This window comes from Cyprinus carpio, chromosome B7, assembly GCF_018340385.1.
Source record: "Cyprinus carpio isolate SPL01 chromosome B7, ASM1834038v1, whole genome shotgun sequence".
Lineage (NCBI taxonomy): Eukaryota > Metazoa > Chordata > Actinopteri > Cypriniformes > Cyprinidae > Cyprinus > Cyprinus carpio.
The window spans coordinates 23541249-23613337 of record NC_056603.1 but is presented as its reverse complement, the minus strand read 5'-3'; the positions used below and the strand labels follow the sequence as shown (position 1 = coordinate 23613337).

General features: G+C 37.1%; 5 protein-coding genes across 6 annotated transcripts in view; 2 read left to right on the top strand and 3 right to left on the bottom strand.

Moving 5' to 3' along the window:
• The window catches only part of ncapg2 (non-SMC condensin II complex, subunit G2), a 17287-nt gene extending 768 nt beyond the window's left edge, over positions 1-16519 (bottom strand). Inside the window, exons 1-25 of one of the 2 annotated variants that reach the window (XM_042728035.1) lie at positions 16365-16519; positions 15865-15955; positions 14957-15145; positions 14717-14831; positions 13096-13253; positions 12865-12999; positions 12671-12765; positions 11874-12030; positions 11436-11528; positions 11178-11303; positions 10635-10814; positions 9918-10070; positions 9343-9565; positions 9091-9185; positions 6687-6860; positions 6496-6566; positions 5941-6094; positions 5681-5857; positions 4549-4659; positions 2001-2129; positions 1520-1619; positions 991-1184; positions 678-818; positions 404-507; positions 220-320 (exon numbers count right to left, since the gene is read on the bottom strand). In XM_042728035.1, coding sequence (XP_042583969.1) covers positions 220-320; positions 404-507; positions 678-818; positions 991-1184; positions 1520-1619; positions 2001-2129; positions 4549-4659; positions 5681-5857; positions 5941-6094; positions 6496-6566; positions 6687-6860; positions 9091-9185; positions 9343-9565; positions 9918-10070; positions 10635-10814; positions 11178-11303; positions 11436-11528; positions 11874-12030; positions 12671-12765; positions 12865-12999; positions 13096-13253; positions 14717-14831; positions 14957-15145; positions 15865-15942 — 3253 coding nt within the window. In that variant the 5' untranslated portion in view covers positions 15943-15955; positions 16365-16519. The remainder of the gene's footprint in view (positions 1-219; positions 321-403; positions 508-677; positions 819-990; positions 1185-1519; positions 1620-2000; positions 2130-4548; positions 4660-5680; positions 5858-5940; positions 6095-6495; positions 6567-6686; positions 6861-9090; positions 9186-9342; positions 9566-9917; positions 10071-10634; positions 10815-11177; positions 11304-11435; positions 11529-11873; positions 12031-12670; positions 12766-12864; positions 13000-13095; positions 13254-14716; positions 14832-14956; positions 15146-15864; positions 15956-16364) is intronic. The other variant, XM_042728036.1, reaches the window with a different exon arrangement.
• A 3411-nt stretch (positions 16520-19930) lies between these two features.
• On the bottom strand, positions 19931-21967 carry LOC122137985. The gene is made up of 2 exons (XM_042728034.1): positions 21874-21967; positions 19931-21430 (listed from the first exon to the last, which is right to left on the bottom strand). The coding sequence occupies exons 1-2, from the start codon at positions 21962-21964 to the stop codon at positions 20187-20189; spliced, it is 1335 nt and encodes a 444-aa protein (XP_042583968.1). The 5' UTR covers positions 21965-21967; the 3' UTR covers positions 19931-20186.
• A 1693-nt stretch (positions 21968-23660) lies between these two features.
• esyt2b (extended synaptotagmin-like protein 2b) lies at positions 23661-54916 on the bottom strand. The gene is made up of 23 exons (XM_042726833.1): positions 54118-54916; positions 49803-49844; positions 48696-48830; positions 47167-47243; positions 46996-47068; positions 44947-45036; positions 41401-41456; positions 34940-35060; positions 34667-34843; positions 34509-34591; positions 34368-34416; positions 33885-33902; positions 33133-33213; positions 31749-31805; positions 31123-31200; positions 30955-31041; positions 30399-30548; positions 29924-30288; positions 26671-26769; positions 26231-26362; positions 24932-25037; positions 24786-24835; positions 23661-24706 (listed from the first exon to the last, which is right to left on the bottom strand). The coding sequence occupies exons 1-23, from the start codon at positions 54505-54507 to the stop codon at positions 24661-24663; spliced, it is 2562 nt and encodes an 853-aa protein (XP_042582767.1). The 5' UTR covers positions 54508-54916; the 3' UTR covers positions 23661-24660.
• A 2777-nt stretch (positions 54917-57693) lies between these two features.
• dync2i1 (dynein 2 intermediate chain 1) lies at positions 57694-62891 on the top strand. The gene is given in 16 exon segments (XM_042726832.1): positions 57694-57928; positions 58160-58255; positions 58258-58372; positions 58937-59033; positions 59162-59288; positions 59472-59583; positions 59693-59787; positions 59968-60034; positions 60037-60087; positions 60338-60510; positions 60807-60899; positions 61013-61064; positions 61205-61365; positions 61480-61611; positions 61780-62003; positions 62143-62891. Coding segments are annotated over 16 exon segments (1899 nt in total). The 5' UTR covers positions 57694-57823; the 3' UTR covers positions 62342-62891.
• A 586-nt stretch (positions 62892-63477) lies between these two features.
• wdr97 (WD repeat domain 97) overlaps positions 63478-72089 on the top strand; it is a 12305-nt gene continuing 3693 nt past the window's right edge. Inside the window, exons 1-15 of the mRNA XM_042728032.1 lie at positions 63478-63860; positions 64937-65278; positions 65935-66185; positions 67184-67302; positions 67506-68205; positions 68309-68457; positions 68550-68786; positions 69100-69190; positions 69304-69433; positions 69714-69775; positions 69844-69901; positions 69981-70136; positions 70237-70362; positions 71433-71588; positions 72057-72089. The exon at positions 72057-72089 is cut by the window's right edge and continues 162 nt beyond it. Coding sequence (XP_042583966.1) covers positions 63750-63860; positions 64937-65278; positions 65935-66185; positions 67184-67302; positions 67506-68205; positions 68309-68457; positions 68550-68786; positions 69100-69190; positions 69304-69433; positions 69714-69775; positions 69844-69901; positions 69981-70136; positions 70237-70362; positions 71433-71588; positions 72057-72089 — 2721 coding nt within the window. The 5' untranslated portion in view covers positions 63478-63749. The remainder of the gene's footprint in view (positions 63861-64936; positions 65279-65934; positions 66186-67183; positions 67303-67505; positions 68206-68308; positions 68458-68549; positions 68787-69099; positions 69191-69303; positions 69434-69713; positions 69776-69843; positions 69902-69980; positions 70137-70236; positions 70363-71432; positions 71589-72056) is intronic.

Here is a 72089-nt window from a genome sequence, read left to right as displayed (position 1 = left end):
AACACAGGAACAATATGATTGGAATCATTTTCTGTTTTGTCCAGTTGATGAATTATAGTCAGAGCTTGAGCATTTTAAGTGGCAGATGACATATTTGCAGTGTGCATATATAGTAAACAATGTTATGGTCTGTTGGTGTAGATGCTGATGTAGTTATTGTTGTCTTTATTGGTGTGAACGGGCCTTAACAACAACTAAAAATTAGTAACAAAAACTCACATTGTTTGATGATGGTCAGAATGTGTGTAACTGCAGCCCACTGTGTGATACTATCGATGGCCTCTGACTCTATGGAGGAGCTCATTTCAGATAGAAAAAACCTAGAACATACCAGAAAATGATAAGAATTGTTCGATTTAAGTATGAACATAGGCTTTTAGTTCTAGCTGGTGTTTAATGTTACCTGGTAACAGCAGGTGATCTGAGTATTACTTTGAGTATGGTGTTCGAGAGAGGTGGAAGGTCATTAACCGACTCTGGAGTCAACACCTCTTCCACATGAGAGATCTGCATGAAGAAACATCAAAAACAAAATATTTCTTATTTAATAACTCATTTAAAGATGACATCAGAGTAAAATAAATGCTTTGAGCTCAACAAGTCTTTCAATTAAAAAGACAAAGGAGAAATGGCACACAAACATCAAACATGACAAACTAAACAATTCGCAGATTTACCTTCTGCAAGGTGCGGCTGATATCAATAATAACTGCTGCACAGAGTGATGAGAAGACTCCTGTGATGAACTCTGACCTCTCAGTTGTAAACTTAGTCACCAGCAAGAAGTCATAGAGAGCTTCTTCAGAAGAGCAACATAACTAAAGATACATAAAGAAAGGCTTTTTAAAATAAAGTGTCAGAATAAAATGCCATCAGGCAGAAATGTCAGTCAGATTTTAACAAGACTAAATTGAGTTTAAATATGTACATGTGCACACACAGGTTTGTCAAACATGGAAAGTGTATTTGAGGAAGGCCCTAACACCTCACCTCCTGCCCCTCTTCCTTGTCTTTACGCAGTCGATGTGCTATGATCTCCACAACTTTCTGGAAGATGTTGGTCAAAATGCGGATAGTGAGGGATAGTTGATCTTCCTGATCTTCCTCAGGCTTATGGGAAAGGCACCCCTGTGCCACCTCAGTCAGCAGAGCGAGCACAGGAGGGATGCACATGTATCCTTTCTCTAAATGAACACACATACACAACAATTGTTATAAAAGCATTATGCTATATAGTGCTGCAGCCAAGACATCAATACCTGGAAGACTAATTCGCCATATGTTCACAACAGAACTTGTTTTACTAATTAATTGAAAAACGCATAAGAAAAATCTCAGGGGAACTTGAATGGTGAATGAGTCTTCTGGGATTTGGCATCACAGATGCAGCACTCTCTTGTAAACTTTTGTGGGAAAGTGGTCAAACATGTAATTATGCCTTGACTAAACCCACAAATCTGTCAGTTTATAATACAATTACTAGGTCCTACATCAGCATAAAGACTTCAGACTTATTCACCTGTCTGCAGGACAGAAGCAACATGTTGCAGTAAGTGGTCTCTGAAATCACCGTCTCCTACAGAAACCCGCAGCACATCCTTGCACACTGTTAAACAACTCTGACAATGACACAGAAAAGGGAAACCAATTATATACGTCTAATGCAAAATCGTGCGTGTCTGCACAGTTCATTTTGAAGCAATGGATTAGTTTTAGGATCAGGCTTTATGTGTTGTCTATCATTTTCAACAAGGAAAACACTATTTTTAATATAATAAATGTTATATATAAAGACTTAAAATGTTTTGCATGTACACTAAAAGTTTGTAGGTAAGATATTTTTTAAAATGTTTTTGAAGTCTCTTGTGCTTCCCAAGGCTGCATTTATTTGATCAAAAAAAACAATAAAAAGGTAATATTCTTAAATATTATGACAATTTAAATGGACAAATAATGTAAAAAAAAAAAAAAACTACTTTAACACTGATCATGCCACTCACTTCTACTGTCTTCCTGCTTAAAGACAATTGTTGCTCACTGCTGGAGCTGGCCAGGAAAGGAAGGACTCTTTCCTCTACCCAGGACACAGAATGCTCCAGGGATTTGAGGAACTCCCGCTCCTCTGGGTACTGTAGGATCAGAAAGAGGTGCTGATTATGACTTTTATTTGTACAATCTAAAAGTGAGCTTACAGGCCATACAAGCAACCACTGCTTGATCTGCAGTTAACAAAATCCAAGTCATGTCCAATGAAAACCACTTGCACAGTTCAGCTTAGGACAGCCATAAAACATCAATACTCTATTATACAGAGATGCAAACTGGTAAGGGGGGAAAAAGGTGTGAAGATCGTATGGATTGGGGGCATGCTCCACGCAGAATTTCTTTTAAAAGATATTTGTTTTACACGCTCATTTGTAGTTACTTTAAGGTATTTTTACAAATATTTTTTATTACCTTATCTGTCCAAAACTGTAATTTTTCACACACACACAAAAAAAACCCATATGTTGTTGCAACATTTTACAACAATCAAGAATGAATATAATTTGTCAAAATCCCATGTTATAATAGATGAAGTGCTATGCAGGCCATTTAAGACAATATTGGCAGAATAGACGGCAATGCCAAGTTAAATTGCAAAATGTTTGCCCTCTCTCGTCACTGTTTCCACATCTCAAACCTCCAATACATAAACAGGGTTTCTGCAGGGTTTAATCAGTCAAATTTAAGAGTTTTTAAGATCTTTTTATGACCATTATGATTTGAATTTATGACCTACACGAATTATGATAAATAACTTCAGTCATTAAAATTCCTTTCAAAAGTCTTTTTTTATTATTGACTTTCATTGAAAATAACAAGTTTTATTATTTAAAGAGTAATTCTATTATTTCTTACTTAAGATTAAGAAACTGAAGCCTTCGCCTTCTTTTTCTTGAGTATCAAGAACACAGGAACACTTAACAATTGTAACATTGTAAAGTAACATTGTAAATTAACAATTATTTTATGGCATTACTTTCCAAAATAACAAGTCACCTTGTCGTCATTCCAGAACCGAACGTGCATGTCCAGCTCTTTCTTCTTGCTTGTGTGATTAAGCTTTCATCAAACATGAGAACATAAGGCCCCGAGACCTTGGAGATGAGGACTTTTTTAATATAATCTGCCAAGCCAAACCGGGTGATGTATGAGGTCTTATCTTTCCCGCACATAAATGTTTTGGCTATGTCAGAGTCTGGGAACATTGTTCGTAAAAGTTCGGCAATATCCTCGTTCCGGTTGTACGAATGGTGTTTGGTTACAGTATTCAACACACACAGGACCTCCGCTTTCAGTGTGGAGGTTGATCCGAAACCACTGTGTGTGGCACTGGATGCGACAGAAACGGAATCCCGTGCTGTACTTGGACCGGGTAACGTTAGTGACGGAACCGAACAAAACTGACGGATCGCCTGCACCCGCTGCAGGCCTTTTACAGCAATGATATGCTTTTCTGACTTCATGCATGCTTTTCCGACTTCTGCATGCGACTTCAAGGCTTTTATGCCTAAACTAGACAGCTCCAACGTCTTCTTACACAGAGTGCAATAGGCTTGATACCAATTGTTAGCGATGGGCTTGAGCCAGCTACTAAACGCACCGTCTTCGAGCCATAGATCGTTAAAGGTACATTTTCCCATTGTGATAGCCAGGATGATTTCAATTAAACTAAGCAGTGACTCAGTATGATACAGTATGTTCGGAGTTCGCGCGGGTTTCTGTGAAAGTCCTTCCGACAAGTCTGTATGCTGCCGCAACCTTGTAGTTCTGGAACGCTGTGATACCAATGTGATACCACCCAGATTCCTCATACAGAACTACAACAGGCGAAACAAATGAATGCCATTGCCGCCGCGAGCGCATTTTGATGGAAGAACAAATTAATGGACGAGCAATTTAAGACATGGCTAAATGTTTTTTATGACCTTGTATGGAAAATCCGGACGTTTTTATGACTTTTTATGGCCTTAAATTCTTATTGTTAAATTTATGACTTTTTATGACCCCGTGGAAACCCTGATAAAATATTACCCTTTTTTGAAGTAAAGAGTAAAGAAAATACTATAGAAAACTTGCTAGCATTTGCCAAGTGTTTATCAGTCTTACTTTTCCAATACAAATAAGACCAATATATCTTTTCATAACTGAATTAAAAATGGTCTGCAACCCCCCCCATAAAAACACTTTCTCTTTGGATCTAAGCAAATCTCATAGGTGACCTAGTTTGAGCTCAAAAAAGTGAAATGTCACTGAAAGGTGAGGAGTCTGCATCTATAATAGCTTGAGATTCTGAGACCTACTTTAATTGCTGAAATGAATTGTTTCATGTCACCTCAGTGCTTGAGAATGTATAGCTAAAGTACTGACAGACAACTTATTTTCTTTAAACCCCTCTTCACATCTTAACATCTCTTGTGTGAGTGTGTTCAGTGGATGTTGGCTTTGTTTGGAGTGTGAAAAACTCAAAGAGTGAATGCAGAGAGGTTACTACAGTACACTCACTTTGTGTTGAAGATGGATACAGAGTCGGCCATGGAAGATAAAAGCTCTCAGCGCTGTCTCAATGACTGCCACACTGACCTCTGCTCCACTCAGAGAGGAAAACAACAGCGACTGCACACATATACAAAAGAGAAATGACAATAGCTCCAAAATGATGGTACATTCTGCAATCAGTTCAGAACTAAGCATAAAAAGACCTTAAAACTTTTCAACCAGAAAACATACCCACTTTTACAGATCATAGAGGCAGAAAAAATATTAATATCTGAAGACCAGAGTTAATTTAACCTCCCTTGAACAAAACAATTCTATAGTAGTGTTAGGCGATATGCTCCATAGTTATATCCTCTGCCTATCATGTCCTAAAATATTTTTAATACGACTGAATTTGTATTTAACATAATTTAATAAAAACATTCTACGTTACTAATTATAATGCTTACAGTTCCTCAGTTAAATTATTAAAGTACATCACTGACTTCAGTCTAGCATGAGTTTATACACTCCCGTTTTAATCAGTGAAGCTATCTACCCCATATGATAAATAAATCTCTTGTACTTATATTGCACGCACATCTGCACTTTGCAGTTTATGATGAGAGAATACTCGAGAGAGCAGAATTCAGTCAGTGAGTGCAAACTCGGCAATAAAACATGACTTATCTCAATGCCTCAGATTGGCCATTGCATTCATAAACTCAACGGAATCGTGTGTGATTGGTTATAACGCACAACACTTTAAAAACTTGTTAAAAGAAATATGATGGAACAAACAGGCCCTAATATTAATTAGATCATAATATTAGCCGATAATAATAATAACAATAAAGTAATAACATAATAATAATCATCTTGATATCGTCAAAAAAAGGCATCAGCCACAGCTAAAATATCTTTGACTATCATCGATACATGATACTATTGTCTATTGGCATAACCCTATCCTATAAGCTCATTAGAGAGCTTTGACTAAAATAATAGTAACAACGTTGTCATTTAGCTGAACAGCTCAATGCAGCAGTATCTTTAAAGCAAGACTGGTGAAAACCTGCAATTACCATATTGACTTCATAATGACAGTAATATCATGTAAAGAGAGTTCTGTGTAACAGTAATCATCAAACCTCTGTACCTTCCATTTGTCAAGGGCCTTATGGAGTGGTCTGATCTGATCCAGTGGCAGCGTGAACAGACAGTCTCGGGTTTTAGGGTGCAAGAGTACATAATCCAGATATTCTAGGCCCAGATCTGGTTTCGACTCCTCCAGCCCATCAAAATGCACTTTACCAGATGTATCTTCATCACCTTGCTGACAAGAGAGTGATCATAGAGGATATGAAAACACTTTAAACACCTTATGACCCCCACATAGACACTCTACAGGACATTTACCGCTCTCACAGGTATGGCCTCCACAAGCCAGTTCTCTATCAGCTCCACAATATGGCTGATCTGCCCCCAGCTACAGAGACACTCCACCGACTGACTGTATGCGGTCACAGCGGTGCCCGCTTTCAAACTCCTCAAGTGAGACATCACTTTACTCCTGCAGAGAGGAACACACAGCCATGCAGTACACCCAGACAGCACTACAGATCGCTCTAAAGCCTTCAAAACACACTCTATCCCACCAGCATTAGAGAACGCCTTTGGATCAAATAGGAATCAGAATTGGCATTTCGCTTTTGAGCCAGCCTGCTGTTCTGTGGAGATGGCTGAGACACCATACCGACTGTGTTAGACTCTCAGCAGGAAATATGATTTTGAAATGCTTTTTTTCTTCATTGAACTGTCCTTTGCAGGAATAGCTCCCCGAAAAATGACAATTCAGATTCGTCTCATGTCAAGGGGGTGTTTTCATTTTTTAGCTGCACTACTGCTTTAAAATGAGGCATTTAACAATGTGAGCTGCACAGATGGGCAGTTGAGGGGGAGAGTCCTACTAACCTCAGAGCTGGAACGGAAGAGGCAGGAAGTAGAGAGGCTAGGAGAATGAGAGGGGCTTTACACCGTTCCTCCTGCGCACACACATATGCACAAAACTGCGTCATGTTGCAACCATATTGCATCAGCTTTAAGGGTGTTCAGCTTTGCTTCTTAAATCATCCTTTGGTTCTCTGTGTGAATGTGCCTCTTACCTGAAAGATTTTAAGATACTGGGGCAGAACTGAAGCAAACTTTGATGTGGTGTACTTGAAGGCCTCTTGGTTAGCCATGAGAGATTTCTGAACACTTTTCCACAGAATTACGAGGATCTCCAGCAGGCTGGCCATGGAGGCAGTGTCCTGCACTGAGAGAACATCCTCCAACATCTAGTGACAATGAAAAACATAATCATTATCCCTTTTTTTTTTTTTAATTATATTTTCCTTTTTTAACTCCATGCCAGCTTGTATGGCTATGTTCATTGGGAGAGCTAGGCTTAGTTATTCAAAATGAAAGCTAAATTAGATGTTTAAGATTAATTTTTCAAACAAACTTAAAACTAAATTTGGATTTATTACTACTACTATTTATATCTGTGTGAACTCCCCAATCATTGCTTGACAGTTTGTAGGATATTGTGGAAAACATTTAATCTGAATACTGACAGGCTTTTTTCTTTGTTTAAAATATATTTAATAATATAAATAATAATATATAAGTGAGATTCAGTTTGCAAAGAATATTTGACTGTACATACATTACCATTTGAAAGATTTGTATTTTTTTAAGTCGTATGTGTGTGTATATATACATACATATATATATATATATATATATATATTATATATATATATATATATATATATATATATATATATATATATATATATATATATATATATATATATTTAGCAAGGATGCATGAAGTTGATCAAAAGCAGTAAAGTACAGTAAAGACAGCAAAGACCTTTACATTGCTACAAAAGATTTCTATTTCAAATAAACGCTGTTCTTAAGAAACCTAAAAAAGTATTATGGTTTTCACAAAAAAAACTAAGCAGCACAACTTTTCTCAACTTTAATGAGAAGAAATGTTTTTTGAGCACCAAATCAACATATCAGAATGATCATGTGAAACTAAGGTAGAGCCTTGCACGGGCCTCAAATTTAGCCTCTAGGCCGGCCCTGGCCCGAGATGCTCACGCCCTAGCCCGGCCCGTGACTGACAGCTTATCAGAATTACAGCCCGAGCCCGTTTGTTTTTCCCCCTTCTCCCAAAACAGCCTACAGTATACTACTGTTTCAGCTATTAATATTGTTCAGTTTTGTGTGTAATGGCAAAGTGGTTATACTTAGTTTCGTTTTTTTTTTTTTTAACTTAGCTTAGAAAAACGTTCAGAGCATTTTTTGTTTGTTAAATATAAGTTCTATAGATATAAAACAGTTCAAGCATATAACAATGATAAATGTGCGCTATATCCAATAATTTGTGCGGAGAGTGAAAGCTGAAGCACGCTTTGCAGGACATGGAAGCGCCAGCACGATCACTTGCATTTCTTTGTGAATACGCTGTCATTTTTGGTCATAAAGGTAAGAGTAATACATAATTCAGAACTGTAAAGGGTCTACTTTTAAATGTGCGAGCTCACAATATATAAAAAAAAATGCACTCTTATAAAATAAAGAAAACAAACCTAATGCGCTTTCTGCTGTCTCGTCTTGAACAGGAGCACTTCACAAAAATAAACCGAAACTCAGTGAATACATGCCTCACAGACATGATAAATATATCTATAGAAAGCTTTAAATTACTACTTAACGAAACAAAAACTCTTTCATTATAATCATAATCCGTAAAGATGCACTTCTCTCTAAAAGCGCATCTAACGAGGAGATGGCGAGTCAGGATCGGCAACTTCATCCTTGGGACACCAACTCAGAAAACACTAGTTTATTAGTAAATAATTCAAATATCTCCTTACTGTTTCCCCCTGACACATTTATGTGAATTTACTTTTGCATGTGCTTTGCGGCAAGCTTAAGCCTATTGTGTGCATTTGAACACAGAGCTGTTCAGCTGCGCTGACCATACATGCTGCTGCTGGCGAGACAATAAACACTGTTGAGCCGCCCTTGACAGTCCCAGTAGCATGGTCTTATGTTGTTTCCACCAGCGCAGCATTTTTTTTCATCACTAATGATGGATGTCTAAAATATAAAAATAAGGAGAAACCTAAAACAGGCCCAAGGCCTGGCCCACGTCTAAACTATGACGTGAAAACTGGCCCGAAGCCCAGCCCGAGGGGTGTAAAAAAGTCAGGGCCCGGGCTGAAATGCAGGGCTCTAGTAATGACTGCTGAAAATTTAGCTTTGCCATCAGAAAAATAAATTACATTTTAAAATAGAAAATATTATTTTAAACAGTTATTATTTTCACAATATTACTGCTTTAACTGTATTTTTGATTAAATAAATTCAACCTTGGTTTGCATAAAATATTTCTTTTAAAAACACACACACATACACGTACATACATACATACATACATATATATATGTATGTATATAAATTTTACTGACCCCAAACTTTTAAACAGCTGTGTATATCAAGTCTTACCGTGCTGTTTTCTTTATTGCTAGATGCTAATTCATCATCTCCTGCATTTTGAATGCACACATTCAGGCACTTTCGGATCACTAGCATCAGCTTGACTACAAAGAGAAAGCACTGTGAGTTTACGTTGACATTTCTGAGAAAGACACATACTGTACTTTCAAATGTCAAAACTAAACCCTCGTAAGTCAACACACAATATAAAACAGAATTCCTATTTAAGAAAGCTTACTGGGGTATCCAAAGCAATCTCACCTATATTAGCAGGAGCCGTGTACAGATAAGCATGTTGGTAAAACTTTCGAGCCGCCCCAGGGTTTGTCTGAATCAGGGTGACGCATCGCTCGCACCAGACAGTCTCCGGTTGGTTGACTGGAAAGAATGAGTTGAACAAGAGGTTGACGATTCGCTTGGAAACAGGAGGAGAGTCTATTTCCAATCGAGCCAGCAGGTGCTCCAGGGAACAAACTTTCCAAAACTGTACGACAAAGTGGGAAAAAAATAGGCAAACAAATTAGTACACTAATACTTTGTATTAACTTTTTACATTTTTGTAATAACATTTTAAGTTAAAAGACAGCAAATTTGGTGAGAGAACAAATAAACTGTCAAATAATGTCAATGTTATTTTACATTTACATTTAGTCATTTAGCAGACGCTTTTATCCAAAGTGACATACAAATAAGGACAATGGTAGCAATCAAAATCAACAAAAGAGCATATATGCATGATGTGCAAGTGCTATGACAAGTCTCAGTTATAGCTTGGAAGGGCTCAGAATGTGATTTAAACATTTAATTTTCTTCATAATAATATATATTTTTCTTACCTTGGCTGCCCGCACAGCCTTGATCTTGAGGAGCATGCCCACAAAGGCAACACGCACCTTTTCAGAGCTGTCATGGAGGCTACTCTTCAGAGCAGGCAACAGTTTTTCCATGAGTGGATGACTTAAACTGTTATCCAGAATTATAGACATGCACTGCAGAGAAAACAAACAGGCTTTAAAACTGCTGCTGATGAAAAATAAATAGCAAAAAAAGCACAAAGTTCAAATGAACTGTAAACATATTCATTTAAAATGAATATGCTAAACTCTTTTAATTAATGCAACCCTCTACACACACCTTGGCAATAAAATCGCCATTAGCTAGTAAATTCTTTAGTTTACTCGCCAGACTAATATACTGTTTTACACACACACACACACACACACACACATATACATATATATATACAATTTATTAGCCAATGGCTAACGAAAGACATTTTTTAGTCGCATATGCAAGTGATTTACTCGCAATGTAGAGGGTTGTAATGATTGGGTACATTCCATTCCCTCTAAAAATCCTTTTACAGTTTGAAGCACTTAAATGACTAAATCAAGCTAAAATCACTCAGCAGAAGACAGTGTCCTTTCTCAAGCTGTAAATGGCTTTAAATTGCATTCCACTGCAAAACTGGAAAGATGTTAAGCAATTGCCCCCATCTCTCTCTGATCACTTTGCACTTTTCTCAAGTGACTGATAGATGGTCAGGCTTTTACCATGAACACGGAGCATCGGACATCTGGAGAGCTTGTGTCATTAGCCAGCTGCAGGATGAGCTTCTCCAGTAGGTCAGTGATAACCGTGGAAGGGATGACCTCCCAGCAACGAGCCAGGACAGAACATACACCCAGCACTGCAGAAGATCGCACGAGGGGCTGTGGGTCATCAAGTAGAGCCTATAGAGGCAGAAAGGGTCAATTTGATAGCAATTAAAGCTACTATCTTTTGTCGACTGCTATTGAGTGGAACAGTCAGTTTCCACAAAGTAAAAATCCTAATCATTTTCTCCATTAAAAGATCTATAATGAGATCTTTATCATTATAGGGTGGTTGCCAACACACATTTCAGTTCAAACAACTTGTAAAAGTGAATGTTGCATCCGATGACCCCTTTAAAGACATTTTTTATTCTCTAAAAATGAAGAAATACTTCTGTAACCATGGCCACTGAAAACATAATGGATGTACACTAATGCACTTCATTTACACACACAGCACACTTACAACATATTGATAATGCACAATAATGCAAGACATACAAACAGTAAATCGAGTTGTTTCTGAACAGCCTGGTCCACCATCTCACTGCTCATGCTGGGGTCATGGATGGGAAAAGCCTCAGTGAAGAGCAGTGTGGCACTGGCACGAACCTCAGCATTGGTGGCCTGTTGAAAACGATTAAAAACATGTCTAAATGATAAGGTGATATACTTCAAAGCACCAAATTTAGTCTTGTACAACATGTTTAAAATATAAGCACAATAAAACAACACACTGTCAACTGATTTATGATCTACCTTTAATGCTTTCCACAGAATTGGCTTGTAGAGCCTGTGTAGCATCTCATCAACACCTTCTCGAAACTTCTGCTTGTGGAAATATGTAAGGATCTATATGCAGAGACAGGGACAATTTTTCACTTACAGTGAATAATTAAGTTTACAATTTCACATCACTTAATTATCTGTTCCATTTGTCAAATCTCTAGTGTAAGTAGCAAGTAGCAAGCTTTCTTATTATTATTTCTCTTATTTATTATGATTTATTGTTGTTTTTATTGTATTTTTCCAAGTAAAAAATTACAAAACAAATTTTGCCTTGGTGAGCACAAAATACTTCTATTAAAAACATTAAAACATCTTACCGTCCCTAAACTTTTGAACGGTAGTGAAAGTTAACAAGTTCATATTTAATTAACCACTTCGTTGCAATAAAGATGAAATACAGTCTCGGACCTGTCTGACTTTGCTGTGTACAGGTGAGTTTCTGTGCAGTAGCATAGCGTGCTGCATTAGGTCCTGAATGCAGGTGGACTCAATCTCCTCCAGGAAAGAGCCTGATGCCTTCCTCCATGCTCTGAAGTAAATCTCAGCCACATGAACAGACAGAGTTCTGTAGGTACAGCAGAAGAAAAAAGACAGCTAAAATCAAAAGAAACACCAGATCAAACAGAACAAATGCACAGTGTACTTTGACAACACAGAGACCACTCTAACATTGCTTGTCTGATTAATATGTGAAGGTTACTACAGAACCGTCTTGCTTGGCTTGTTTTAATAAGCACAAGTTTTGTGTGGAGAAAATGAGTCTGTGTGAGTGATAACCTGATAACTCTGCTACTCAAGTAGCGTCATGCAATTTTTACCTCAAATATGTAAAGTATAATTTCATTTAATATTTTTAAAGGTGCACTGAGTAATTTACCCACTAAAAAACATTAAAAAGATACATCCCAAATGATAGTCAAGTCCACATAAAGTCCTAAAAGGCAAGTCAGTTTTCTTGACTCCCATCTTGGTATTACATCTAGGCAACTAAAAAAAATGCCTTGGTAGGCATTAGGCATTGCATGCACATTCACATTATAAAATAAACTTCCATTGTTGCAGCTGCTATACTTAGCATCTATATATTGAGTGTTTCACATTACTACAAATGGTGTTTCACCCTCATATTTTGCCTTAACATAAACAAAGTTACCGAGTGCACCTTTAAGCATTATAAAACAACAGGTCATGAGTGTTTGAAATACTTTGGGAAAAACTGCAGCTGATTCTTAATAGTTTCATGAATCATCCGAATGAAGTTGTCGTTCCAAGAAAAAAGGAAGGCAAGGAACCGCTTCCCCTGAAAAATGAGCAATAACCAGAGTTATATAAAAAAAGATCAATGACAGTAGAAAATAATGTCTCAAAGGTATGAGCCCACAGACACATATACACAAACCTCTTCTTGTTTAATATGAGAGGGCCTGAAGAAACACTGGAGGAGAGGATCAATGACCTGCTGCCCTCGCTCAGATGCAAAGTCCACACTGAGAAGCACCTCTCGTAGAGTACAGAGCCTTCTGAGCTCACTGACCTGGGAACATACCCAAAAAGCATAAACATTTCTCATGCATAATATAGAACATTAAATGATCTGCCAGTTTATAATGATATAAAGTAGCTCTAGTACCGGTTTCTCAAGTGTAACAGTGTTCTCCAAACAGACAAGGAAGGCAGTCCAACCAAGATCCTCCTTGCCTTTTAGATCCCGTCTCCACCAGCATTCAAACAACCAATGAATAGCCTGCTGGAGGGGTGTGTGTGACAGTGGCAAAGCACTCTCTATACCTGGAATAAAGGACAACAATGGAGGAAAGATATGCTACACAACTCTATTTAAGAAAAATTTTAATTATGAAGCTTTTTGAAGTGTACAAAGAGCATGTGAAATGACAGCGATGATATCAAGTAAGATCACACCTGCAACCATTTGGATTTAACCAATTTTAATAAATTATTATTACTTTATTCATCAAGAATGCAATATATTGATCAAAGTGACAGAAAAGACATGTATGTTGCAATACAAATACTTCTATTTCAAATAAATGCTGTTATTTGGCTTTCTATTCATCAAAGAACCAAAGTTTCACATTTCCACAAAAAGTATTAAGCAGCACAACTGCTTCAACATTAATTATAAATATTTCTTGAGCAGCTATTCAGCAGATTGATTTTCAAAGAATCGTGTGACACTGTAGACTGGAGTAATGGCTATAAAAAAAATCAGTTTTGCCATCACAGAAAAAATGACTTTTTAAAATATAAAATTAAAAAAACGTTATTTTAAATTGTAAATACCATTTCAAATTATTGCATTTTTACTGTATTTTTGATCAAATAAATGTAGCCTTGGTGAGCATAAGAAACTTTTCAAAAACATTTAAAAAAAAAAAATCTTAAAACCTTCTTTATGGTAGTGTAAGTGGACATTTATTATAAATCTTACCCATCTATAAATATATACAGGGCCTGAATTTCGTTTTGGAAATTGGTGGGGAATTCGCCCGTTTAGGTGACTCTTATGGGGGGGATGTTTTGTCACGTAGTGTATTTGTGTTTTACAATGTATAATGTTTAATGATTCTTATTTATATTATGAGGAAAATACTTAAAAAGAACTTTTATTTTAAACTTTTACATTTATTTTAACTAAAAAAGACAAATAAACAATCAGTAATAAAATAAGAACAAAAATGACAAGCAATGGCATAAATAATGTTTAGTAGAAATTGACTGTGTTTACGTGAATACTCACCATTTTGACATAATTTTGGATGTATTTGGTTATCCATGCACAAGTCTCAACACAAAACTTACTTCTGTAGTTGCATGCGGTTTCAGATGTGAATCTGTGTGTGCTTTGGGTGTGAGCTCACAGAAAGTGTCGTCTTTCACAATGAAATATTTTTGGGAATTTCCCACGTTACCGAGTAGAATTACGCACAATACCCGCACTCAAATTCAAACCCTATAAGCATATATATATATATATATATATATATATATATATATATATATATATATATATATATATATATATATATATATATATATAGATATATATATATATAGCTGATTGATTGTATGTACAGATATTTGATAAAATCTGATAAAATTATTAAGCATCCACAAATAGTTTAAAGTCAGATAACATTTTAAGAAACCAAAAATAAAAATAAAAGTTCATAAGTCAATACTTTCACAACATTTTCTAATGATCAGATATTTAATGATTTACAAGTACTTACAGTTTAGCGTCTGAGCACATTCGAGAAGAGAAGTGTAGTTGTCATTTTCCTGCAAAATGTCTACAGAGACTGTAGAAACAATCGTAACACCCTCGATTACTGCCATTGTCTGTATCTGAAAAGGAAACAAGAACAAACTACCTGTCATTTTGACACATTCCCTATAAAAGCTCTTGGATTTCTGTCTCTTTCGAAACATTAGCAGTTAGTAGCAGTTAGTAGTAGTTAGTAGCAACTTACCTGTTCCTCAGAAATCTCCACCTCCATGTCACCTGCGTCCTCCTCGGCTCCAGTGATCCAGCGCTCTGGAGGGTGAGCAGTGAGGCTGTGCTGCAGCAACTTCAGCTGTCTCTCCCACAGCTCCTGCCTCTGACTCCTCTGCAGCTCAGGTAAAACCTCCGCCAAGCCAAACGGATCCGCTCCATCCTTCTGTAACACAAACAGCAATGAACAGTATGATCTTCTGAATAATACAGACTGATGTTTTAGCTCTTTCTGTGTCCTTGATTTCACTGGTAGCTCAGAAGACTGAATGACATAGACTTTGCTTCTTTAGTCTGAATGTAAACTCGATATATCTAAGAAACAACAGCATCGTAAAGTCAATATACAAGGTCTTGTTTGTCTTTTGTTCTCTTTAGTTGTTTGAACAGTTAAAACATGTATCCAGTGTAATTTACATGAAGCAGATTACAATATGTACAATGCCTTGTGAATAAGAAGTGTGAATACTTAAAAAGAATTGACTCAACCTCAAACTGAATGTAATGTTTCTGGACACTTAACTGCATGTTATTTTTTATTAAACGCTATTAGTAATAGTACATCTTTACATGTTATTTCAGAATTATTTATATTGTCTCTATTATTATTGTCCCTCCTACTTTTAGTATTAGACAACTCCAAAAAAGTGCGTATTTAAAGCATGTCAAAGAAATGTGAAGTGTGTTAAAATCACAGTCATGACAATTTAATTTTTGTTTTAAGTTAACTTTTGTTTATGATATTACTTTATTTGTAAGTAACATTACTGTTTTTTTATGCAACGTTACTTCAAAGGTTTGAATCTCACTACACGTGCACATTCAAAACAATTTGTTTTGTCATTAGAATGTATTGAGTGACACTGACTTGTAAACATGACTCACGTGTAATCTGATGAAGTTCAGAAAATCCTGGACGTGCTCGTGATGCACAGATTCCAGAAACTGCTTTCGTTTCGACATTTCGCTTACAGTCCTACCAGACAGAAGAGAAAGAGAAACACAGTTACTTCCAGAGCCGTTGAGAGAGACGGCTCTGATTACTACGCACTTCGGCGGGTAACACTTATGTTTAATTTTAAATTATTGTTTGTTCACAGACGGGGCGTAGCACCAAATGTTTGGCCCCGGTCACACAACCAAGGGGCTGTGCCCCTCAAAACACAGCGCATCATAAATCATATTAATAAATAATAATAATAATAAGTAACGTTATATCATTAAGGGCCCCTGTTACTCAGTTCCGCTATTACTCCCTGTCCGACGCCCCTGGTTTATAAGAATGAGGTTATGTATGCAACAGCGCAAGTATTAATATAACAGTAGTTTCGACACGGAAGCTCATATAACAGCACATTACAAATATATTTTCCATCAGAGCAAACCTGTCAGGTTGTTTACAAACAGAAGATCCTCAGAGGTACTCGCTCCGTCCGTTTCAATGTTTCCCCGCTCAAAATTAAAGAAGCGTCATGACGTCAGGCGTAACGTTTCCTCCTCGGCGTGCTGATGTGACAGCGCCACCTGCTGTAGGGGAGATGCACGGCGCTTGAGTTTAAATGCAATGGAGTTAATCGATATCGCTATTAAAAATCTGTTCTAAATTCTGTATAACGTTATTTATGCCTCTTAACACGCATCCAATCCTACATACTCAATTTGTTCATTTACTACTACAAAATCTACAACTAAACTCCAACACAAAAAAAAGCATATGAGATGGTAAAAAAATAAATAAAAATATTGTCTCTGAGATATAAATGACAGATGATACATGTTGCTTGGGAAACTACGTCACTGCGCATTGCATTCTGGGTAGTCGCGGGCCATGTTTGGGGACACGCTCGTCAGCTGTCAATATATTAGTACACAGCGATAATAAGTAGGAATAACAATGGACCGAACAATGAACAAGTGTAAGATTACATATAAAGAAAAACTCAAGAAGGAAGCAAAGTTGCGGTACTTAGAAAAAATCAAGACAATCAACGAACTCGATCCGTACGAACACAAAGAATGGTCTGATGATTTAAACGAGCTGCCGCACGTAACCTTCCCCGATGTATTTTCATACCTTGTTTGTAGTGTCAGTGCGTACACATCTGATCAATTTAAAAATTATAAATCTCTCGAATCCCACTTGCAATTTACAAATGGATGGGTGCAGGACCTTCAGATTTTCCGCGTCAACGAGCAGAAAACGGTTGTTCGCACAAAGGTACGTTATGTAATAAAACAAACATTTCTATCACTCTTAACATCAGCAGCATATGTTAGTCTTGAGTTTGATTCGCTGGCTGGCTGCCCACGGGGTGTGTGTGTTCACGGGGCTGTGCAATTAATCACATGGGAATCAATCTGCAGTAATGAACGCAATAATGCCTAATTGTCAGGGAACTGTGGCTCTGTGTAGTAAATGCCGCTCCCTCTGAAAGCAGTAATGAAGATTTACTACAAATCATGGGACCCGGCTTTACTGATGAGATGCGCATGCGATTAATTGCACAGCACTGGTGGGGTGTGTTCACTGTTTGTGTGTGTGTGTGTGTGTGTCTAGTGTGAGGCCTTATTCATATAACATGATTTGAGATATTTGTCTTGTTAATCATTCATTTTGTACTTACCTTAGTATTTTCTATATATAATAGGTTTTGCACTCTCAACGCCTTAATGAACCTCCACTCAAGCCATGGGTAATCCTCAGCCTCCAGTGGCCAAGTAGAGTGTGCACACTGCACATGCATGGCTGGCATAGCAGAGTCTTGCACACATGTTGGGGCTCTCCTTTTAAAAATCGAAGCAGCAGTTCGGATACGGGGGACCAAGACTGTCACTGATGTTCCAGCTTACTGGATGATGCCCGCTAACGTTGATAAGGTCCAAGCAGAAGTGGGCCACAAGATCGACTTCACCACTGGTGAGCTAAGAGAGTGGCACTTGACAAGTGCATCAGTGGAGAGAGGGGAATGTCAGGGATACGTACTAATTTAGGCTCCACGAGTCATTGTGCACATGAGCCCACACTTTCAGACCTGTCACCCCTGCTTCAGACTTTTGCACACTCACAGCAAGGCCGTTTGTCTTTCTGGGATGGAGGAGTATTACCATCATTATATCGACCCAGTTAAGCCACATGTATTGCCAAAGTCCCTACAGCATCTTCGTGACCCAGGAAAGGATGGATGCGATCTACCCGTCCTGTTCCAGCATTGCAACACCCTCACACACCTGGTAGCAGTAACAGAGACACAGGCAGCTGCAATTGAAGCTCAGACGAGACTGCAACATCGATCATCTGTCTGGTACACATCAAGAGCAGGAAGAATAACAGCTTCCAATATGCATGCCGTTATGTCCACTAGTGTTGAGAAACCAGCCACATCAACTGTGTCAATAGTGTGTTATCCCAAAAAAAACAGCAACATCAGCTGCCATCAGATGGGGGGATAGACAATGAAGGAACAGCAAGGCAGGTCTATGTCACAATGGCAGCACCTCACCACACAAAACCTAAAAGTGGAGCAATGTGGATTTATCATAAATCCATTATTTCCTGAGGTTGGGGCATCACCTGATGGTCCTCATTCACTGCACATGTTGTGGGAAAGGCTGTCTGGAAATCAATGCACATTTAAGCACCGCAACAACTCCATCCTGCAGGCTTGTGCAGATGACAGCACTTTCTGTCTCCAGGTAACTGATGGGAAGTTACACTTGAAACAGACACACATGTACTACAGCCAAGTACAAACACAGATCTTCGTTACTGGATCACAGTTTTGTGACTTTGTTGTGTGGACAGAGAAAGACTGTGTTGTGGTTCGGGTCTTACCAGATGCAGACTACTGGACAACACTTCTAAAGAGGGCACAGGAGTTCTTCCACAAAGTTTCTCTACCTGAGCTTGTTTCTTGTTACTATACTCAACAAGCCTCCACAAAGACACCTGTTTCAACAGAGTTACAGCCATCTCGCACAAAAAGAACAAGAACACATACATGTGAGAACGTGCAAAGACTCTGGTGCATTTGCAAAGGGCCTGAAGATCTAGATGACATGGTGGCTTGTGACAATGAGAATTGTGTAGTCCAGTGGTTCCACCTCAGCTGTGTGGGACTCAGTCAGGCACCTTCAGAAACTGAGTCATGGCTTTGTACCTCCTGTACACACTGACACGTTGGAGTGTGTTTTTGTACTTATAGTTGTCTTGAATTAATTAGTTTTAATAATTGTCTATTTACCTTTTTTCCACTTATTGCATTATGTTCTTGATAATTAAAGATTATACTATTACATGTTACACCTGTTGTATTTGCACAACAGTTACACTGAACTTCTAACTTTAATTGTTTTTCTATTTAACTTTTTACTATCAATGTTCTTTATACTTAAAGGTTATACTTACATTTTACACCTGTTGTATTTGCACTACACTTGCACTGAACCTCTAAATTTAATTGTTTTTTCCATTTAACTTCAACTTATTGCATTATCTTTTCTTGATACTTGAAGGTTAGACTGTTGTTACACGTTACTCCTTTTGTATTAGCACTACAAGTGCACTTAATGTATAAATTAAATAATTGTTTTTTCTATTTAATTTTTTACTGATTGCCTTACATGTGGTCTTGATACTTGTTTACCTAATTATCTTTTGTTTTACACTGCCCCCTTTACCTGTTTTATATGCGTTACTGTAAACCAGGGTTATTCAAATCTTACCCTCGAGGGCCAGTGCACTGCAGAGTTTAGCTCCAACCCTCTCACCTACCTGTGATTTTCTAACGATCCTGAAGACACTGATTAGCATGCTCAGGTGTGTTTGATCAGGGTTGGAGCTAAACTCTGCAGTGCACTGGCCCTCGAGGGTAAGATTTGAATAACCTCGCTATAAACTGTACACATTTACGTCAGTGTGTTATGATGCACAAATAAAGCGATACAAAATTAATCAATTTCACTGTTTATTATTGTAACAGGTGGTATGCAATATGCATAACACTAATAATGCAGGATATGCGTGTTTACATATTTACATGTGTGTGTATACAGTATATACACATTAATATTTCTTATTTATACACGCATGCATGTGTATTTATATATATACACACTTAGATATACACAGTACACAAACATTGATAAACACAAACTTTGATTTTTTTTGGATGTGATTAATTGTGGTCAAATAATTTGACAGCCATAGTTTATGGTTTCATGACAACGCTGGGGCACATATTAGTCAGGGCACAGCATACAGTCACTATCTTGTCCAGGAACGTCATGTCTTCACCTTGACATGGGAGTACCATGCTGACTGGTACAATTCCATTCAGTATGGTGTACTTTGTGCGTACACATCCAATCACCCTCTCCACATGGACCCTGAGGTGAGCTATCCGGCGTGTTTCCTCCACATCTTTTGCATCCAACTGGCTGCGTCCTCTTGTGAATGTAGGTATTTTCACTTCTGCACACACGAGTCCAACACTGTCTCTGATGTCAAATCCACGATCTGCCAACACCAAGTCTCCAGGTAATAGTTTATTAAGAAGGCCACTATTCTCAGTCACATGTTTGTCACTGACACGACCTCCCCAACCTTGGGAAATGAAAGAGATAGACCCTCGTGGTGTAATGCCAATGAGGTACTTTAGGGTGTGATGGTGTTTGTAGTGGGAAAATGTATGTGCTCTAGCTTTGAGATTTGATGCTCTTTCAATGCGAATTTCAAAGCAGTCCACAATAACTGCTACTCGATTGCCAAAAGCCTCTACAAACTGATGTGGCATGGTGGCGTGTAAGCAGTGTCTCTCCGGCCAGTGCACCAAGGGTTTGAGATGTCTAAACATTGTACCTATGGTATCTCTGAATGTGGTGGACACAGTCTTTCGATCCACAGAGAAGAGGTATGCAATGTGCTGAATTGGGAGATTCAGCCTGAGGCGCATAAGTGTTGAAAGGAGCATTTGAAAAGGTGAGAGTTTTCGGCCAGTCTGTGGCAGGCAGGGAAGAAGCTGTGTCAGCACACCCATCAGAAGCGCAAGACATGGAAGCCCAGTGTAGTACTTCACCTTAGCATCATCATCTTTAAAAGAATCCTCATCCATTCTCTTTTGGGCGAGCTCTTCCTTCAGTCTCCTGTTCTCCTCCAACAAACGGTTAATTTCACCACGCCTGCAGCTACAAAGATGGCATTCCTGCTGTTCTGCAACGTTGTTATTTGAGCCTGTGTCGTCCATTTGTGAGGCATCATTTGCTGTTGCAGTTTCATCCATCTGGCCAGCTACATGTAGTGGTGCAGGTGCAGCATTATCCCCTGTGACAGCTTGCAGTCTCCTTATACTCCGGTTAAACCGCCCAGAGTGCGTTGCTTTAACTTCTTTGTGCCCGAGATGCAACGATGGCACCCAGTCAGGATCACACTCCAGCATTTCATAGGCTGGTTTGCCTAAAAAATAAAAGATACAATTATTTTATTGGTTATGTAGTTATTCAGCCAGTTACCAGCGATTATCAAGATTGTGGGTAAAGATGAGGGAAGGACTCAAACAGAAAGCAAAGGGCTTTATTGAATAATAAAGCAAAGCAAAGCAAAACAAATAAAACAGCAGACACGAGAACACAACCAACGAAAACGAGACAAGAGCGTATGGTGAGGAAATGAAAATTTAACCACACAGAGGAGAGCGCACGCACGTTCACACAAAAACAATATACACCAGTGTCAGGGCTCTGTCACATAACCAAGAATAAACCAGAACCAAAGTGACACCCTGACAATAATAAAGTTAAGTTAATAAAGTTTGCGGTTGTAACAACAACTCCATTGCTAGTGGTAAAAAAATAAAAATACAACAACAAAAGTTAAACGTGTTTTTTTTTATAACTTACCTTTGTGAAAATGGCGTGAACAAACAAGCGTGTTTCGGGAAATATTGTTGAAGGTGATGGTTTTCCTTCTTACTGCCGCTAACCAAGCCATGCGACGCCGGCTTTGTTAACTCAGAGACCTGAGATCAAGGTGCTGTTTCCAGGCGGGGAAGGGAAAGCTGAAAAATCGCACTCCGTTTGAAATTCTTTTTTTCCATGCCGGGTCGTGAGTGCGAGTATGGCAGTTAATTACACAACAAGCTTTCACCATTGTAACGTGTTGTTTAACTGTACAAAGCAAACAAAACCGTCAATTAACAATTCAATACAGTACATTCAGCAGCGTCCGTGTCCCCCAAGTCCCAAATCTCTGAGATATAAACTACAAAAAATACAAATTAAAACAAGATGGTAAAAAAATAAATAAAAATATTGTCTCTGAGATATAAATGACAGATGATACATGTTATTACATGCTTACTAATTTTATGCTATAAAAAATATTAATTAAAACAAGTTTAATCTGTTCTTTCTGTTTTTGGAATACCAAGCAAAGGAAACAATGGATTTTACAGTTATTAGAAAATATAAGTCTCTATATTAAGCATGATATTTTACTAGGTTGCTTCATCTAGTGATGGGCGCGTTTCGGAGCGCGTATCAAACCGGCCAGGTCACGTGATTTTAGCAAACGATTATTCGTTACGTCAGACTGTTTCGAAACTCCGATGGTTCACCACTAGGGGGTGTTGATCTCAAAGTGAACCCATGAACCACTTCTGGTTGCCCAGTTAATCACGTGACATGAAATCCCACGAAATTCTACAATAAAAAATAAACAATTCTGGGCCAGATGTTGTGGGTTAAACAAAAGATAACTTCCCTTTAACACAGATGGCTATATAGTTTAAAAATGTGTAAAAACATCCAGTACTTTCAACCTACAAATCACATCATACCTTAAAAATAACAAAATGAGCTTACGATAGAATTAAATCCACCTCCTTCTCCTGAATGATAACACAACTCTTGCCTGCTGGTTTTTTATAGACAGCTCTAATGAAAACAATTAATTAATTAAATAATTACATACATCAATTCATTAAATAAATTATTTATTTCATTGTTTGTTAAGGGTTTGATTACGCTTAAATAAAACACATAACACAACCACTAACATTTAATAGTATTTAAGTGTATATTATTTATTTAAACAAATTGTATTTCTAAAAAAAAAAAAAAAAAAAAAAAAAACATTTCCATTTGTTTTGTAAATTTGGTCTGAGTTCTTGATACTTTTACAACGTTTTCACCAGCATGTGCTGTCTCAGTACACATATTGTGTACACAGTGATAGTGACAGCAGTTGATGTTTAAGTTGAAGAAGTGGTGTATTTTAAACTTTTTTACATTTTAAATGTAAAAATTTAAATATTCATAAATATTTAAAATTGTTGTTCATTTGTCCCTAACAGGGTGGACGTTTTTGGACCTCCTTCTCATTTAATTTGACTTATAATTTCTTGAATTTATATACCTAAAGTTGTATATACCATGTATTTATATGCCAAAATTATTTTTCACGTTTTACAGCTCCTTATCATGATTACACAAGAATTTTAAAAAAAGAGTGTCATTTTTTGAGTGTTATGATGTCAAAAAGGCACTGAATCCCAAGAATGACCCAACCTCAAAAACAAAAGTACGAATTGACACAAAATTAAAACAACTGATTAAACAATCAAGATAATAAAATGCATTCAGGCCCTTTAACTCTAAAATGGATTCAAGTTACAAGCTCATTGCAGTTCATGTTGAATTTCATATTTTAATGATAGCATGCATAATGCATAGACAAGAATAAGGCTGGAAATCATATCAACAGCCATTTCACAGTCTTTAAACAATCCAAAACACTTTGTAACCAAGCTATTATTATCTTACAAATGTCACATACTAAAAACATTTTGCTATTCCTCATAAAACTCTTGCAGACAAAATGCATATCAAACATTTCTTTACAGGCTGTTCATTTTGTGTTCAACAGGATACAGTAAAATACTTTAAAAAATAAATTATCAATGGATCATTTATGAAGAGCTGAACATAGCTTGGATTTTCCATAACTATATGTGATAGAGAAAGCAGCATAAAATTAAAGATAAGGAAATGTTTACACATACATACATATATACGTATGTGTAGCCTTTCTTTTGCACTTGCAACCCCGTGTCTTTTATACTGCCTCAAACAAACAACAATGCTATAATAACGTGACTGACTTACCAGCAACATAACATTTTTTTTTCTGATGTGATTTTGATTGCTTATAAAACATAGTATTAAAAAGAAATCAAAAAGGTTAATAATATTATCAAAATAACTTAAATACAATAAATAAAGGCACATTTAATAATAAATCTAATGATCTTTTTGTCTACTGTTGTTCCTTAACTTCATGGGCAACCATTTTTATCTGATAAAAAGTGAAGTTATACGTCCAAACACCAATAAGATGAATAAAAGGATAAAACAAACAAGCAGACAAAATAAAAAAGACTATCAGATTGAATCCTTTGAGAAAGTGAAAGTAAGCTGTACATTGATGCTTAAGGTAGCAATTTTAGCTTTGGTGAGAATGAGAGAGAGACACTTTGTAGGCCAATGTAAATCCCAGTAGAAGTAGCCTGGTTTAGTTAATCCAGCGCTGCTCTTCTGCTACTAAGGTCTCTACATTATCCTGTGCGTGCCGTGACATGTCGCAGTTATCTTGCTGTTCCATTTCTTCCTGCTTTCTAGCATGGACCACTACATCTGAATGATCTTCTTCGAGCCATCCTCAGTTAGATGATACCTGAGAGATAAAGGAAGCTTTTGTAATCAAGAAAGAGTACATTTACAAGAGTGACTGTACGAATAAATGAGATTCACACCATCGAGTCCATCCTTTAGAAATGTCTTCACTTGCCAAGTCCACAAGTGCCTGTGACAAAGACAGCTGTAAGCCTCCATAAAAACCCAGTCATCAACTGAATGAGAAAAAGTAGGACTGTGAATCCATCAGTTTTTTTTTTTTTACCTTGCCCAGTAGTACTTTGTGTTTGGACAACAGTCCTCCTCCATTCTTGACAGCGACATCCAAAGTTCTCCTGTGCAGTTCCACTACAGACACATTGAACTCGACGCTGACAAAAGCAACACAACAAGACACCGTAGTAACTGTTACTGCAGTTACTGGTTTACTATGCTACATGAAAAACATCACCAGAATAATCATACAACATATAACAAGAAACCTTCAGTAATGCAATTACACAAAAAGAAAATTTCTCAGAAACATCAGCAGTTGCATCATACAGTATATTATAAAGTCTTGGTTGACTTGGTTTGGAGGATAAAACAGTTAGCTAGCTCTGTTCAGTAAGAAGCTCCGCTGTGGATTAAATATGAAGGGAATGTCATGCAAATGCATACAGCAAGATAAACAGCAGACACGAATTGGATCTGGTGGATCCTCTTCTCATTTGAATGCAATTTAAATGAGTTAAAGACGTCACTATGTCTGTAACCACATTCGGTTTGACGTGAATACGATCAGTAAAATGTGTATTAGTATGCAAAGACAATTAGCAAAAGTTCTAAAAAAAAAAAAACACTAACATATTACAGACTTTATATATCCTCTGATGGTTAATAAACAGAGTGTGCTGTAGTTCCTCATTTTTCCTCCTCAACTGGCCTTATAATCACCTTGCTATTTACCACCTTACACAATACTGTACATTAAATGGAAGATGAGTAAGATGCATTGTGAAAAAGAAGTGTGCGTAATTGTACTAAATGTGCAGTGTACTTCAAAACTTAAAAGCCTTGCCTGTACTAGCAAGATTCTTTTAATGAAATGTTTAATAATGTTTTAATAATCTATTGTTGTGTTTTAAATAAATACATTTAATCTATGTATTATGCTGACTAACATACCAAAGCACATGTGGAGTACTTGATTTTTTATTTTAACTGTAGTGTGTTATTCGATATTACGTTATCAAGCAAATATAGTTTAAATTTAATGAAGTAATTATAAATTTGCATATAAAGATGTACTTAAGACATTCAAAAGTTCAGCTAAATGCATTTAATATGAATTTAAACTACAACACATTTTCATTTAATTGCAATTAAGTGTCAGAAATCATAACAATCCATTTGCACTTGAGTACACTCTTTCCTTAATTAGTCTTACAATTTTTAAATCAAGTAAAAAAAATAAAACTTGTAAGAAAACTTTTTCATTTGTACCAATTATATAAGGTTTTCTGAACCAATTATTATAAAGAACATAATTTGAAATGTTCTGTGTGTTTAGTGTGTTTCTTACGACTGGTCGTAGATAGGATTGAGCGTCTTCTTGAGTGTGCTGGTTTTTCTGCGGCCACTCCGGCTCTTGTCTGGTAACAGGTACAGACGGATGTATGGGTCTGAACCATCTTTAGTCAGTGCTATGAGGTTTCTGTGATTAAGACACAAGGAAACATATTCACACAAAAGCAAGAGAAGTATTTTTACGAGTACTTCTTGCATCACATTTATACAAATTCAAACATACAAATGCAAACACGTGTCCCTCATTATTTGCACACACTGTTGTTGATGTTCAGAGTCAACCACTGATCATTTACCCAAAAAAATAAATCACTAATATACTGAATGTGTTTAAAGTAAAAGTAAAAAATAGGCTAAAATTAGCAAACAAAATGATTGGAAATGGTACTATAAAACATAGAAAGATGAGGGTTAATGTGTATGTGGCAGTCTCACCTGCAGGCATGAACCACTACAATAAGTTTATTCCTTTGTGAGCTGTGTCGGACAGTGAGCTGGACTTCACCGAGTGGATACTGTCTCAGCCCAGAGCCGCTGGAACAGAAACAGCAAGTTTATCTCACAGTGTGTGAGAATGAGTTTAGAAATTGTTTTTCTTCTGACAAATCAACATAAATTCAAAATACAGTATATTTACAATATTTACTTTAAGGCTGCATTTATTTGATAAAAATACAGTAAAAATAAGAATATTGTTAAATATGATTACTACTTAAAATAACTGTTTTCTATTTTTGCACTGGCTACCAATAGCTGCTCGCATAAAATTCAAGGCATTAATGTTTGCCTACAAAACCACCACAGGCTCTGCACCCCTTTACCTAAATTCATTACTTCAGACTTATATGCCCTCTAGAAGCCTGTGTTCTGCAAGTGAATGTCGCTCGATTGTGCCATCCAAAAGAAGCACAGAATCACTTTCATGGACTTTTAAATCAAATGTTCCCTCCTGATGGAATGACCTGCCCAACTCAATCCCAAAGGCTCCTTTGCCATCTTCAAGAATCGGCTAAAAACACCCTCTAACTCTAGCACTCTCTTTTCTAACTCTGTTATTAAAAAAAATAAAAAATACTTGTACCTTTTAGACTTGCACTCTATTCATTTACTGCTTGTTTTCTTAAAAAAAAAAAAAAAAAAAAAAACTAACTAGCTTTTCTAACCTTTTTGTATTCCGTATATCTGTTTTCTTTTCATTTATTATACAATTAACAAAAGCAAAAAAGACCTCTAACACTAGCTTGCTCTATTCTTTTTCTATTCTATCTGTTTTCTTTTTATTTGTTATATTATTTAAAAAGCCCTTTCTATGTGAACTGCGTTAAGCTAACTGATACTTGTTATAGCACTTGTATATCATTGCACTTTTGTTGATTTTGATTGCTTCCATTGTCCTCATTTGTAGTCGATTTGGATAAAAGCGTCTGCTAAATGACTAAATGTAAATGTATTTTCATATATTTTAAAATATGAATTTGTTCCTGTGATGACAAAGCTGCATTTTCAGCAGCCATTATTCCAGTCTTTGTTGTTACATGACCCTTCAGAAATCAGGATTCTTTGATAAATAGAAAATTTAAAGAACAGTACTTACTGTATTTGAAATAGAAATATTTTGTAACATTACAGATGTCTGTACTGTCATGTTTGATCAACATTGTGGCATATGGACCTATCAGACACACAACTATTTGTTATATTTAACAAATAATATCTAACGTCCCCTCATCTAACCAAAGGGTCCATGGACCCTTCCCCCGAAATGCAACTAACACCTCAAAAAAAAAAGGCCTCTGTTTCCATGGCAACCAAAGACAAACTATCTGATAACACTAGTTTTATGGCTCAAAGGAATGTGGGCAAAGCAACTCTTAACTCAAGTCTCTCTAAAACAGACACATGATGCCCATACAAAGGGACTCTTCTCTAATAAGTTCATAAGAAAACCTCTCTTGAATGAACACACATATCCTTCAGGTCATTATTTATATTATTGCTGTTCTTGTATATTGTCTGTTGAATTTGTTTTATGCATGCTTATGATGGAACCACTCATTCATGTAATCTTGCCTATGTCTAATCTTGCCATGTTTAGTATCTATGAATTCGTCTTCAGATGATCTAATTGAGAGGGTATATTATATGCTGATACCTATGCAACATATTAGTGTTCTAAGAATCTTTACTAGTTTGTATATCAACTTCTGATCCAGTTACATATGCAAGTTACCATGCTTTCAGACAAAGGGTTTTAAAACTCCCCAGTGTTTCCAGCCTCCCGCCTGAAATTTCAGCCTTTTTCATTGGACAAGGCCATCCTGAGAGGCGTGAATAGTCTCAGACTTTAAAAGGCTCACGCACAGTTCTGCCCAGTTCTTCTTCTTCTGCTAAGCCTTCTGTGTCCGTGTGGAGAGCCTGAGCTGGTGCGGGTGTGCCCGGTGGGCCCCAACACATACGTTGCTCAGGCAGTCTGCTGTTCTGTTAGATCCCGTGGATAAGGATGGAAAGAAAATGAGGATGTGAGCTAGAAACCCTTCTGCAACCCTTAAGTCTGTGCCAGGCCTTCAGCCTTGACTTTCCATTCATCAAGATCCTCTGACTCGAAACGGTTCTTTCTCATCACCTAACTTCAGCCAACCTACTGGAGCCCCAAAGTGCATCAGGACTCTCTTTCAAACAGGCGAGACATGCAAGTATCAAACTTAGTCTTATTAATTGATAGATTATATATAATTTGCACCATTTACAAAGGTATGTTTGAACTAAGAAACTGATGTTTCCTTCAGGCCGTAAATCTGCTGAATATCAAATTGTACCATAGCTTCATGTCTTTATTTCTCTTCTCTTTATTGCTTAAGCTTTAACCCCTCTTCCTATGCCAACTGTATGTGTGTGTGTGTGTGTGTGTGTGTTAGACTAGTTTAAGTGTTTATGTAGTTAATAAAGTCTTACTTGTATCACACTTGAGGTTGTTCATTGTTTGCTCATAACTTGAGTCCCTAATCAAGCAGATTTTTGCTACATGCTCTGAGTAGTACTGTACAATAAGAAAGTTGTTTTCCTTAAACAGGAAATTAATGCTCTTAGAACTGACTGACAGTTGACACTGAGAGTAAGTAAATACTTACAGCAGATCACCGGCCCCATGAATGGTAGTCTGTAATATTTAGCATTAATATGCAATATTGCTGCCAAAATACTCGTTTGTGTAAACTCATGGAAAATTTTTGTTTGGATAGAAAATCCTCCTACTTTATGTCTGTGTTTTCTCCAGTTTTCCTCAGTGTGGTTTAATTGTTTAATACGGTTTCAACTATCTGAGCAACTTGGATCTCATAAGTGGTTTGTGACAGGGAATCAGCGACAAATACAAATGGGTCATGTCAGGCTTCCCACTGTTTCACTGCTCAAATTGGTCTGGCTGGCTCAGCAGAGACCAATCTGCTCAGTGCTATCCAAGTCAGACATACCGTGTTGTTCACTGGGCAGTGCAGATAAATGGTTCACACTGCACTGGGTACTACTTGTGTCTCACTTTTGGCTGTATTTTGGCTTTTAGTGTTTCTCAAACAGCAGAAAATAGTCACCAGTGTGGCTTCAAACAAAATTTAATTACACTGACAGGAAAAAAGCAAAACGCAAACGACTTCTGTATATATGTATCAGCATGTCACGAACACAGACTCACTTTTGTAGCTTCTGTAACCTCTGCTGCAGTTCCAGTGTGGCAGAGGGCAGCGAGATGTCAGAGGCCAGACTAGGTGTAGAGTCTCTGTGAGACTGATGCTTGTGCGAGCTGCTTATCTCCAGACTGGAGACGCTGCGGCCTGCTTCTGCTAACCGCACTGGGGAGCCATCCAATCCTCTTTTCCCTTGAGGGGTGTCCGGTGCGAGGGTACAAGATGGGTTTTGTGACGGCTTGATCACTGTGGAGTTGCTGGTGCTAGTGACTATTTGAGGTTGAGGGGTCACGCAAGAGTTATTCTGACTACTGTGTCTGACCCGGACAGAAGACGGGTGGCTGGATGTGACCTCCTTCTCTAAACAGAGGACCTGTTTACACAAAAACATATTTATATGGATAAAGCATACTGACACAAGTGCTGAATGAAACACACACAAAAATTACACAATATCTTTTGATAGCATACAGACACACCAACCCTGAGAGCCATTTTTAGTTTGAGGGTGCTGTTGGGGCCAGAGTTCTGCAGGGGGAACTGCTGATTCAGCGTCATGTCCGCCTCCTTCAGGAGAGAAGCAACTGCCACCCCCAAACTACCCAGAGAGCACTTGTGCTTACTATCCCTCACCTGAGACACACAAACAACATCTATGCATGACAGTTGACTTTTTACAAATACAAAACCCAACAGGAACACACGGTCTACAATCTTTTCTCAAAATGAACAGTAAATCTTTTTTACCAACTCTACATTATAGCATTCTAGAAATACATTTGACTGATGATATACGCTGTCGTTCAAAAGTTCAGTTCTGAATGATTTTTTTATGTTTTTGAAAGGAGTATTAATCATCTTTACTGTAACTTTGTATCAATGTAATGTGTCCTTGTAGAATCATTCATTGAAGTATTCATTTCTTAAAAAAAAAGAAAACTTTTGAAGCCCTAGTGTAAACTACAGTAGATGTAAAGAATTAACATTATCTTAGTAATTTTAATATTCATGCTTTTGGGGTGTTCCCATTCTAGAATACCTCAATTTCCAGTTCCTGAGTGTGGGGGTTGTTGATAAGGAAGTGAAAAGTCTCCTCCCACAGCGGCTCACTAGTTTTATACCTCACCTGAAAATCAGGAGCAAAACAGGACTGGATATATGTGTATTTCTAGTCTTGAACATGTTAAAGCCGATTAATGAATGTTACCTTGCTTGTGTATATCTTTTGTCCTACACTCAGTTTGACAAAAGGATTTGGATCTATGCTCACTTTTTTCCCAGACTGCTGAACAAAAATAAAAAGAAAACATTCAATTGTACAGTATGTTAAGTCTCCTTAATAGTTGACAAAATCTACTTCAGCTCTTTGGTAACATGAGCTGCTTATACTAGCCTGGTTAATTATAAATACATCATAGCCCATTTAGCCTTTTAAAATTTATGTTCCTACTACTAGTGCTTTGTTGTAATAAGGTTATTTTAAACTCATCAATCTAAAACAAAAAGCCTCTTGTTTTATTTTCTCAATTCAATAAAGACATGAATAAATTAAGTAATTACTACTATAAAATCATCTGAAAATTTATAAACAACAAGAAGTGCATAAAGAAAGAAAAAAACAAATAAGAAATTTGTACTTCTATAACCTCTGCTAAATCTTTAAACACATGCAGTGGGGCATGAGGGAAGAATACATAGGAGAAGCAATTAAAAAATAATCAGAAATCACAAAAGAATGAAACAAATAATAAAAGATGTGAAATCATGCTTAGTGTCCAGATGCAATGCTTGTTATGCATGTCACTGTATAAACGGCATGCAGTCCCAATGTACCTTCAGGCCTTTATAAGGGGGTTTGGGGCCATCAGGGTTAAAGTCAAGAGGATTGGTCTTTCCACAGGAAGTATGGAGAGAAAGTGGTAATAGGACGGTTAATATACAGCAAGAGGACATGCAAGAATGATAGTTCGATTGGTCCAGCCTTAAAAATTACAAATACATATGCATATCGAATCAGTGTAACAATATTGGCAGGGACAAAAAGAGCTCAAAAAAAAGTTTTGTCCTTTCTCTTTAGACTGCTTACTAAGTGTAGATCAGGAAACGTCAATCATATGTCTAAGAATGACCAGGCTGTCATCATGTGACTTAATGTGATGGTAAAAATAAATGGGTGAATGAAAGCTATAGATTTAAACCTTGGATTCTGACAGTCTGATTAAACACAAAATACATGTAATAAAAATATACATACATACTCAGTTACTGAGCAATTAGAATGCGAAATGTGATGCTCATAGTTTATTGGATGACAATTACAAGCTACACATGCCCAACAGGCATAAGTGGAAGTTCGCATGCATCAGGTCAACGTACTCTGTGTTGTTTGTTTGTTACTCAAGAACAGCTTGAATGGAAGCAATGTCTACACACAATGTTAGATAAACAGCTACAGCTAGGTCAGGAGAACCAGGATGCAGATTACTGGCAAACTCACAAATAACGTTCTATAGAGAGAGTCGGGGTTCTCACAAAAGACTAGACCAGAGGCCCTCCTCTCCTTTAGGTTTCCACAGCCAAAGCTGCCCTCAAAGACACTTTACAGTAGAGGAGGAAGGCACAATGTAAAGCGTTAATAAAGTCGGCACTGTACATCAGTCGTTGCAAACTAATAATACATAATTCTATGGCCGCATAATTAAAAGGTTTCAGTTAAATAAACATTCCTTAAAATGATGTTTAGCCCACAAATTCCAATATTATTTTGGATTCCACTGACTTTCATTGTATGCACAAAAAAAAATAGTTGGACTACAAAATATCTTATTTCGTGTTCTGCAGAAGAAAGCAAGTTTTGGAACGACATGAGGGTGAGTAAATGTTGACAGATGTCTCATATCTGGGTAAATAATATCTTTAGGGGGAAGCAAAATGATAATTGCACCTTGCAAGATACAGCCTGGGGAACAACATCGGTGCATGTAAATCATTAGGGTGTGTAAAACTGCAGCTTGTTCACATTTGTATTCATATCAAAGTAGACTATTATAGAACATAAATAACACTTTCAAGCATTTCATAAAAGTAGAACATAAAATAATGAAACTGAAAGCAAACAAAAATGTAAAACATGTATCTGCTGCAGGACATCAGAAAATATTGTCCTATGGCAGATCCACAGACAGAATCTATGTACACTCATCACTCTTGTACTTACCGGCAAATTACTGGCAGAGTCCAGGTAAACAACGAGCAGAGCTGAGGAAAGATTTTCATTAGCCCTTATGCTCCTTAATACCTAACAAGATAGAAAAGAGCAAATGATGATAACAAAAATTGAAATGATATGATGTTTAGCTAGTGTATGTTTAATCATGTCAGTGTCATTCAGTGATTGTGTATGTGTATACCTGGCATTCCCTACATTATGGGGACCAAATGTCCCCACAAGGATAATAATACCAGTAAATTTTGACATTTGTTTGGTCCCCATGAATAAACAAGCTTATAAATAATACAGAATGACATTTTTTGAAAATCTGAAAATGCAGAAAGTTTTTAAGTTTTGGGTAAGCGGATAGAAAATATAGTTTGTACAGTATAAAAACCATTACAACTACAAAAAACACCAAATGTCCCCATAATGATAGGAATACCAGTGTGTGTGTGTGGAACATTTTCTCATAACAAACAGTGTTTTTAAATACCTGTTGTGTGTCTCATGTGTGTGTTTTGTGTGTGTGTTCTAATAGTACATACGCTATTTATTTGTTTTGTCTTTCTAACTTATTTTCCGTCAATTACTTAATGCAAGTGGGAGGGGCTTGGGTAACAATGACAAGCCACTCTAATCCAAAAGTTTTGTTTGTACATTTAAACTTTGAATTTTTTAAAAACCATTACAACTACAAAAAACACGGTTAGTGCACTGGCATAGCAGATATGGGCTTAAATGACATTTAGTTCAACTTCTTCCAAGTCAAACCACTGCAGAAAATAAGTGATTAGTGCACTGGCATAGCAGATATGGGCTTAAATGACATTTAGTTCATTCCATGATGAAAAACAATAAGTTCAAAAGAAATGACACAACTGGTCTTTCTTTGGGAAAAAAAAAATGTCATTATCAATACAGGACAAAGGCTCAAAGTCAGCACATTAATAAGATAAAATTAAGTTTAACAAGAATCTACTTTAATATATTGTGAGGGGGGAAAATTCTGTGGCTTAATAATTCATGAATCAGAGAGTTAAAAGTGGAGGCAGCGTTGTGAATGAGTGGAATGAAAACAAAATAGTTTGAAAAACTTCAAATCTACTTACAATACAGCCAACAAATGTGTAAATACAAAGTCAGTTCATTAATGAGAGGGTGCTGAAAGAGAACTGGTGGTGACATTTGTTGTGAGCTGTAAATTAATCTCAACAAGAACAAGAGTGTGACTGCATTACCTCATCAACCTTCTGTTCTTTATGAAGCTCACTCAAGTCAATCATTAGACTGGAACAAAAATAAAAGAAACATTATACAGCTTTATAAAGTTTTATAACAGACAACATTGTAAGTTTCAGCTATACAAATGAATGGGACACCTGCCCAAGAAGTCATCTTTATCTGGGTCTTCATCGAAGAGCTCAATTTCCAGATGTTGTCCTGAATGTTCATATACTAGTGCCTGATGATGAAATGCATTTCAGTCTTACGAGCGCAGCAAATGTGCATGTGTGTTTGTTTATATGTATGTATTCACCTCATACACCTCATTCCATTTGGGGTGCAGACATTCTTTGATGGTCTTGCTTCTAAAGAGCTGATTGCTGACCAGCAGCATGCCATAGGGGTCAGACTTCCCTTTGATCAGCCCACCCAGATATGTATCCTTAACTTCCAGATTCTGAGCTTCAAGAAAATGAATCCTTAGAACTCCCTAATGAGTGTGAGTCAATGACAATGAGAGGTTAATGAACATTAATATAAATAAACATTTGTAGGGTTTGATGAGATGCGTGAGTGATGTGTTTACCTTTGGCATGGGGAAACGAAGCTGTGCCAGTTCAACCTCACCTATCAGTGGTACAGTGATCCTGTTAGGCAACACCATGTAAGTGCTGATAATATCCTGGATCATGTGGTCTGAAAAGCCACTGCCAAGGAAAAATAAATAATGAGTTACATGAAATTTTGTACTTCTAGATATTAATCATCATCTTCAATGCAATGGACAGAAGTGTAACTCTCTCAGAGTACATAATTGTGTGGGAAAAAGATCAAAATTGTGGTTTAATAATTCATACATCAGAGAGATGAAAGCAGAGGCAGCGTTATGATTGACTGGAATGAACACAAAAGACTCAGACAGTTTGGAAAATCTTTAAACTTACTCAAAATGTTCCACAGAGAACATTTCTGTGGCAAGCAACCAAACCTGTTTAATGGTGTCTAAATGAGTTTGTGTTACTACAACTAGCTGGTGTTGTCTTAGAAGTTGCCTTAAAACAAAGTCTAACTGATCTCCACAGATTATTTTATATTAAAAAAAGAGAGAGAGAGAAAAAAACAATCCTGTACCTCCCGGATGTATTGCTAACCACAACCACATTCAAACGCCACTTTGCTGACTAAACCAACAATGTGACAAAAGACAAAGATCATATGACACTGTTTATTTAAGCATGTTTTTGTAACATGAGCATGAATAAATTTTCTACATTTAAGCAGACTCCTACAGCAGCAAGTGGTGTGACAGTATATGCATCTAATTGGCCTGCAGCCTGTCTATCCCAGCACAAATGCACCACGATCTTATTAAAATACAAGCACAAACAGGGGGAGAGGCAATGGAGAGGAAACACAGAGAAGCCATAGTGCCATTTTGAGGTTTGTGCTGACAATCCTCATCTCCCCCCTCTCTCATTTGAACCAATACTCCTGTCTCTGGGCAGATGACTGTCTTTGTTGAAAAGCCTGTAGTTTTGTCAGTGTCACCTGGGTTTCCTCAAGTCATCTTAACACACAAACAGGCAAGTAGACAACATACTGTACAGAGAGTTAAATTATGTTAACCATAATAATATACAAATGCATGTTTGTAGATAAGAGAACTTTACTGCCATATATACTGTACAAGTATGCATGCTGATCTCTCACTGCATACAAACAGCACACACCACATTCATTTGCATTTATTTATAAGTAAATACAAAGATGAATAACCATAAAAAATGAATAAATACATTTACAGTCCAAGTCGAATTTAGACAATAAATAAATGTTCTGTATTATATTATTATAGATTTTAGCACATTGTATAGTATTGTGCTTTGCTCTTTTAAAATTCAAGTTAATCACAAGAGCAATTACTCATTTTGAGCATGGCTGTTGACAACGCCAACTAGCTTTCATTTTGATTCAACAAAAACACAAAGAAATCGGAAAACAACTGAACAAAGACACAAAGACATGTATAACAACATTCAAGATGAATAAATTCATCATGGGTGCCAAAATGGCAATACACTTAATCGTTCTCTTTATGCAATGACCAAAAACAAAACAAAACACAATTGTTTCAGTATTATGTCTAATTTAGTTGCATTTTACTGTACTTTCCTTTCCAAAACACTTTTTAAAAAAAAAAATGATTTAACACTGCAGCAGGAAAGTTTAAATCGATGGACATTTAAACTTATAAACAATGAAGGACACTTCTACAAGGTAAAAGAAACATTAACCATTTTGTGCAATGTTGGCATAGTTATAATACAACAAACAAAAATAAGCTTCAAGTTAAATCCAGTTGATCGCTTCCCTGGAACCCAGCTAATCTACACGATAATGAAACATGACACTCAACAACAGAACAAAGAATGCTGAACCGAACTGATGCAGATATGAGTTGCAAACTAGGGATCCATGACAGAAAGCTCAAGGCTTGTTTAACACGTAATATTATATCAACATCCGACATAACATTAAGCTTGAGTAACTACTTTAGTACATAAAAGCATTTCTAAAGGTGTTCTTAAACCCCTATGGCCATTAGATAATCTTAACAACCTTTAAGATCTTTGGATGGGGGATGCGCAAGGCAAATGTATTGATTTCATGAAGATAAAAGACTTGATATTCATCAACCTCCCAATGGACATTAATTAAATAAATTCAAACTCTTTAGCCTGATTTATTTATTTTTATAACCTCAACTTGCTTATCACATTCTGTCTCTAAATGTAGTTTCCATTCATGCTTTCAATTACACCCATTCTTTCTTTTACATTTGCCTCCAATATGTTTTTTTTTTTTTCAAAATGCTTTCTCATCTCTCGTCAGCAACACTTGACATTCAATCTCCCAAATTCTGTGATGAAAGGTAACCTCATTGTGATTTACTTCCTCTGTAATAAAAGAGCACCAACATTCAGAGGGTAACAATATGCCAAACAGAAATCATAAACACCATAAAAAATGAAAGCAAGAATGACGCTCATAACTCTCTTATTGATTTGCTTGCTGAGCAAGATGCAGTTGCCCAAACATCTTCATAATGCAAGCATAGCGTTCTCTGAGGTTACAATAATCACTCACCGGCCCAGCAGTGGGACACCACAGATATACAGCACAGAAATACAGGAGTGACAGATCTAAGATCAGTGCTGGATTCTATCAGTGTAATATTCCTCTTAAGGCCTGTCACACCGGGAACGAATTTCGTGACAACGATCTACTAGGGCTGCCAATCACACCGAACGCGAAAAAACGTAATAGCGTCTTTTTTAAAAAACGTCGGGTTCGTTTTTTTTGGTTTGACACCGCGTCAAAAACTTGACCAAATGAGAATGGCGCTTTTTTGCACACGTGTCTGGAGCTTCTGAAGTTACAGTAAAACACAAGGGGGGCGCTGGCTGAGCACACATGAAACGAGAAGATATAAGCCAGTAGCGTCTACACTGCCGGGAAGAAATAAGACGAAGAAGATGCAAGTGATGTTAGATCCTCGTTGGTGTCGGAACACAAAGAACTATATGCAAACGCGACAGCGATTACAAAAATCTTGATAAAAGAGAACTAGTATTTCTAGTATTTCTGTAATTAAGTGCCACATCTAAGTCAGGAGCATGTTCTCTCAGCGAAAATGCTGCAGTGTGAAACATCAAAAAACGCGTGAAAACGCTGGCGAATAATGCTGTATGATGCAAGGAGCATGGCTGACATGAGAGCATGATGCAAGGAGCATGGCTGACATGAGAGCAGCGCAGTGAAGTAAGGATAAACTTTAATAGCAAGACTAATGCTGTAATGACCACAGCCTATTCGGTTTGTCTGTGCTTGAATAAAGATTATCAACTAGTGATACACAGAAACAATACATATTTAACCTCAAACAAAATATACACAAATTGTAAATATGCCTATATACATATTTAACCTCACTTAGTGAAGGAGCTCTTCACTATACTAACTTAAAAATTCCTATGGACCACCCCTGTCCACAGTAGCCTGTGTTGAGAAACAGCTAGAGGGGTGTAATCAGTCATCCGCCTGTGTGTGTGTCTGTGTGCATGATCAGCACAACCAGAAGTGCAACACTCATGAATCTGCTGCAACTTTTACTGCAGACAGTATGTTACATCAACACATTAAATATATTTCTAATCTGCCATTACAGAGTGCACTGAGTGGCTATTTGAAAACATTGTTTTAGTTAATGCGTCTAAATAATTCCTAGGGAACATACTGAAAAAATATGTTTCTTGAATCTACATGCATAATGCATAAATGTAATTCTTCTAATTTAATTGTGAATGTATTGCAGGCTGATACAGTAAACATATACAGTGGGTACGGAAAGTATTCAGACCCCCTTACATTTTTCACTATTTGTTATATTGAAGCCATTTGCTAAAATCATTTAAGTTCATTTTTTTCCCTCATTAATGTACACACAGCACCCCATATTGACAGAAAAACACAGAATTGTTGACATTTTTGCACATTCATTAAAAAAGAAAAACTGAAATATCACATGGTCCTAAGTATTCAGACCCTTTGCTCAGTATTTAGTAGAAGCACCCTTTTGATCTAATACAGCCACAAGTCTTTTTGGGAAAGATGCAACAAGTTTTTTACACCTGGATTTGGGGATCCTCTGCCATTCCTCCTTGCAGATCCTCTCTAGTTCTGTCAGGTTGGATGGTAAATGTTGGTGGACAGCCATTTTTAGGTCTTTCCAGAGATGCTCAATTGGGTTTAAGTCAGGGCTCTGGCTGGGCCATTCAAGAACAGTCACAGAGTTGTTGTGAAGCCACTCCTTCGTTATTCTAGCTGTGTGCTTAGGATCATTGTCTTGTTGGAAGGTGAACCTTCGGCCCAGTCTGAGGTCCTGAGCACTCTGGAGAAAGTTTTCATCCAGGATATTCCTGTAATATTCCCGCATTCATCTTTCCTTCGATTGCAACCAGTCGTCCTGTCCCTGCAGCTGAAAAAACACCCCCAGCATGATGCTGCCACCACCATGGTTCACTGTTGGGACTGTATTGGACAGGTGATGAGGCAGTGCCTGGTTTTCTCTCACACATACCGCTTAGAATTAAGGCCAAAAAGTTCTATCTTGGTCTCATCAGACCAGAGAATCTTATTTCTCTGTTTTTTTAGCAAACTCCATGCGGGCTTTCATGTGTCTTGCACTGAGGAGAGGCTTCCGTCGGGTCACTCTGCCATAAAGCCCCGACTGGTGGAGGGCTGCAGTGATGGTTGACTTTCTACAACTTTCTCCCATCTCCCGACTCCATCTCTGGAGCTCAGCCACAGTGATCTTTGGGTTCTTCTTTACCTCTCTCACCAAGGCTCTTCTCCCCCAATAGCTCAGTTTGGTCGGACGGCCAGCTCTAGGAAGGGTTCTGGTCATCCTAAACATCTTCCATTTAAGGATTATGTCACAGCAAAGGGTCTGAATACTTAGGACCATGTGATATTTCAGGTTTTTTTTTTTAATAAATCTGCAAAAATGTCAACAATTCTGTGTTTTTCTGTCAATATGGGGTGCTGTGTGTACATTAAGGAAAAAAATGAACTTAAATGATTTTAGCAAATGGCTGCAATATAACAAAGAGTGAAAAATTTAAGGGGGTCTGAATACTTTCCGTACCCACTGTATACAGTATGTCTTATATTGAAAGTAAGAAGAGCAGATTTAAACATGATCAAAATTAAATTACACTGTTTATGATGCATGCTCATCCATACATTTTAAGTGAACACTCTCTCATAGCCACTAGCAAGTTTGATACTGGATGTCATTTTTATTATTATAAAAAAAAAAAATTAAATAAAAATAAAAATCACCAGTTATATTACTACTAACTTTCATCACATAGCCAAGGGAAGAAACAGGTTTTTTTTTTCTTCTTTTTTTTTTTTTTAATAAAATGCCAAGAGTAGTTGTTCTCTTTATGAAAACAAACTTTTTTCAGTAGCATTAACCTGATTAAAAAGGTAAGGTTTTAAACTAATCAACCAGTTATCTTTTATCAAGTGCACCACACCACTGAAAAATTTGCATATGAATAAAATTTAAAGTTATATAAATATTTATTACATAGCCACTTACTCGTTATTAAGGTTTTTGCGGCCACAATTTAAATGTCTACAAAACTAATTTCAAGCATTTAAGCATAAACCTTTATGTGTGAAACATAAATTTAGTCAAGTATGTTAGACTGATAATATAAAGTTTAGGTAAAGTGGCCAAAAAGGTAAATTCATCACTACTCAGTATGAGACAGTCCAATTATAATGTGTAAAAGCTTATAGTTAATTAAATTCAACATACATTAGAGAGAAAGATGAATGTCTTGCATTGATTACGCACTAAGACTGCTGAACAAAGGCTCTTTTAATTATCTCCAATAAACAGGCCTATATCCAAGTACAACTAAATGAAGTCAAAAACAAAAGAAGAGGTCTAGACTTCATGTGGAGTGGCCAAATGGTTAGAGAGTTTGACTCCTAACCCTAAGGTTGTGGGTTAGAGTCTCGGGCCGGCAATTCCACGACTAAGGTGCCCTTGAGCAAGGCACCGAACCCCCAACTGCTCCCCAGGCCCCGCAGCATAAATGGCTGCCTACTGCTCCGGGTGTGTGTTCACGGTGTGTGTGTGTGTGTGTTCACTGCTGTGTGTGTGTGTGCACTTTGGATTGGTTAAATGCAGAGCACGAATTCTGAGTATGGGTCACCATACTTGGATGTATGTCATGTCACTTTTGTCACTTTTTTTTTTTAATAAATCTATGGATGAAAACCAAGAGGCCTTTAAATCAAATCAGAACAAGGAGCCTAACCAATATGAAAATAATACAAATAAATCACAGTTTATATAAAATGCCTTGAAGGACTAAAATAAACTTACGAAGTATTCCAAGAAACAAAGACTGTTTTTAAATACTAAGTAAAAATTTAATCCATCATAGGAAGAAAAAGTTCACTTACTTAAGCCCTGGAATGTCCAATATATTTGTGAGGCCTGTCCAGTTTATGTCCAATAGCTGAATGAAAAAGAGAGAATCAAGCATATAGATAACTTACTGCTAACACAGAAAAAATACAGGTATATCTGTTCAGAGGAGAGAAACAAGCGCAAACCAGGTAACACAAACAACAATAAAATATTTCTAGACATAAATAACAACACTATGTTTGTTACTGCAATGAGAGCAATCGATGTCCCAGTACACTAGAACATAAACAAGAAAGAAAATAAGGACAGAAATACAAACTATCCATTATAACGGGGATAGACGTAATATAAAAATGTTCTCTTAGCCTCTTTTCCTCTGTGAATTTCAGTGTCGCCCACACTGCAGAGGAATATATGAAGAGAGGCCACTTCTGCAGTGCATCACAAACTACAGTCAGACCGCAGGACACTGGACACCTCACAAAGGACTCAAACTCAGTGAGGCAGGTGTAGGAAAACTTAATAAAGCCTTCATTCAGAAACAGCAGCAGAATGTGAGCTAGAATCAGGCTGAGCTGTGATAACCTGCTGTGAAATTAGCCCTGCTACTAAACTGGTACTGACAGACTGTAGAATCTGGGTCACTGACGCTGACTGTCTGCCACTGCTATACACACGTGGTAGAACTGTTAAGATCATTTTATGCTGTTTAGCAAACCTTTAAATAGAATCTCAATCCTGCAGTTTTGCAAAAGACAAATGTCTTTAATAACTTTCTCTTCCTTTATAACTTTTTTCCAATTGTTTCATCTAAACCAACAATATGTATGTTAGACCCTATTCCATCTAAGCTCCTAAGAGAGGTGATTCCAGAAGACATAGATCATCTTCTGACTATCATAAATTCGTCATTGTCATTAGGATATGTCCCCAAAACCATCAAACTGGCTGTTATTAAGCCTCTCGTTAAAAAAAAAAAAAAAAAAAAAAAAAAAAAAAAAAAAATCACAGCTTGACCCCAAAGATATAGTTAATTACAGACCGATCTCAATCTCCCTTTTCTGTCCAAGATACTAGAAAAGGTAGTATCCTCACAATTATATTTCTTCGTAGAGAAAAATGGTATCTGTGAGGATTTCCAGTCAGGATTTAGACAATATCATAGTACTGAGACTGCTCTCATTAGAGTTACAAATGACCTGCTCTTATGCACTTCACCTGCTGATCATGGTTGATCATCTCTCTATTAGTGCTGCTATATTCTTAGAGCTGCGTTCGAAACTATCAACCACAACATTCTTTTGAATAGACTAGAAAACTTTGTTGGCATTATTGGAAGTGCATTAGCATTGGTTAAAATACTTATCGGACCTAAATTGCAACCTATGCCCTCAATGTCAAATGGAGAAACATCAATTCATGTGTTCATGACCTCAAGGTTAGATTACTGTAATGCTTTATTCGGTGGTTGTTCTGCATGCTTAATGAACAAACTCCAGCTGGTCCAAAATGCAGCAGCTAGAGTTCTTACTAGAACCAGGAATTATGACCATATTAGCCTGGTTCTGTCAACACTGCACTTGATGATACCTAGAATATCAAAATCAACTGCGGGTGGCAGACTCTTTTCCTATTTAGCACCCAAAATCTGGAATAATCTACCTAACACTGTTCGGGAGGCAGACAAACTCTGTCAGTTTAAATCTAGATTAACGACCCATCCCTTTAACCTGGTTTACACATAACACACTTACACATTTCAATTATTCAAATCCGTTAAAGGATTGTTAGGCTGCATTAATTAGGTCAACCAGAACTGGGAACACTTCCAATAACACACAATGTACTTGTTACATTGTAAGAAGAATGGCATCTACGCTAATATAAGTCTGTTTCTCTCTTATTCCGAGGTCACCGTAGTCACCAGATCTAGTCCGTATCCAGCCCAGATGGTGGCTCAGTACCTAGAGATGCCCTCTACAGCCCTGAATGACAGTGAAGACCAGGACAACTAGATGAACCCCAGAGACGGATCCCCAGTGAAGACCTTGTCTTTGTCCTTGTATCGGGACAACTGGAACCAGATGAGTCCTCTGCACAATGTGACTTTGCTGCAGCATGGATCAACCTGCTGGTTCGTCTGGCCAGAGGAGAACTGCTCCCCCCCCGACTAAACCTGGTTTCTCCCAAGGTTTTTTCTCCATTCTGTCACCGATGGAGTTTTGGTTCCTTGCCACTGTTGCCTTTGGCTTGCTTAGTTGGGGACACTTCATTTCCAGTGATATCGTCGACTTGATTGCACAGATACTATTTAAACTGAACTGAGCTGGACTATGACATCAATGAATTCAATGATGAACTGCCTTTAACTGAAAATTGAGTGTTTTTATGAGCACATAAAAGGGATAGTTCAATAACAATTCTGTCATCACCTTCTTGTTGTTCCAAACCTGTATAACATTCTTTCATGGAACATAAAGATATTCTGAGAAATGTCTCAGAAAATGTCCATACAATGGAAGTCATTGTGATCCAATGCTGTGTGGTTCTCAACATTCTTCAATATATCTTCAATCATGTGCCAAAAAAAAAAAAAAAAAAAAAAAAAAAAAAAAAAAACACACACACGCACACAAACCCACACAGACACAGATCAACATTCAGGTTTGGAACAACATGAAAGTGAGTAGTTTGGATGGACTATCACTTTAATATTAAACAATTCCCAGAAAATTAATTATATCCTTAACTGTACTTCCATACAAATTCCCACACAATTCTAATACAGTAACAAAACTTATAATATTCAGAAATAAAAAACATCTGGACCCTCCCTGCTGCTCTTTTAACTCTTTAGTTCTTCACTTATTCCCCTCCATTTTTACAACATCTGTAGATATATCTCAAAGTCATTCAGCTGCCCTTGGTCGGGCTGCAACATGTAGCTGATGAAAGTAAAACTATTTCTTTCTAGATGTCTTCTGCATGCATTCATTGCGATGACTCTATGATGTACTTTGAAAAGTTAAAATATTTCTTGCTGTTTAACAAGAACCAAGTCACTGCCCACTCAAATTCCACACTGACTTCTGATCTTATGCCTTATCTTCTTTCATTATTCACAATCTTATCTGATAGCCATCTCATCAGATATCCTCAAGACACTTTTTCCTTAAGATCCTTTCTCCCTAACACTCACCCAGGACATTTTATGTACAATATAAACATATTTATTCACATTTAAGTTAATGTAATCATTTCAAGAGCTGTATCTCATTATGCTGTATAACATCATTTGCAATAACTGCAAACAACAGCATTTCAGAGACAACGCTCCTTTGTATGTTGTGGTAAAATATGTTTTATAAAAATAGATGTTTTTTGGGAAAATGCTCACATTCAAATCCAAGTTAAGCATAGGTGCATATGAAGAGGCAGCAAATGTCAAAAAGGGAATACATTTCCACACACTGATATTACAATTCCAAACTTTATCAGAAAAAAAGCAACCTCAGTTTTCATCAGGCAAAAATACAGACAATATTATCAAGGTAGTAATAAATTGTTCGTAAACTCACTGGCTTCTTGAGGAAGAAGAGGGACAGAGCACCAACCAGCGGCATATTCCCCAAAAGTGGCTCAAGAATCACCCGCAGAACTCCATGTAGCTATTCACACATGCGGCCAAGCACATACACAGAGAGATTGACAGACACATCAAATTAAATTTTGAAACACTGGTAAGGATTCTTCACTAGAGGTTTGGTGTGTACCTTACTCCAATTAAGGCAATATGTGACCCTGGACCACAAAACCAACCATAAGGGTCAGTTTTTCAAAATTGAGATCTATACACCATGAATGAATAAGCTTTCCATTGGTGTATGGTTTGTTAGGACAGGACAAAAATTACAATATATACAACAAATACAACCATTAAAATCAGGAATCAAAAAAAAAAAAAAAAAAAAAAAAAATCTAAATATTGAGAAAATTGCCTTTAAAGTTGTCCAGATAAAGTTCTTCGCAATGCATATTACTAATAAAAAATAAAGCTTTTATATATTTACAGTAGGAAATTTTTTAAATATCTTCATGGATCATGATCTTCACTTAATATCCTAATGATTTTTGGCATAAAAGAAAAATCTAAAATTTTGACCCATACAATGTATTTTTGGCTGTTGCTAGAAATATACCTGTGCTACTTAGGACTGGTTTTGTGGTCCAGGGTCACATATGAAATATTCTCAATTAAAAAAAAAGAAAATAAAAAAACTGGCATTCACCAGATTATATTAATTAAAGCATTGCTGCCTTAATTAGGAACAACCCACTTCATCAGCCTTGGAGTCCTTAAATGGAATGACAGAACTGCGTTTTCTTAATATCATTGTCTTATTTTCCTGTATTTTCCTTTTAAGAAAGGATATTCTTTTCTGGAAAATGAGAAAAAAGATTTTTGGCATGAGAGAGCAGCGCTGTCAATCTAACCACTATGCGCCCCAGGCTGATGATGAGTGTTTCAGGATCCTGACACTGATGCATTTATTATTTTGCTTCTGACAGCATTCTGACATGCTCTGTAATAGACATTTCACCTTCACAACAGAATTATGAGCTTCTGTTTTGAACAATCATCCATTACCAAAGAGCAGCTAGTGAAAACAGATAACTCAAGGGAATGTCCTGTCTCAAGTAGTCCTTTATGAAATCATAAAATGTGGAAGAGGTTATACAAGGTCAGTCAGTGTATATACAGTATGAACTGTTATTTTACATGATTTTTCTTGTTTATTACTCTATTTTTATTTCTTTCTTATTTGTATGTAAAGCACTTTGAATCGCAATTTGTGTATGAAAGGTGTTATATAAATAAACTTGCCCCACATTACCAATTTGAATTTTGTGACATGTAAAACAAAGTTTCATTAAAATGTTTATTATATTATTGAAAATCTTTTAACAGTGGCTTAAAGCAAATGTGCTATTTTTTTTTCTGGAACTAAGTTTCAATAAATCAAAGATGGCAGCCTCAGACTTCCCTGTTTAACAATCGTAGAGATGAATGGGAATGCTAACAGCTCTCTCCAGGTATTATAGACCTCCCTGACATATAGTAAAAAATACATCATACATAAAAACAGCATGCTGTCACACAAGGAGTTTACTCTGCTATGCATTAAATGTGACAGAATGAAACAAGTCCATAAATCATGTACAAAATGGTCATTGTGTGAGCATGTGTGTATATATATGATCATGCACTACAAACAGTACAAGGGCATTTTAGTATTTGGTTACACGCCTCCCTATAAATACACACACAACCTTTCTGTAAAAATAAAAATAGGCTCCGTTCTACAGTCGGCTGGATTCTTTCCATGAAACACGTGGTTGCTTCACAATATAGGAAAGAGCTTCCCTGTATCCAACAAATTAATTCTCTGGCCTTGGCTAACATAATCCATTGGGTCATGGAGACAAACTCAATGGAAGATGCCATACATAACAGAGCTGCTGTGTCTCTGTTGTGAACAAATAACAGTGCAATCTTACTTCTGTATGCGGCACAAGAGCAGAGAATATCACTCTAAAATGTTTTATGAGAATATATAACAATGTACCTGTATACTTTTGATCCCTGCTCTACAGTAGTATCTTTTGACATCCACATCGATTTCAGTATTTCCGACATAGCTATAAAAGAAAAGAGAAATATTAAAACCTGTGGGACAACCAGAAAGTTAAAAAAAAGATCAAAGGATGTCAGCATAGCATATATTATGTGATGTCACCTGATCTGAAGGTCCATGATGATCTGCCGTTTGTCTACGTTCTCAGAGTAAACTTTGACCCCATTGATTCGGAGAGGCTGTGACAGAGATGAGCACAGATGCCCCGTCAGGGGTTGACATTTCTTTAACCAACATGCATTCCTCCACAGAGCCCTGACAACATAAACTATTTCCATCTGACAGCTGGTCAGCTTTTCCAAAAGGTTTAAATTTCTTATGCCAATCTTCCTACTCCTGATGCAATATATAGCTTTTTAGTGCAATGCCGTTTTAGTGTTAAGTAGTTAAGCAAGGTCTACTCTTAAATAGAATATGCATGATGGTCTTACACTGCAAATTAAGTACACAGTTTTTGAATGAAACTTAATTTTACAGACTAACTAGATCAATTTTTTGATATATTTATAGTATAAGAAATTATACTGTTTATACCTTCAATCCACTCAATCAAACAATTTATACAAAAAAAAAAAAAAAAAAAAATAATTATAACTATATAAATGAAAACAAAAAATGCTTAGAAAACACAATGCATGGATATCTCATGTCATCTCATGCAGGGTATAATGGTATTAAATCCCATTGTGAAGTCTTGGCTGCATAAGCCAAAAACATGATTTTCACAATGAACTGTTTAGAGAGGCTTTTGAATTAATGCTTAGTTACATTTGCAGAGTTGTATGAAATACTGTGTACATTTGATTACTTTTTGATTACTTTTCAAAATGTCTAACTATTGTTTTCAACTGTTAATCATTTGAAACATGTAAACCAGGCTGGGTTAAAGGGTTAGTTCACCCAAAAATCTAAATTCTGTCATTAAAGGTGGGGTATGTATTTTTTCAAAAACGCTTTAGAAAACTGAGTCAGGCCGAGTACCAAAACAAAACTTATAGCCAATCAGCAGTAAGGAGCGTGTCTACTATCTATGATACAAATCTATGATGTTAAAAACACTGCCATTACTAACTTCCATTGTGCCTATCCTACACAATATAAAATATTGCTAAAATATTTCTATGGCTATAAAATCCATTGCGCCTATATTGAGGTTTATTAAGTGAATTGGTTAGGCAATGCCTACTGATTTCTTTAATTTAATTTTAAAAAAATATATATAATAATAATTATTAGGGATAGTGGTTACAGTACAGGAAATAATGGGGAGAAGAGGTGTAGACTCATGTCGTCTGTCTGAGCAAAACCACTTAATGTGGCCGCATGTGGACTCACTGCTAAGCCATGGTGCCAAAACTGATGTTATTCCCTTTCAGGATTACACTCTTGGCTGAATAACTGGATATGTTAAATCACAAGTTGACTGAGAGAGAGGAAGGAGCCAAAAAAAGTGTATGCAATAAGTTGGTGTCTATACAGTGTAAGCCAGACTGGGCCAAAGCTCCATAAAATACAAGGCAGTATGACTGATGTTATATTAAACATCATGAACAAAGATTTACATATTCTCTAATAGGATGCACTTTGTAACCATTTAATGTTTATAGGCACTGAGAACTCTGTAAGCATACCTTATCTCCCAGATCGATCTTGGTGAAGCTGAATGTACTGAGGTGGGCATTGGCTTCTTTGATCGCTGGCTCGATTGTTTCTTTAAACAGCTTCTCCACAAACTGACACACGTAAGGCCACATCTGTTTCACTGTCTGAAAGGCAAAGAGTGTACTATGCAACTGAGTAAACTGAGGCACTTAAGGCATCTTCATTTCTTACCGTTACTGACTTAAGTATGATAAATAAGCTTCTCTGAAACTCATTAGTTATTAGAAAAGTTTAAGTGTTGTTTTATACCCTCTTGGCTACATTTGCTAAAAAAAAAATCTTCAGTGTGTGTAAAGTAGATTTTTCCACAACAAGGCTGTGTGACACAAGGTTCACAATTTAAAAGGCTGGAGGACATGTTGTAACTTGACTAACTGTAAATACTCTAGTCATTTGGAAACTATTCTCCATGGCAACAGAACAGGTAGCCATACTGGGAAGGCAAAACCAGAAATATTAAAAAATAGATGCAGGATACCATGTCTGAGAGCAAAGTAATATCATTTAAAACCTTTGAAATAAGTTAGAGATGTAGAGAGGCAAATAATGAAAAAGAGACAGAATTAATTATATCACATTTATGAGCTTTAAAATGCATGTGTGAAAGTTTAGGTTGTAATATTAGTATGACAGTACTGTGAGTAAGAGTTTTTATCCTTCTCAGTTTTGTCATGTTTAAAAACATCAGTGATTCTGCAGTGTTTCATGTAAATAGTTTTGCATGATTTTGAATGTTGCAGGCATACTTTGCAGAAGCATGAGGCCATTCAGGTACATAAATTACACCGCTGGGCAAAATGTTAATGAAATATTCAAATCAGGCATGTTTTTGAAGGCTGTGAGCCACTGAATGTAAACGTACAATGAATATTTTAAAAAGCCACTGATTTTGACACAGAGGCTGAAAAATGGTTGCTACGTGTAGTGTAACATGAGCAAAGCACACTGGAGAGCGAGAAAGAGAGCGAGAGAGTATCAGATTCCAGAATATTGACTGCAGACACATGTATACGCTGGATGATGATTACTTAGAAATTATTAAGTAACAGGCAATTATTATGCAATAAATCTCTCACCTTATTTAGCCACTCAACTCTCTCCACATCTGGATAATGAACCTGGTGGAGAAATTGACAAATATATCATATTAATAAAAGAGGGAGGGAACAAGACTGCTTCTGTAAATGTGCTGCAGTGTCTCTGAAGAAACCCCTCAGGCTATAACACACATGCACATCCTTGGTTCACAGATGGCATGAAAAAAAATTATTCAATGTATGACAAAATAAAAAGACTTCCTGTCTAAACATTTGAATGGTTCTCTATACCAAAAAATGGCACCCATGTGTATTCTCTCTTTTTCTTTCACTTCAGTGGTATTATCATGACTATATGTAGAGCAGTAGGATCAGGGATGAGCATAGCTGCAGTCAAATCCCTGTATGCGTAAAATGCTTAGCCTGCATTTGTTCATTCAGTGAGAGGGAGCAAGATGACACACCAACACTGCACTTTTTTCATTTCTAAAGCAGTGCCATACAATAAAGTCAATGGCGTCATTGGGGTCCAGCGTTTTTTTTTTTTTTTTTGTTTGTTTCTTTTTTTGGACCCCACTGACTTTCATTATATGGACAATAAAGTTTCTTCAAAATAAGTCATTCAGGTTTGAAACAACATTCTCACATAGCCAGATCTTCAGACTGACGGCAGAAGGTCTGGGAACCTGGGACGCTTTCAATGGCCAAGGACTGCCCAATTGGCCATATGACTGACAGGTAAAGTAAGCAATCACGTTTTGTTTTGTGCTGCGTCATGTTAAGGGGCGTGGAAAGGTCCCCACAATAACAGACAGGTGTGTAAAACTCTTGGACGTATTTTAAAGATTCTATGCCGCAACTTTAACTTTAATTGTGAACTTTACATATTTCACATACTTTTATAAATCCAGCGTTTAGTTGATCCTGATAAGTGCTCATTGTCACAGTTGTAAACATGACGGATTTCTTCTTTCATGAGAGGGTTATGGCATAATGGCATAATGGCATCTTTGTTTCCAGGTGGAATCTTAAAGAAAGCGACACGCATGTCTCCCGGAATCTTGCATAATTTAACCAATCAGATGACGACTTTGAAACTCCCAAAGAGTTTCCAATTTTGTGTGCGGTATGCATCAGACGTACAGCCAGCGGTCTATGGCCATGACGTCTGAGGCTGAGACTAGGAATGACATGACGGATAGTAAATTATGTCAGAATCAGAATCGAGTGAACTACCCCTTTAACTTATCAGGTTTTTAAAAACATACAGTTTTTTCCACCCAACAGACACTGTGACGCCACAAAGGACTTCTGAGACTATGGCTACATTGACACTCCATGCCTTATTTTGCTCAGATGCCATTTTTTGTTTGGACGTTCACATATCTTTGAAGCCAATAACAGATTCAAGTGTGAACTGGTCCTGAACTAACCCACATGCACAAAAGAATAGCAAAGGTATCACACAGCATACTGTTATACAAAAGTAAATGTGGACGCCACTGAAGTCAGTGTTTATGCATTAATTTATAAGATGATGTGCAGCAGGAGCCAGCAAATTTGTGAGCAGGCAATAGGGAGGACAAGAATGAGGAGAAAGAGAGCAAAGTTTTTCCTCATATAGTCTCGCCTCAAGTTTTGATTGTGAAGAGCTGTAAATGTTATACTTCTTTGCAGCTTTCTTCCACATTCTGGTGTGTAAAATCTTTGCAGTGACTCCTGAAAACTGAGAATTTTTATTGAATGTTAATCATAAAACTCTCGTGATTTATGATATAACCATTCAGACTGAGGTCACACTGCAAAACAGCAGACCTCTATCTAACTTGTGACCAAAAGTGGCCTAAACCAGAATGAAAAAGATCAGATTTCATGTGGTTTGTGCTGTTCACATTGCAATAAAAAAAACCCAGATCTGAGTCTATTAGCAAAACAAAAAACAGGATTTCGGCCACTTTTGCCAGTCTGAATGTAGACTTTTCTGACCACAAAAGGCGCCTGTAATTTAACATCTTACAACTGAAAGTTTAAATTACAAACAAATGCCACACAAGCAAAACAAATGTATAGGGCACATTTGAATCTCATCACTATGGTAACACAGCTGCAAAACCATAAACGCTTCTCTCCAAGATATTACACAAAAGCTTAAAGGAAAACCTCGGGTAAGCCACATCAGTTTACCTGAGAATACAATGCGCTCTCACCCTGAAAAGATAATGAGTTTGCAGCTCCCATAAAACTTAACCTCCTTCTGTATGTCCTATAAAAGTAACACTGTAATCTCAAGAGGCAAAATGGGGGTGTGTGACTTCCTTTTGCAGTGCAATCACTCTGAATTTATTTTAAATCGCAAAACAGTGTTGGTGCACAGCACTTTCTTCAGCAAGCTCTCCCACTGACATATTCTAGTATAACCATCAATCAGGGCAAATAGGTTTGGACACAGCTAGAGCTACTACACCCAGCACTAGACTTCGGGTGTCCCTCCAAAATGAACAGTGACTATTTTGTTTAGTATTAATGATATGTGGGAAAGACACTGAAAGTTCCCATGGTAACTGTGTTTCTATGGTCACTAGAGATCTCTGAGGATTTCTCTACATCGACAGATATCTATGAGAATGTTCTTTTAAAAACAAATCTAGAGATAAGACATTGATTGTAGAGTTACCTCAGTAATGTAGCGATGTAAAGACTATAGATTGTTGACAGTGACATAATCTGATGAGAATGTGATAATCTGTGATGTTTCAAAAAAAAACTTGCTTGTGATCTCTGTCATATATTAAAATGCTTTTACATGTATTTACATATTTTTGTAACATACATGCAACAATATATACTTTGAACTTAGTATAGCAAGTTTGAAGCTTTTAGGCAAGAGATATAACATGTCTCTTTAAGACCCAAGTCATTTAAGGCAGCACTTTCAGAGAACCAAGGAAAATAATCTATTTTCTTCAGGTATCACACACTTTCCAGGAACCACGGAGAAACTGGACAAACAAGTCATCAGTGTTTCAAAAGATCTTGGTTTAAAAGCATAGCGCCACAAAAGGTGAATAATCACAGAATCCACAACAACAACAACAACAACTTCAAACTCATAAACCAGTTCAACAGACTTCTAATCTCACACAGACAAGTAGTTGTCTGACAAGCAGGCTCCAGACAAGTAGGCTCCAAAGCAGTTGAAGACTAAATGAAGTAGATGGTAGTGGGTCGCTATGAGACCATGTAATGAAAATGTATCTGATAACTGACTAACACTACACTACACTACACTACATATGGCACTTTGGGTGTCCATCATTGGTAATCCCATATTGATTGACCACTTATTTATTGGGGGGTGAACATGGTTATGTATCTAACCAATAAGATTTTCAGTCAGTATTGTGAGATCATAGCCTAGATTTCTCCAACAAGGATGGTCATGAACTGTAAGGTGTTAGCTAAGCTTTTTTGCACCAGCATGTTTATAGTTTTTTAAGGCTCCAGAGGGCATCTCCCTTCACTTTCATTCATCATTTCTAACAGTAAATCATTTCTAACATTTGCTTTTCAAAACATTTTCCTGTATATGGTTTGAGTACAATCCTCTAAAACCATCTTTATTTAACACTTTAAAAACATACCCAGTTAAAAAGAGAAAAAAAGGAAAGAAAAATACAATCATATGTCCTTATTAACAATAGTATTTCACAATAAAATTACATATAATGCAGTTTTTTGCCATACATGGTAAGGTAATTACAGTAAACTAATTAATTGTTATTTACAGTTTTACATGCTGCAGTAATGGTATTGTTACATTTTTATAGACTGCAGGTCAGTGAATTCTCATTTTCAATTACGCAGACTGACCTTGGTACTCAACCTTCAGGTCAAAATATCTCATTACATAACATATATTTACTTTGTTGCACTTGGCTTTTGATTACAGCCATGATGAGCAGAGGCTCAAGATAATGCTTATATACGAGATAAAAATAGACAGATAATTGGTAGAGACACATGCTGCATCATTTGGAATAACACGGTTCACCTTCACTGCCTCAAGTCTGACAGCCTGGGGTCAGCTGGGATCCAAACTTAGTTATGGTTCATGCTGAATGGACACAACATTGAAACCGAACAAGATGATCTAACGTACTAAACCTGAATGAAGCAAAACAACTGTTTATCAAATTTCCAACTAAACAAGTTGTTCATCAATCTCATCAAATGCCACTAATGACAACCCATTCTGTCTTTTTAGTCCAGCTTTATAATTTCAAAAATAAAAGTCAACTTCTTGTTTGTTTTGGAACAAGTGAAATGTTATCAATGAACGTGGAGTTTAACTCACCCATGATGGTAACTCAGTTGCCTCCAGCTCATGTTTAACTGTGTCCTCTTGCTCAAAAAACAAAAGTGCTCTATTCAACCTAGTGTTCTTACACCTAGTGTTTCTTTTCCAAATGAAAAATACCGTGAGTGCGATTAAAAGCCAACTAAAACTGAACTCAAAATAACCCAAGACATATATGGGGAAGATAATGACGAAGGTTTTGGCGAACTGCAGCCACGTGCGCGTCAGCTCGCTGGTGCAGGACGCGGAGTCCTGGCTGAGCTCCGCGGGTGAGGAGGAAGGAATCGCCTCGTTTGTCGTTTCAGTTTGTCCGCTATCTTTTTGTCCCGAGGCACCTGCTGTTTCAGAAAGATTTCGGCGCACAGCCGTCATTATGTCCTCTGTCATGTTCAGCGCGGACGAAATGTTACGCAGGGCTGTCAAACGTGAACATTGCGCTTCACTGCAAAAGCTTCGAGAGTAAACAACAAGATACTACAGCTCATCCCCGTGCACGCGTGGTTCAAGTTCAACGCTGGGCTTAATCAATTTGAGGATGTTTTCACGTTAGTTCGCCTATACACCAGTTCATTTTGACGCAGATACTGCCTCGCTTTGCTTTAATCTAGCTGTGCATAACTGAAGACCCAACTCAGCTGTCGCCAGCGCCTCTGTACGCGTGCTGTCTGGTTTGCTCTGGAGAAGCGCGTGCTGTTGTGCTGGTTTATGACAGACAGCTGAGCGCTTCACACGCACGCACGCACGCACGCACAAACATAGAGCGGGTCTCGGGAGGTCAGTGAGCGTTGCGGACAGCGCAAACTCGCCACCCTGAGCCAAGCAACTGCAGATACACAAACAATGAGGCGTCGACAGCCAAGCGACTCCCAAGTGTGTTAATTAAAGAACAATAACAAGAAGCTGGTCGTTTCGTATTTTATTTTGTATTTTCTGACGGACTGTTTGTGCCAAAAGCTGTAGTCTGCTGCTTGTGTCGCGTTCCCTGTCGTGCGTTCATCCCAATTACATGCTTTATTTTACGTTAGTGCCTCTGAACGCACGACAAGGAAGGACGGCACAACCCAGGCGAAAAAAAGTGCACTTAAAGTAGTGTTCTATTTTCACGCACAAATCTTGTACTTAATATAGCCAGTAAAAATTATTCTTTAATACTTAAAATAGGTGTAGGCCTACTGAACTTTGCTATTTTGGGATATCATGAATATGAACTAAATGTGCTTTTAACATGCTTTTAACATGCTGCATTAAAAAAAGTATTACCACTTGTAGTACACTTGAACCCACTAGTGTTTGAAAGATGGGGGCGTGGTTGACTCTTGTTAACTGGAAGTTGTTGCTTTCAATAGGTGGCAAACACAAGTCACTCTCGAGAAGTGGAACAGCATCACCAGGTGTGGAAAGATTTAAATGATTATTTCCACGGCATCAAAGACAGGTAGAGGGAAAAGGCCAGGGAGAGAGAAGAGAGAGATAGACGGCGTGAAAAAAGGCACAAGGAGCCTTCAGACTCCAAGAGGAGTGACAGAGAGTGGAAACATATAGATTCATCAGGCCATGACCTGAATGAGAGGACAAATAGAGACATAGAGATATAAACATGATCGAATAATGTATGAGATTCATGACATCCATTTACTTTTTTTAGGTTTGTGAGGTTATAAATCTCCACTACATATGTTTTCTATTTGTGTGAGTGTGCAGGACCCTGCCAAGATACTTCAGTTAACATGGAGGTCTATTCAAGCTGAAATGAGTGATCCAGAGATCCCTGTAAGGTTTCTGTTTAAAGATCAGTTACAATAAGTTAAAGTCAGCACGAAGTGAAAATTCAACCTGTCTAATGCACGTTACTGATCTTATTTGGAACAATTTATTTATACATTGTTTTCTTTTTTTTTTCTTTTTTTATCAAAACATCACAGAGGGATGTATTGTGTAAAAATAAAACATCCCTTCATCCCTTAAAAAAGAAAATAAAACATCCCTTCATGTGTGAAAATTGTATAAGTTAAGATTTAAGATAAGACAAATCCTGCATGAAAATTCTCTATTGTTATAACATGGATTTAACACTTAACGTTAACTCTACTTTTTTCTACCTCATTTAAACTATTGCTAGTGTACTGCATATGCAGACTGAAAACACTGAAAACAAAAGACTTGATCAGACTTGCATAGTACGGGGGAATTTTAAGACCAAATCAAATCGTTCTCTATTTGTTTCTTCTCGGACTGAAAAAAGCTATAAGCACAGATTTCTACAGCTATGATTTAAAGATGGCAGAGCATGCAAGTAAATGTTCTAAAAAAAGTAAATGCATTTTGAAATGTAAAGCAAATGATCATGTATAATACAAACTTGAACCAATACAAAGCCCTTACAGCATATATACATAGAGTTCTGCAGGTATAGTATGCATGTTAAAAATAAACATGCAAAAAGCAAGAACATCCTATCAGCCTCAGTGACATCCTATACAAAAGCATTTACCTTTGGAGTCTCAGAACTCATTTCTCTCAGAACCTAATATTTAAAATTGTTTCATTGCATGTGTTCATCTTTAATTTTTAAGGTGTTTGTGCTTTCTATTACTTATAAAGCCCTGAATGGTTTAGCACCTCAGTATTTGAACGAGCTCTTGTTACATTATAGTCCTCCACGTCCGCTGCGTTCTCAAAACTCTGGCAATTTGATAATACCTAGAATAACAAAGTCATCTGCGGGCGGCAGATCCTTCTCCTATTTAGCGCCCAAACTCTGGAATAATCTACCTAACATTGTTCGGGAGGCAGACACACTCTTGCAGTTTAAATCTAGATTAAAGACCCATCTCTTTAACCTGGCTTACACATAACATACTAATACACTTCTAATATCCAAATCCGTTAAAGAATTTTTAGGCTGCATTAATTAGGTAAACCGGAACCGGGAACACTTCCCATAACACCCGATGTACCTGATACATCGTTAGAAGAATGGCATCTACGCTCATATTAGTCTGTTTCTTTCTTATTCCGAGGTCACCGTAGCCACCAGATCCAGTCTGTATCCAAGTCAGAGGGTCACTGCAGTCACCCGGATCCAGTATGTATCCAGCCCAGATGGTGGATCAGCACCTAGAGGGGACCTCTACAGCCTTGAAAGACGGCGCAGACAAGGACAACTAGAGCCCCAGAGACAGATCCCCTGTAAAGACCTTGTCTCAGACGACCACCGGGACAAGACCATAGGAAACAGATGATTCTTCTGCACAATCTGACTTTGCTGCAGCCTGGAATTGAACTGCTGGTTTCGTCTGGCCAGAGGAGAACTGGCCCCCCGACTGAGCCTGGTTTCTCCCAAGGTTTTTTTCTCCATTCTGTCACCGATGGAGTTTTGGTCCCTTGCCGCTGTCGCCTCTGGCTTGCTTATTTGGGGACACTTCATTTACAGCGATATCGTTGACTTGATTGCAAATTATTGCACAGATACTATTTAAACTGAACTGAGCTGCATGATGACATCACTGAATTCAATGATGAACTGCCTTTAACTGTCCTTTTGCATTATTAACACACTGTTTTCCTAATTAATGTTGTTCAGTTGCTTTGACGCAATCTTTTTTGTCTAAAGCGCTATATAAATAAAAGTGACTTGTCTTGACTTGACTTCTAGCCCTACTGTACATTTTGAGTAAAAGAGTAAACACACATTGTGGCTAATATGATTGCATGTCTTTGTCTTTGTTTCAAGGTGGAGAATGAAAAAACTGAAGAGGACAAACAATCAAGCAAAGATTACCATAATGATTATGAAGAGGATTTTGAGGTGTGAAGCAGTTTAGTGCTTCTATTACATACATGCCTTAGTACAGAGTACAGATAGTACAGAGAATATATAGAATAAACTTATATAATTCTTATATCTTTCTTTGTATATTTATATAGGATTTATATTTCCGTAATATCTGATGTGAATGTTGAAGCTGAATATAACCAACAAACTTCATCAAAATTGTCATTCCTTTTTTCTTATTCCATAAAATGCTGTTCTTTTTAGGATTATGAAGAAGACTTTGAGGATGTTGGTGAAGAGGAGGATGATAATGAGGAGGAGGAGAATGAGGAACATGACAAAAAAAAGACAAGAGGGAGTTGAGTCTCAAGAGAAGAGAAGAGATTGAAGCCACCCAAAGAGCCATTGATGAGGAAAATGAGAGAATCTACTCTGCAAGATCAAAGCCCACCACAGAGTCAGCTGTCACCCAGAGAGGTAGTTAAACAAAAGTTTATGTTAATTTGCACATTCTACTGGTGAATATGAACAAAGACTATAGAATACCCAAGATCACTTGTCACATGTATAGTTTTGAATGGGGAAAAATGCAACGCTCAATATGGCCGCTCTATCGAACAAGGCTCCACCTTTTGAGCAAAAGACCCAATCCCTAAACCATAAAATCAAAAAATCACATCATCTGCCATTAGAAGTCCCGGTTGCTATAGAAACAGTCAGCATTCTGAGACTGTGCTTTTTAGGACTGTGCACGTGCACTGGCTGGTCTAGCCTGAAAAATAAGACTATTTGAGCAAAATTAACAACTTTTATGAGAAAGTTGTTGTCAGATTTCTTTGCTGATTTCAAATATCAAATTTAATTGTAAGCTTGGTGAACAATTTTGGAGAGTTTGATGTTTCCTCATTTAAAGAGATAGGATCTGCACTTGCATGCCCGAGCGGCGTTTCAAAGATGGCCACCAAGTGACATGACTTAAAGGGACTTTGATTTAAAAAGGAAAAGCAAATTCTGTGATTTTGCTTTGTTTTGTTTTCACAGAAAAGCACTCTGACAGAAGTGGAACACATGGCAAAATTATTGATTTTGTATCAGCAAAGCAGCGAGAGGTCAGCCAGAAAGTGGCCAAGAAACAGAAGCAAATTCTCTATCTTCACAATGATCTAATTAGAAGTTATTAGAAGTAAACATACTTTTTAAAATAAAAAAATTAATTGCATTTGTTGACTGATTAATTAATAAAAAATGTATTTATTTGATTTGAAGGAAGCGCAGTGAAGAACTGCATCTGATTGATTTAGACTTCTCCGTCACCTTCTCTCTGCTGGACCTCCCTCCTGTCAATGAGTATGACATGTACATCAAGAATTTTGGAACAGCCAATACAAAACAGGTTAGAAAATGTGGGTCCTTCCATATTATTAAATGGCAGTGTCGTTATATCGTGAACAATATAGGTATATTTCTACCAAAATTCAATTTTACACATCTTCTCTGTCAACTAGATTTGTGTGTTTTCCTTATGTCATGATCAAAATGGCTTTTATACATTCTCATGAGATTACTGTGTCTCCAGGCTTATGTGCAGTGCAATGAAGACAACAGTGATAGAGATATACAAACAAAAGAAGTAGACTTGACAGACAAATGGACGCAACATCCACCAGAAGCAAATGCCGCATGTGGAGGTATTGTATTCAGCATTGACTCTGTCATTAGTAATGAATACCTAATGGAAATATAAAAATAACAAATACAGTGTATTGTGTTCTGTTTCATTCTCGGAACTGTAACCAGGATCTAAGGCATCTCAAGACACTACAGATAAATCCACTTCAAGAATAACTACTGATTCTCAACGTCTGACTACTTTTATACGCTCTGCTGCACAGGTTAAGAATAGTTACCTGTAAATAGGTCTATTTTTTTATTTTTATTTAATAAAATTTAAAATTAAACATTACAATTAATCTCAACCATAGACATTACAATTTATCCTTTCCATAGACCATAAGATAAAGTACTAGATTCTTTAAAAGTACTATTTATTTAAGTATTTATTTGTATGCCAGGTAATGGCTGTTCTGATAGAGGAGAATATAGCAGAGAGTAATTCAATCAGAAGGCTTCGCTCTCAAACAGATTTAGTGATGGCTGCATTCAACTCGATACCAAACGCCCCTTTCTGCATGGTAATATTTTTTTAATTATATTTACTGATAAATAGCAGTGATTGAGTGATTGATACATGAGTGTGATAAGAACTACGTAAAATGATAGAAACCATCTTTGGGAAAAATTTATTTGAAGTGTAATTTAAGTTTGGCTCATGTCCCATTTGTTTACATGGAGAGGGGCCAATCAAAAAGTTTTGGCTTCACTTTTCAGGATGTGTATGGCACCGATATGTACAATCATGTATATGTGCGCATCTACCTGCAGGTTGGCAGGTGAGTCTGCTGCAGTTCTCTCACGTCCAGAGACAGACTCTTCTGTCTGTTCATCCTCCGTTCTCCAAAACCAGTGCTGTACGGCTTGACTGTAAGACAGTCATCTGTGTTTGGAACATCTGGGAACCATCCAGACCCCGAAAAATTCTTCTTTATGAATCTAAGGTATAAAGGAGAACATGCTTGCATTGTTTTATTTATTAAAGAAGAAGCACAAGCTGTTTTTATCATTGATGAGAAGAATTTTTGTTCCTCAATTAACAGATTAGCATATAAGATTGATTTTTGAAGGATCCTGTGACACTGAGTAATGAAATGTCAACACTGCCATCACAGGAATAATTACATTTTAAAACATTGTAAAATAAATGCATCCCTGTTGCACATAAGAGATTTAAAACTTGTAATTACTACCCGCCTATAGTTTGAACAGTAGTCTATTTTTTAAAAACCACCGAAAGAAATTCCTTGTTCCATTATGCAAAATTCTAGAGTCTCTGGGACTATCATTCCAGTTAGGATCTCTGGATGAAAATGGAGTGTTAACTCTCTGGGTATGTCTGCATTTCACCAGTAACTTTATTTCACAGAAACCTTCTTTCATTTAGTACTGTGTTTTTGTAACAAGAGATTATTTAGGTGACGTTTTATATTTTGTCTCTGACAGGTTGTGGTTGAGCTGCCCAAAGGAAATGATTCTGGTTCTCAAACAGACCTAGGTAAGCCTAAGTTTAAAATGATTTTTCTGTAAAGCTGCTTTGAACAATGTGTAAAAGTAAAAACGCTATACATGTGAATTGCTGAAATGCACATCTATTAGACATGTCTCATTTTAATAATGCTGCATCTGCCTTGGTAGGTCTTAGGCCTGGTGGTAAAGTTAAACTACTCCACAGCTCTTCTCTACAGACCACTGAGAAACCTTCTCAAGATACTATAATGGGATTTGGACCTCCTGTGAGCCTTCAGTTAAAGTTCCTCCCATCTGACTCAAACCATTACTTCATTGGTACTAACATGGTGGGTGTTGCATGAAGATAGTGGATGTTTGGATTGTTGGTGTTTCCTATAGTCTTTCATCTTGGTCTTAAAATGTTTCTTGAAGTGTTAATTTATTTACTTTTATTATTGAAGGGTCTGGTTAGACATGGTACTAGGCACAGCCTAAAAGTTCTTCCAAAGTTCTTCAGATCACAGTTTGACAGCTGTAGACCGGTGGAGGTCACAGCACTTGACTTCAGTCCTTCCAGGGAGCCCTTGTTCTTGGTAGGAGCAGCTTCTATTGCGTTTTACTGTATGTGTAATTATGTCTTTCTGTGTTCATAGTTATCTGTTATTAGTGATGAATGTGTTCTTTTGCTCCCAGTCTTTAAAGGTTCTAGCTGAAATTTAGAATGATTACATTATATTCACCCCTTTAATTCCTTTCTTTAGGTCTGCTGCAGTGATGGAACAGTACGATTGCACTCTGTCCCGAGAGATGATCCGTTGATGGAGTGGTCTGGATGTTCCAGTGGTGCTTCCATTCTGTCAGTGCAGTGGTCTCACACACGGCCAGCTGTGTTCTGTGTTCTGGATGCTGCCTCTGATCTTCACATCTAGGACCTGACTGTGAAGGATTATGTGCCAGTTGTCACTGAGAATATACACAAAGATCGGTAAAAAGCTAGGACATCAAATATTAGATCTTTTTTAATACAATAGAAAAATTTCAGTTAGTGCAGTACAGTAAGATAATATGTCAGATGCTGTATGTGATTACAGTGGTAGAGCATGTACCTCAGGCACTTAACTGTTTTTACAATCCTCTTTCCTAACTATTTTTCACAAGGTGACAGTCATGGCAGTGTTTGGTGAGCCAGCCAAACTGAGCACATTTTCTGGCATTGCGCTCGCCAAGCAGTCCGGCAAGTTGGAGATTCAGTATCTTAAGGAGTCACTTACAGTGCCTAGCACCTATGACAAAGAAAAACTTTTTTGCACAATGATTTTTTGATATAAGATGGATTCTTATCCAAATCAAGCAAAGGTCTATCTGAGCCCAGATTCAAATTAATTTCCAGTTAAATCCATAATATGCAAATGACAGAGGAAAACACAAAAAGAGACATTAGAGAAAGTCATGCATAGTATGGGCCGACCTAGTGAATTATATTTCCTTGTTACATCAGTAAGGTACCCAATGCTACATTGATATACAGCAGCATGAAAGGAATGAAAAATAGTTGTTTATTACTGTCACAGTGGCTACACTTTTTGGTCTGTACAAATAACAAATTACCTTCCCTGGCCTAAAATGTATTACATCTGAAACTTTGCTGATGTTAGCTAGAACATGATGGTTTTGTTGCTGTAAGCAGCATTTTGTAAGATTCGATCAAACGCTAAATGGAGCACATGAATATGAGCTTTCTGTTCCTCAGGGATATTAAGACACTAAATCCATTTTATACAGATGAATATTTACACAGAGCAGCATTTTAACTGGAGTATATTTTTTATTAGGGTCCCTATCATTTCTTCACTACTGTCATACTATAATTATTAATGGATATTTTTATTAAAAACTGTTACATTTAGACTGTGTTTTCTCTCGTTCTCATACCTGTATCGTTGGTAGAGGGGTGTTCTTCACTATTAGAAACTGTAAACTGTACTGTACACAGAGGACCATCACTCTCACTATGGATCTTTGTCATCTTTTGGACTTGGACCCCATTTTCATCTAGATCGGATTCCAATCGTATATGCACCAAATCGGATTTGGGCTAACAGTCTGAACGAGGCATAATGGTCTGTCTCTTGAGGTCAACTATATTATTCTCTTCTGTAAAATATTATTATTTGTAGTCGTTACCATGGCGATTAAACCAGCGCTATTTTTGTTTACATAATTAAGTAAAATAGAACTTAGTAGGCTACTAAAATGAAACAGCATAGTAAAGACGTATGTCACAACATATAAAACATATCAATAGAGATAAATATTATATTTTTTAAGTACATGCATAAGTTTTATCATGAAATCCTTTAAAATCTTTTTTGCATGACAACGTTTAATATTAATAAGAGAAAGGAAAAACTGCTTGTTCTGTATGAGGACCAGTACGAGGTGAATGTTGTCTGTCGGTTTCTCCATGGTAACTGTTGGTAACTGTTGCCCAACGGCTCTATTCAGACGACTCTCTGTTAACGACCTTCAGCGGCAAGCTGAATAGATTTTTAATAACAAACAGTCACAAGTTACAAATGAGATAACTGCCACGAACATACAAAACATAGCATGATGAGCTCCATAAACCAGCGCTACATACAAGTCAAAGAAGAAAAAATAATTTGATCCCGCAACAACAAATTAATCAGAGGAGACTTTCCAATCCGTGAGGGGACATGGTGAATTAAAGATGGTTAAAGAAGAAATGGAGACCTCACAGGTTGAGGCTCTAAAAAGTTCCTCACCTGAACAAACAAATGGAGAAAAAAGCGGTCAAACCTGGACGGAGAGCATCGATGAAGTAAGGGAATGTCTAGTATGCTTTAGCTCAAATTACTTGACTGTCACATGAAAAATGTATTTTGTCACGCATATGCATTAATATAGTATACTTTATTATATTATGTGTAGTGTTGGGGAAAGTTACTTTTAGAATTAATGCATTACAATATTGCCTTACTCCCTAAAAAAGTAACTAATTAAGTTTTATGGAAAGTAATGTTACTTTTGCGTTACTTTTTAAATATGAGCAGGGCTTGATTGTTTTTAAAATAAAAAGTTATATTTATAGCAAATATAAAAGCCCTTTCACACCAAAAAGTGTAATGAATAAACCTCAGGCTGAAGGAAAATTAAATTCACGTCTGTACAGAACACAGAAGAAGAAGGTTCAAGGAACTCTTCAGCAATAATAAAAAAAACAAAAAAAACAATGAAGCACAATTGTTAGTTTATCTAAAGTAATTTTTGCTTATTAGTATGGTTGAACTGGATCATTAAAGGTCAGCAGCAAAGACATTAGTTTATAAAATGGGATTAGATAATTATTATAATTATTATATAATAACAAATAATCATTGTAGGTTTGCGTCATATTCTGAGTTTGCATTTCACTTTTTTAATTCTTTTTGACGAATACTAAATCTGTTTTTTATTTATTTATTGTTTTTGTGAGTGGGATGAATTAATGCACATTCACATTTAGTCTAGAACTGTACATCATGTTCACACAGCACACACAACGCCTCTGTACTTCCGATTTCGCCCAATATGCGGATTGCGGACAGGAAACTTGTCAGTCAATAAATGGGAAAACAAAGTAACTGGCGTTACTTTTTTGAAAATAAAAAACTAGTTACTTGAAAAAAGTAATCTGATTACGTAACTCATGTTACTTGTAATGCGTTACCCCCAACACTGATTATGTGTATATCTTATGCTTCATAATGATGCTTAAGTAAGTTACTATAATGCCTTAACAGAGCCTGAAATCACAGGCCATTAATTTCTTTCTTTTCCTTCCCCCCTTCTCCCATTCCTTGGACCTTCTCCATCACCTTTTACTTTCACTCTGTTGAACATTCTGCCTCTGTTCAGATGAATTATTGGAATGTTAGCCCCAGCATTCTCACCCATGGCCTTTGTCATGTCCTCCACCTCTCCTGTGAAGAGACTGTTAGTCACATGACCTGTGGTGAGGGTGCCGCAGGCTTCGCTAGTCTTCACAGTAGCAGTCATGTGCAGTTCTACTATCCCGATGGCCGTCTACGAGATTCGTCTGTTTGTCAGTCCCTCACCATCCGTTATGCCGGCCTCACCTCCACACATCTGCCAGGCAGACTGGTTGGCTGGGGACCTGGGGCCGTTCTCACTGTACTAGATGCAGGACTGAATCCTCTGGTTCATGCTGTGGAGCCCATGGATGTGCGGGTGTGCAAGGTGTGGCTTTAATGAAAACTTTTCAACCATAGTTGATTTTTTTTTTTTTTTTAGTTAAATGAAATTTTGACAGTGTATAGGCTACAGTATATGTGGTTCTCAACCAGGGGGATGGGCCCCTTAGGGAACAGTATGACTAAAATGAAAATACATCTGCTTCCATCTGATTCCATAGTATTTTTTGATCATACAAAATTATCTTCTTGTATGTTCCCCAGAAGAAAAGTCATAGGCCTTATACTGTAGGTCTGGAACAACATGATGAACAATTATGACAAAATGTTCTTTCTGGCTAGACTATGAATTTAAAATGTTTTAAATTTAAGACAAAAACTTTAAAATAAAATCAATTAAGATGTTAAGTTTAAAAAAAATAATAATAATAAGATTTAAATTTAATTCATCCCCAAACTTCTGTAATTGTACAATTTGATGATTGAAATTATAATGATTTTAGTTATGTATTTCTAAATTATTGTAATTTTGAACACTTCTAAATTGTTGTTGACATTATTGTTGTGTGTGGGGGCATTGGAGTCAAAAAGGTTGAGAACCACTGGTGAAGACATGGGGACACAGTTTGATGCATCAGTGATCACTGGAACTTGTACTGAAAGTGAATTAAAGTGACATGTTTTCATCTGTCTGTTTCACAGATTTTGGAGCACTCTAACGAGCTTGTCACAGCTGGAAAGGGAAATGTATGTGTGTGGTGCCTCACACACTTGGTGTGTCGCAAACGTGTGGTGGAGGGTTTGGGGAGACAAGTTGTTTTCACACATCTAGCACTGATGACTAGCAGGACTGAGCAGGGCCTCAGAGCACTGGCTGCATATGGAGGCGCTGTGGTTGTGGTGGACCTTACAGAGGGATGCATTATGGAGCACAAGAAGAACCTCCATTTAAGGTTTGTTTTTAATGTTTTGTATTAATTCAGCCATTTGCAGCTACAAGGATTGAGTTTATGCTAAGCTATGGAATAAATATCAAACCCAACATTTTTTTCTACTCTTTCCTCTCTCTTTCTTGTTGAAAACATTAATAATCCAACTAGTAATGTTTATTATTAAATGTTTAGCAATTAATGAAAGTGCAGACTGCATCCAAATATGCATGCATTTATTCTTGGACCATTCCATTTTTCCCTGCAGTGATATTGTATTTTTTTTTGTAGGCCAAACTGAAAGGTAGCATCACCCTGGTTCCCTTAACAAAAACCCAAAAGGATTTTTCTACTGGCTTTTGATTTATTGCAGAAAATAAGCTCCGTGACCAGGAAACTTTTATGAATCTTGAAGCCTAAATACAATTAACCAGAAGTGAAATGTAAACTGTAGGCTTTAAATGCACAGCGCCATGGTCGCATGATTTCAACGTCATCACCGTTAAGCCTTTAAGTTTCAACAATTCAATTCAATTCAATTGTTTTTCCTAAAAGTTTAAGTTAGAATAGTTTTGTAAGAGTGTAGACACTGACTGTAACACACTAGGGCTGTAAAAGCAGAATAGTGAGTAGATGAGTTTACCTGTTGGGTGAGATGATGTTTAATGTCTCTGACAACCTCTGTAATCCCATTTAGTCATTTGATAGCAATCGCCTTTTTCAAGACAAGTAAAAGCCTTAAAAATCACAAAGGGGTCTTATTGATGTATGTTATGTCTTAGAAAATAATGTGAAAATATCTTGAGCTTGCATCAAACACAGACCTTATTTTAGGCATTTAACCAAAAACCAAAATAGATTACTCATATAATTTACTCAGATATGTCATCCCTGCTGCACTATATTGCCTGAAAAATGCACTCAGTTAGCTGGGAAAAAATTGTGATTAAATGGGTTAATTGAAATAGATGTTTATGTAAAATCTTTACGTTTGTTCTATTAAATCAATCTCTTTTTTTTAGGGAAATCACAGGGATGGTCTACTGTCCACTTAGGGATATTGTAGTTACTGCATCAGATATGACAATCCGAGTTTGGGGACCAGACTGGGAACTTCAAATGGCCTTTGTGGGACATACTGGTCAGAAAATTAACTTCACTTTTAATAAAGTTTCAAAGTATGAGTGATGAGTGACAGTATTTGCAACTGCATTGTTGAAATTATATTAAGTATCAACAATGTAAACCAGCAGCACTTAAGACCTTTGTCAGTTCACAACAGTATTTCACTGACAATAGAGTCTACTACCATCCTGAGTGTGGGTTTCTGTGTCCTTTCTCCAGCTCTTGTCACTTCTCTAGTTCTGTGTCCTGTCTCTGGCCTGTTGTTGTCATCTTCTCTTGATGGTACTTTGAGATGCTGGAGACCAGAAGTTGGAGACCAGGTCCAGATTATATCCATTCCTAATGGGTGCCCACCTCCTCTAGTCATGGGAGGCCCAGATAGTGCTGGCACCTTCTTCTCATACTCCACCAACAGTGTGGACTTCTGGACCTTCAACTGCCTCTACAATCTACACTGCAGACTGGATGGGTTCCTGAGGGGTCCTGTCCACCAAATCTTGACCCCACCAACCCCCCCTTCCTTTCGTGCCTGTGTAGTTTGTATCCATGGAAACAGCGATGTCACAGTTGTTGCGGCAGAAACGGGTGAAGTGCTCACTAGATTCCAAGCCAATGGAAGAGTAAGGTGTGCTGATTACTGTGTACCTAAAGAGATCTTACTGGTCCTCACTGAGGATGGAGTGGTAACTATTGCTAGTACATTGACTAGTCCAGTAACAATACTGGATGAGTGGCATGGGATAGAGCATTGGGATTGGTCAAGTGGGCAGATGCAAGCAAATATAGGCATAGTTTGCTGCATGGTCTTATATAATGATGTTAAAGATATACAAATTGGACAGGAAGAATGGAGATCCTTACAGATGCAGAGATCACAAAAGCCAAAGAAGATAAAACTTCTACATGATGCAAAAAACAGGTTAGTATTTGCGGCAGAAGTTCTTTTTCTCTACATTTATTATTTCTTATTTTTTTATTTTAAGTAAAGTAAGATGCATCCTAAGCTTGTGTGTCCCTCACAGGTTTCTGGTTATACTGGGCCATTGTGGTGGTTGTGTGTCTGTGCTTAATATGCATTCAGGCAAAATCCAGTTCAGAACTTCTGCTCACAACAACCAAAACATCAGCAGCATGCAGGCATACCCCAACAGTGACTACCTGCTGACTGCAGGTGCGCACACACTTCACACACACTCTCATCACACTGCATTCAAACAGACTACTGTATCTGGTGATGATAATCTCGATGGCTTTTTATTGCAGGTGAAGATAAAACTTTGCTGGTTTGGCGTGTGTTCCCATGTGCTCAGCGGTGTTTGACTCTCCATTTTAGCGTGTTGTGTGATCTGCCTCCGGTTTTGATGGCACTGATGGGAACCCAACTCACCCTCGCCTTACAAGATCCTGAGAACGATACTTTTAGCCTGGTGCAATATAGCTTAGAGAGCCAAAGCAAATCTGACCAGCAACCCAATGAAAAGCATCACAACAAAATCACAGGTTAAAGACAGTAAACTCTACTTTATTATATATATATAAAACATTACAAAATAGCTCATAATATACTTTCACATAAACAAAAGCAATCAAACAAACTCAATATGCCAGTTTCCCAAAAAGTGTATACAGATTTTAATTTGTGCTGATTTTAATAAAAATTAATTAATTAACCAAAATTTATCAGGTAAAAAAATACAGATTTTTATATATATATATATTGGGTTAAAATATGACATTGACAGGTTTCATGAGCTAAAAGTATATCACACCCTGACCCTCCTGAGACTGGGACAGTCTGTTTGTGTTTCCCCAGGCCTCTGTGCTTGTCATCAACTGAGCATGTTTGCTTCAAGCAGTCTGGATGGGACTGTACGGATCTGGGATATGGAAAACCACCTTCTTAGGTAAGGACCTAAGTGCTACTTTTTGTTCGTAGTTGTGTATATTCTACAAAACAAAAACTTTGATTATCATTGCATACCAGTTTTTGACTCCTATTTTGTGTTGTTTGTTTTAGAACTCTTGAGCTGAATGCAGAGCCGGAGTGTTTGGCGTACTGTGAGAGTGGAGACCTGCTATTGGGCATCACAGGAGACCTCTATAGAATCCCCCGAACACAACTACTGCCTCTAGACTGCAGGACACAAGTACAGCTTAAAATGTTATCAGATGGCATTCGGCTTATTTTAAAAGCACTTTTAATCAAACTATTTGTAGAGTTATCAGACTCTTGATGTCTTTACCAACACTGATGTTAAAAACAGTTCAGAGTAATGGCAAAATAAAAGTACTTTACTGTAGGTTTACTCCATTAAAGTTTACTCTAGAACAACGGAGGTCAACACAATATATAGTATAGTCTGTATAGTCTGTTCACACAAAATTAATCATTCATTTTTAATGTATTTACTTTACTCACCCACTTAGAAATGGTATCCAGACTCTGAATTACCCAAATCCTGGATTCCAATCATGAGCCATGAATGCAGGTAAATTTCTACTCAAATAACATAAATTCATACACATCCATATCCTTACCTTTTGCTTTGAACTCTAGGACAGAGAGTTGCCATAAAAAGGATGGTCCTGAAAGGCAGGATAGGATAAAAGGTCCAGTAAGTATCAAATATATGTACTGTAAGTGTGTATGTGTATGTGTGTGTGTCAGAGCTCCTCCATATGTTTGTCTTAAAGGACTTTGGGGCAATTATGGCATTACATAAAGATCTGGAATCGTTGCAAAAAGGAGAGGTTGAGTGCAGAAGGAGAAAAGCAGCCAACATTCAATCCAAACGAGAGGCTTTCAATAATTACCTGGGTCTAATTTACAGGCAACGCCATGATATAAGGGTATGTTTATCAACAGTCTCCACGTTTTCTGTCTTTTCAGACAATATTTTCCAAAGAAATGAGTTTGTGTAAATATCAAGATTTCCCATCATTCTTCTAGATTCCAGAAGATATGTTTGATGTGTATGCTACACTTTTTCCACCTAAACTTCCTGAGCTTCCTCCTCTGAGCCCTCCCTCCTTCACCGACGGCTTATCCACTAGACTACATTCTCCTAAAACACAGGTGAGAGAGTGTGGATTAAATACATATGAGTTGTTTTATTACAAAATGATCATTTTACATACACAGTATATCCATTCCTAGTCTGCTGTACATGTATTACCCAATAGAGACATTCTTTCCTTAAAAATATATAGTATTTTTCTTTGTATTTCTCAGGTTTTCTAAATTGCCTAAAATAACTAGGTTTTTGCTGTTTGCGCTGCGCAGATAGATCGTTATATGACATCAAAGTGCTGCCTTGTCACACAATATAGTTTTTTTTCCATGGAAAAAATAAATATATGATATGCATAGTCCTTAAAGGGATAGTTCACCCGAAAATTAAAATTCTGTAAATAATTACTGGCCCTCATGTCGTTCGAAACCCATAAGACCTTCGTTCATCTTCAGAACACAAATGAAGATATTTTTGATGAAATATGAGAGCTTTCTGACCCTGCACAGACATCAAGGTTCCTACCACGATTAAGGCACAGAAAGGTATTAAGGACATCAGGGGTTAAACAGTGATTTTACAAAGATACGAGAATACTTTTTGTGCGCAAAGAAAACTAAAATAATGAATTTATTCATGATTTCTTCTTTCGTCAATAATGGAGGATGACTGTCCCAAAAGAGAAGAAATCGTTGAATAAAGTTATTGTTGTTTTTTCTTCGTGCACAAAAATAATAATAATAAAAAAGATTCTCTTAGCTTTGTAAAATTACGGTTGAACCACTAATGTCACATGGACCATTTTAGTGTCTACATTTCTGGGCCTTAAGCATGGTAGGACCCTTGATGTCTATGGTGGGTCAGAAAGCTCTCAGATTTCATCAAAAATATCTTCATTTGTGTTCCGAAGATGAACGAAGTTCTTATGGGTTTGGAACAACATGAGGGTGAATAATTAATGACAGAATTTTCATTTTTCAGGGAAATATCCCTTTAAGTTCCTTAAAAATATCTATCAGGTTTTGAACAACATAAAATTCTGGTTTTGTATGAATGCAGTGTATGCAGAGGGGAGAAATAACTGAATAAATAGTGGAATGTTTTTTTGTTTTTTTTTTTCAATTGTCATGAGCAGAGCGAACTAGATGAAGTGCAACGCTTGTATAATGAAGAGGAGGAGAAGAAGAAGAGAGAAAAGGCTCACATGCATCTCACACCCATCATAAAGACTCCCTCAACACAGAAGAGCCCTCTTCCACCTTCACCAGTGGCAGAAACACTCATATACCCTGTTGGTTTTTTTTGTGTTTGTTTATTCTAGTCACATGTATTTGAGTAAAATGACATAAATCGTGTAGGGATTGAGTTGCGTAAAGGTGTGGTTACAGAAGTGGAATTTTGCAGGCTATAAATCAATTAATTCAAATTCTTTATTTCCAGACTCAGTGTTAATTAACAAGAAAGACACAGTACAAACCAAAACAATACAAATTAAAAAAGACAGTTATATCAATACTTCCTCATAGAGGACTGTTATCGCACTTCAGTAAGCCTAGGATTTGACAACAGCATAATAATATTATTATGTGAATCGTTCAACCGATAAATACATTTATACATCAAATTTCTCATTAAAGCAGGGAATGATTGTACTCTTGCCTTACAGAATACATCACTTGCATTTTAAGAAAAGAATGGAATGCTATTACATAACCACTTCATCTTGTACTCTTTTTAATTTGCTCTCTTATGTTTACAGCCACAAAAGGCCCTTCCACCAATAAAGAGTCCT

Excerpts from the sequence above, each read along its gene's own strand:
- LOC122137985 (XM_042728034.1), bottom strand. The coding sequence starts at position 21,964 with ATGGCTTGGTTAGCGGCAGTAAGAAGGAAAACCATCACCTTCAACAAT. Across the intron at positions 21,431-21,873 it reads TTCACGCCATTTTCACAAAG|GCAAACCAGCCTATGAAATG; the intron begins GTAAGTTATAAA and ends TTTATTTTTTAG.
- esyt2b (XM_042726833.1), bottom strand. The coding sequence starts at position 54,507 with ATGACAGAGGACATAATGACGGCTGTGCGCCGAAATCTTTCTGAAACA. Across the intron at positions 47,244-48,695 it reads AGATCGATCTGGGAGATAAG|CCTCTCCGAATCAATGGGGT; the intron begins GTATGCTTACAG and ends TCTCTGTCACAG. Across the intron at positions 30,289-30,398 it reads AACTAAAAATGGCTCTCAGG|GTCCTCTGTTTAGAGAAGGA; the intron begins GTTGGTGTGTCT and ends TTGTGTAAACAG.